The 63,719-nt window shown below is 38.4% G+C and overlaps 5 protein-coding genes and 1 pseudogene across 6 annotated transcripts; 2 read left to right on the top strand and 4 right to left on the bottom strand.

The window, feature by feature from the left end:
- LOC102189778 (olfactory receptor 5AL1-like) lies at nucleotides 4,655-5,596 on the top strand. Its single transcript, XM_013969925.2, has one exon. It carries the CDS (start codon nucleotides 4,655-4,657, stop codon nucleotides 5,594-5,596), a length of 942 nt encoding a protein of 313 aa, XP_013825379.2.
- Nucleotides 15,052-16,011, bottom strand: LOC102180784 (olfactory receptor 1038). The gene has a single exon (XM_005690253.2). It carries the CDS (start codon nucleotides 16,009-16,011, stop codon nucleotides 15,052-15,054), a length of 960 nt encoding a protein of 319 aa, XP_005690310.2.
- On the top strand, nucleotides 36,133-37,089 carry LOC102190056 (olfactory receptor 1038-like). The gene has a single exon (XM_005690273.2). The coding sequence runs from the start codon at nucleotides 36,133-36,135 to the stop codon at nucleotides 37,087-37,089; it is 957 nt and encodes a 318-aa protein (XP_005690330.2).
- LOC102190341 (olfactory receptor 5M9-like) lies at nucleotides 42,997-44,098 on the bottom strand. Its single transcript, XM_018058878.1, is given in 4 exon segments — nucleotides 42,997-43,210; nucleotides 43,378-43,437; nucleotides 43,439-43,923; nucleotides 43,925-44,098. Coding segments are annotated over 4 exon segments (933 nt in total).
- Nucleotides 44,278-47,858, bottom strand: LOC102190624 (annotated as a pseudogene).
- LOC102181061 (olfactory receptor 5M3) lies at nucleotides 54,527-62,979 on the bottom strand. 2 transcript variants are annotated; one of them, XM_018058946.1, is made up of 2 exons: nucleotides 62,967-62,979; nucleotides 54,527-55,464 (listed from the first exon to the last, which is right to left on the bottom strand). In XM_018058946.1, the coding sequence occupies exons 1-2, from the start codon at nucleotides 62,977-62,979 to the stop codon at nucleotides 54,527-54,529; spliced, it is 951 nt and encodes a 316-aa protein (XP_017914435.1). The 2 variants fall into 2 exon arrangements, with proteins under 2 accessions (XP_017914435.1, XP_005690311.2); XM_005690254.2 differs by lacking the exon at nucleotides 62,967-62,979 and having other exon boundaries at nucleotides 54,527-55,494.

Below are 63,719 nucleotides of genomic sequence, written 5' to 3'. Positions count from 1 at the left end.
ACTCACTGCTTTAATGTTCACTGACTTCTTATAAAATTAAAACTTTAATAAGGCTCATGTTCATGTATGAGTGCTAAGTCACTTCAATCGTGTCTGACTCTTTGTGACCCTGTGGACCGTAGTCCACCAGGCTCCTCTGTCCAAGGGATTTTCCAGGCAAGAATGCTGAAGTGGGTTACCATGTCCTCCTACAGGGTATCTTCCAGACCTAGGGTTTGAACTCCTGTTTTTTATGTATCTTGCGTTGGCAGGAGAGTTCTTTACCACTAGTGCCCCAGCAAACCCCAATAAAGCTCATACTAAAGTATAAAAAGTAAATAAAAACAGTTAAACATTTCTGAGTTGTTTTCCCACATGTTAAAATAATCTTTGCTAGTAATTATTAATGTTTTATTTTACTTAAATTTAGCAGAATGATCTGAAATTTCAAGTGATCAATCCCTGTCTGTTAAGCAAACTGAGTCCCAGAAGATTAGCCATAATGATTGTTTATGCTGTGAGACATCGTTACATTGTTTTGTTCAGAAATTGCTTAAAATTATGCAACACAGGGAACACATTCTGGAGGGACCAACAAATAATACAAAATATACTCACTACAGTTAAGTAATGTTAAATGTTGTTAACATTCACAGAGTTTGCCACAAGGTATATTGGATGTCTTTTTGGTTTCATTGTGGGTTGCTCAAAGGCAGCAGGCAGTGAGGAAAAATCAAGGTAACTGAAATAGTAGAAAAGGGTTTATGGTAACACAAAACTTGTATTTATTTGTTGCATTATTCTACTGGTATATTTGAAGTTTCTTTTTTTTTTTTTTTTTTTGGGGGGGGTGGGGGTTGAGAGGATCAGACCAAAATGGCTGATGCCTTCCTTTATTGTGCTGCAGTATATATAGGATAAAGTACGTGACTTCTGACATTCACAAGATTGTTCTTAATCTCCAAATACAATCACAACAGTACTTGCTCCTACAAGGTAAATAACTATCAGCTTTTTAAAAAAATGTGAAATTTAGATTATTTTACAAAGCAATTAATAGGTGAATAAATTGTTAAGACGTAACACTTGAGAAGTAATGAAACACTTCTAGGAAGAAGTGAAATTTCACCTGAGATCTGATGGATGCATAGAAAGATAAAGCCAACTAGACTGTAAAGACAGAAGGATTCTGCTTTAACTATGTACAAAATTCATGACCACATCTGAGAGACAGATAGTACACATGATGGCTAAAGCCTGGGAATTACATGAAAAATGTCACAAGAAGTGAGACTAGTCTGAAAAGAAGGGGTTGCTTATCAAAGGTTAAGTTAGCCAACCTTTTGGACTCTGTCCTATGTCAATAGGAAATAGTAAGCTATGATTTGCATGTTAGAAAGTACACCCTAGTTACAATGAACAGAGAAAGGATGGATAAGATAAATGTTTGGACAACAATATAGTAAGTTGTGATAGAGGCCTAAATTACAAGTAGACAGGTTTGAAAAAAAATACATTAGATAATTAGTATGTTCAATATCTAATTTTTATCAGTGGAGTTGAGAAAGATATATGAAGTATATTTTCTTGGCTTTGTGCCTGAATAACTGGCTGGAAGATGATACCACTTGCTGAGTTAGAAAATGCATGCTTCAAAGTATATGAAAAATATAGGATGGTTTTTGAATTGCTGAGTTCTTTTTTGAAAATGCTATATTTAGGTACTTTGGGAATACCTAAATGAAGTTGTCTGGGAATCTCTTGAATATATACCTAGAGATCAGAGGCAAAATCTGGCCTAGAAATTTAGACTTTTGTGACACAAAGGTGACAACCATCCTCAGAACATTTGATGAGGGCTTCACAAGAGTGTGCAAAAAATGACCCAGGATGGCTTAGGAATGAAATGTAAAGTAATGCTTTAATTAAAACATAAACACAGGGGATGGAGCCACCAAAAAGAGCAAAAGTGGACAGAAAGATGGGATTCTGATGACTTGCAAACCAAACCAAACCAAAACAATGGTTTTCATGAAAATCAGTGTGAATGATATCTGGGGCTACAGAGACAACAGGAAAGAAGTCTCCACTGCCTACGGGAAGAAAGAGATTGCTGGGGAACTTGGAATGAGTAATTGTATTACAATTATGGTGAGAGCAGTTTCAGAATACAAGTTGATATCTAAATGCTAAAGATGAAGCAAGTGACTTTCCAGGATGTTTAGTAATGAAAGAATGAAGCAGAGAGGGGTTGATGGATAGAGGGAAAGGAAAAGAAGTCACAGGTCATTAGTAACGATTTCAGCATGTATCTTGTTTCTAAACTGATGGGGAAGATCAAATAAATTAGTAGAGGATGAACATACGGGATGAACAAAGCAGCCTGAGAACCAAAATATAAGTTTATATACTAGAAAGAGAATTTGTATGTTGTGAATAGTCATTGCGGCAATTGATCACAGAGTCTAAGCTGTTTAGGGTGAGCTGTTTAAAGGAGGCGACAGTAGGTAAAGGATACTTAGGGTTAAAGTGATTGAGTGGATACATAAAACATTGCAGTGTCATAACTGATGTGAAAGGAAAATTCAGAAAGTTGTGGTCATAAGATAAGTTTTTTTTTTATTTTGGAAAGCTACTATTTTATCAATTGTCACATAAAACAAGCTTCAAAATGGAATCATGGGAGTAAGATGCTCAAGTGGGATAGCAGTGGGGTCCCTGATTCCAAGACCAAGGATCAAAGAAGCCAAGGTAGAAAATAAGTGGTGTTCACGATGCTGATGGCAAATTTGTGGAAGATAAACATGATGGCATCAATGCCAGAGCCTTCAAGAATGGATGCATATGTGATGGCAGCGAATATGGGGACAAGCCTCTAAGCATCAGGGAAGTGTACCTGAACGCAAGACATACCAAAAAACAGGAAAGAATGTTCCAACATGAACAATGCCTTATTTCACCTGCCAGATTTAACATATGTGCCTAGTTTCAAACGGAACAGGCTTTGGAAACCTGGAGGGAAATACGTTTTCAAGGATGATCCAAGTTTCAGTTTAAAGAAAGGAAACTAAAATGACTGAAGATATTGGTGAGTTTGGTAACGTCAGAGCAAGAGCTACACAGACTCCAATGCATCAGAGAAATATAAATACTAGAAAAATTAAGAGCCAGGAAAGGTAATGATCTGAGATCACAAGTCAATGAGGCAATGGAAAAAGACCTCAAAATATTGCAAAAAGAATAAGCTACAGTCATGGGTGTGATGGGATTGCACAGTCTTTTCTTTTGAGAATAAGCCTAAATCTGAATACTATTAATACTGATGGAGTGAAAAACCATGTGTGCGCCCTCAGTCATGTCTGACTCATGGACCGCAGCCAGCCAGGCTCCTTTGTCCATGGGATTCTCCAGGTAAGAATACTGGAGTGAGTTGCCATTTCCACATCGAGGGGACCTTCCAACACAGGGATCCAACCCTTGTCTCCCACATCTCCTGCATTAGCAGGAGGATTCTTTGCTACTGCACTGCCATGTGGGAAGCCCATTTTAAGAGCTCAAATTTACTCACTTAGCACCTACTGCATGAAAGGCACTATTTTAAGCACTTAAGGTGGACAGACTTAGAGATCCCTTTTCCAAAGTTTTCTGATTAATGGGGAAATTCTTGCCTCTATGAAAAGAGTTCATTTCTATAAACTATGAATTGAGGTCAGGGAGTCCAGAACTAGTTCATGAGCTATTTTGCTTCACTCCACACTAATCATGAAACAGCAAGAGGGTTCAAGCTCTCACTCTCAGCTTCCATATCTGAAAATGAAGATGATAGCTTATCACTAGTTGATAGTTGAAAGATAATCTGAGATGAAGTAGTAGAAAAATTTAAAAAAATCAAACATCTCTGCTCAAATGAAGATCATTAAAAGCTGTTTCTTTTAATAAACCAGAAGTTGGCTTTTAGTTCTACAAAATTATCTTGATTTTTTCTTCTCCTGTTTTGCATTTAGATGTTAGGAGCCACTTGATAAATATATTTTCTGAATTATTTAATGTATTTTTAATCATCCTATGCATATTTCAGAAAAAGAAAGACTATCTGTGTTTCTAAGGGCTTTTCTCCCTTTAATTCCCAAATATTACATAGTAATTAAAAGAAAACTAGGAGCCATAGTAAGAGAACAGAATAAAATAACATCCTGAAACAGTTGATTTAAAGATGGTCAGAATTTAAATTTACCTTTCATACTACTCCTTCTGAAATTATTTTTTAAATTTATTGTTTTCTGTTAATTAACAATTTTCAAAGAATTAGCATGTTTGTTTAAAGTATTTCAACAATTAAAAAATTATTTGTGTTCAAATAACTCTCTTATTTTCTTTTATTAAAAATAGATAAATTATTCAATTATGTTAGATTTTAAATAGAATGCCATCTTTCTATCTTTCCAAACCCCATAGAATTTCATACTTCGGAAATTCTGCAGAGAACAAATCACTTCATTCTGAAACCAGATTTGCATGGGGAGTCTCCTTTGAATGTGTTCAACATAAGATCAGGGTGGATCAGAATCAGTTCCCAACATCTGCTTGATTATCTCTAAGGGAGACAAGATACTCAGACTGTGTGCTCTAGGGGGTTTTATTGTTAAAAACAAAAATTTATTGTTAAATCTCTACTATGGCAAAAGGCAATTATTCTGCAGTGTCTGAGTTTATCCTCTTGGGACTCACAGATAATCCAGAACTTCAAGCCACTCTCTTTGGTGTATTCCTAGTAACCTATTCTGCTAGTGTCCTGGGTAATCTTGGTTTGATTGTGCTAATACAAGTCAGCCCGCAGCTTCACACACCCATGTATTTTTTTCTCAGCCACCTGGCTTTTATTGATTTTTCTTTTACTTCATCTGTCACCCCAAACACCTTGGTGAGTTTTCTGTGTGAAGTTAACAGAATAACATTTTATGCGTGTGCCATACAGCTGTGCTGCTTCATCACATTTGTGGTTTGTGAACAGTATTTGCTCTCAATCATGGCCTATGATAGGTATGTTGCTATTTGCAATCCTTTACTGTATGCCATCCTCATGCCTAAAAAACTCTGTATTCGGATCATTGCAAGCACATATATTTACGGATTCGCTGTGGGTCTTGCGCAGACAGTCGCAACATTCCTCTTGTCTTTCTGTAGCTCCAATAGGGTCAACCACTTCTACTGTGATGATGTTCCCTTGGTCGCGCTGGCTTGCTCTGACACTCACGTCAAAGACCTGATGCTGTTAATCATTGCTGGACTCAACACCCTTTGCTCTCTACTGATCGTGGTCATTTCTTATATCTTCATCCTCTTTGCCATTCTGAGGATCTGCTCTGCTGAAGGAAGGCAGAAAGCCTTTTCTACCTGTGTTTCCCATCTCACCTCCATCACCATATTTTATGCAACAATCATTTTTATGTACCTCCTGCCCAATTCAAGCCATTCTCTGAACACAGATAAATTTGCTTCGGTGTTCTATGTGGTAGTGATTCCCATGTTAAACCCATTGATCTACAGCTTGAGGAATCAGGAAGTAAAGAATGCACTGAAGAGAATTATAGAAAAGTTGCATTTGGCTATCAAATAACTGAAAAAATCAAGGACAGGGAGGAATGAACGGACTTGGAGTTGAGGCTTATCTAGAGTCAAAATGCTGATAAATGATAGGGTCAAATTCCTCACTTTCAGTGTTCATATTTACTCAATGTCTTACCCACTCTGTCATTCTTGGTGAGTTACACGTGAAAGGCATTTTGCAAATTTTAAGGTGTTAAATTGTAAAAGGAGAAAGAGACAGACAAACAAGGAAACACAGAGTGAAACAGAGATAGAAATATTTTAACCTATTTGAAAAGACATCTTTATAATTGAAGAAATGGAACATCGGGCATAGTGACTTTATCTGAATTCTGTGTCATATGGGTCATACTAAGATAGACCAACATTTGCTATCTTATATTTCAGATTGCTGCATAGATAATCTGGAAAATAAGGCAAAGATTAATAGCAAGATTTTTTTTTTTCCAACACGCTGAATAATGTTCCTACACTCCTCTTCTTGCATTCAGCTCAAAGAGTAGCACCAGCAGAGCCACCTTGACATTGAGCCCTTGGTGACACCGATCCTGACACTGTGTCAGTTTAGTTCACTAGAGCTCTTTCCTGCCATATAACTCCTTGCTTGTTCTGTACCAATTGTGATTAGGAACATGGACTCTTCCTTCACACAGTTTGGCCAACGATTTTAGTTTTCTAAGTAATAGCTGTTATCTTGGGTAAATTATTATATTTCACATCTCTTTTTCTTGGTTTCTTCATCTACAATAGTAATACTTTTCTTTTGTCCTGGACTGATTGTAAAGATTAAATAAGATTATGACTATAAAAGGCTTACATAGTTCATAGTACATGCCAAGCACTTCATGAGTGTTAGCTATTACACCTAATTAGTATCATTACTTTCAGCATTGTTATTGCATGCATAGCCTTTTTAGAAAGAGTTGGCAACGTGATATTCTTTATTTTAAAATCAACAAAATGAAAATATAAAAGCTAACAAGTTATTGTATTGTCATCATTAAAACAATTTCATTCCTTTTCATTTTAGTTTCAAATTGATATAAATGACTTTTTAAGCTGTACATAGTTAAAGTGCTCAATTTGATAAGTTTTGGAACATCACCACATGAAAATGCTGAACAAGTTCATCCCATCCCCCAGGGTTCCTCCTCCGCTGACCCTGGGCAGCCACCACCTGGTTCCTGCCATTACGATTGCTTTGCTATTCTTACACACATGCTGCATGCTAGCTTGCTTCAGTCATGTCTGACTGCTTATTTCCTACAGTTTGATATAAATGGAATCAGCAATATGAATCCTTTAAGATAGGAAAATTTTGTATTTCAGAAGTGAAACAGCTTCATGTTGAACATTTGGCATAATTATTCTCTGAAAGTGCATTGCCCACACCATTGAGATGCTGTGCAGCATCCACACCACTGAGCTATTCCAAGGCCATTCTACTTCCCACACATGTGCGCATGCTGTCCCTTCAGTCATGTCCTTGTGACGCCATGGACTGTAGCCCACCAGGCTCCTCTGCCCATGGGATTCTCCAGGCAAGAATACTGCAGTGGGGTGCCGTGCCCTCCTCCAGGGCATCTTCCCGATCCAGGGAAGGAAGAGGGGCCCTGGCTTCTGCATTGGCAGGCAGGTTGTTACCACCAGCACAAACTGGGAAGCCCGTCCTACCTCCCACTGCCCCTAAATTTCATCACAATTGCTTTTATTAATTTTGTTGGGGTGTAGTTGCTTTACAACATTGCATTAGTTTCCTGCTACACAGCGAAGTGAATTAGTTACACATATACACATATCCACTGGCTTTTAGATTCACTTCCCATTTAGGTCACCACAGAGCACTGAATAGAGATCCCTGTACTGTACAGTGGGTTCTCATCAGTTATCTGTTTCATACAGAGCAGTGTATATATGTCAATCCCAGTCTCCAAATTCACCCATCTGTCTTTCCTCCCTTAGCAATCATAAGTTTCCTTTCTATATGTGCAATTCTATTTCTGTTTTGCAAACAATTCATCTACCATTTTTGTAGATTCCACATATAAAGGATATTATATATTTGTCCTTTTCTGACTTACTTCACTCACTTTGACAGTCTCTAGGTCCATCCTTGTTCCTGTTATTAGTATTGTTTCATTCTTTTTTATGGTTGAGTAAGAGTCCATTCATCTGGTTCCATCACTTCATGGGAAATAGATGGCAAAACAGTGGAAACAGTGTCAGACTTTATTTTTTGGGGCTCCAAAATCACTGCAGATGGTGATTGCAGCTATGAAATTAAAAGACGCTTACTCCTTGGTAGAAAAGTTATGACTAACCTAGATAGCATATTCAAAAGCAGAGATATTGCTTTGCCAACAAAGGTCTGTCTAGTCAAAGCTATGTTTTTTCCAGTGGTCATGTATGGGTGTGAGAGTTGGACTGTGAAGAAAGCTGAGTGCTGAAGAATTGATGTTTTTGAACTGTGGTATTAGAGAAGACTCTTGAGAGTCCCTTGGACTGCAATGAGATCCAACCAGTCCATCCTAAAGAAGATCAGTCCTGGGTGTTCATTGGAAGGACTGATGCTGAAGCTGAAACTCCAATACTTTGGCCACCTCATGCGAAGAGTTGACTCATTGGAAAAGACCCAGATGCTGGGAGGGATTGGGGACAGGAGGAGAAGGGAACGACAGAGGATGAGATGACTGGATGGCATCAGTAACTCGATGGACATGGGTTTGGGTGAACTCCAGGAGTTGGTGATGGACAGGGAGGCCTGGTGTGCTGCGCTTCATGGGGTCACAAAGAGCCGGACACGACTGAGCGACTGAACTGAACTGAACTGGACTGGAGATTCCATTGTACCTATGTACCACATCTTTCTTATCCCTTCCTCTGTTGATGGACATTTGAGTTGCTTCCATGTCCAAGCTATTGCAAATTGTGCTGCAAAGCACACTGGGGTGCGTGCATTCTTGCAAATTATGGTTTTCTTCAGATATACGTCCAGGTGGGCTTCCCCAGTAACTCAGCTGGTAAAGTTGCCCAGGAGACCTTATTTCAAGCCCTGGATGGGGAAGATCATTCAAAGGAGGGCACGGCAACCCACTCCAGTATCCTTGCCTGAAGAATCCCCATGGACAGAGGAGCCTGGTGGGTGATAGTCCATAGGTTGCAAAGAATCGGGCATGAATGAGCAAGTAAGGACACAGACAGCAGCTGTAGTTTTATTTTAAGGAACTTCCATACTGTTCTCCGTAGTGGTTATACTGATTTACATCCCCACCAACAGTATAGGAGGGTTCTTTTTTCCCTATGCTCTCTCTAGCATGCATTGTCTGTAGATATTTTGAAGATGGATAGACATTTCTCCAAAGAAGACAGATAGATAGTAAAAGAATACATGAAAAGATGCTCGATATCACTAACTGTTATTGAAATGCAAATCAAAATTACAGTTGGGTAGCAATGACAACCCACTCAAATATGCTTACTTGGAGAATTCCATGGACAGAGGAGTCTGGCAGGTCTCAAAGAGTTGGACAGGACTGAGCAAATATCATTCACTCACTCACTCACTCACTTACCTAGTTGGCCATTTTAAGTTTATTTTTGAATGGCCATTTTAAATTTAGTTTTTCTTGTGTTTGTGAACATATTTGAAACTGAATTTTTTTGGTTCTTCCATTCCTGCTATTAAAATAAGCAGATATTTTCTTGAAACAAAATTTAAGTTATTTTTTACATTTAGCAAGGATTGCATTAATAAAATATTAATTTATTTAGTTCCACTCCTTTCAAAGTAAAAACAGAGATAAACTCAGTCGAATCTTCTTCTGCGTGTCTGGTGCTGGATGAAACTCTTTAAATGGATGGTATCAGCTAATTTTTATAACACTCTACTGAGATGACTATTTAAAAAATAAAAAAGTCCAAAACAGTTTTTGTAGTTCTTTAATAAGCATGTAGCTAATAACTAGAAAAAAAATTAGTTTAATTTTGGTAAAACAGATTTTTAGTGACTATTTTAAACATTTTTAACTATGGAGTCAGAGAAGACTCTCAAGAGTCCCTCAGACTACAGGGAAATCAAACCAGTCAATCCAAAAAGAAATATCAGTCCTGAATATTCATTGGAAGGACTGATGCTGAGGCTGAAGCTCCAATATTTTGTCCACCCAATGCAAAGAGATGACTCATTGGAAAAGACCCTAATGCCAGGAAAGTTTGAGGGCAGGAGGAGAAGCGGATGAGAGAGGATGAGATGGTTGGATGACACCACCGACATGAAGGCCATGAGTTTGAGTAAGCTCCAGGAGCTGGTGATGGACAGGGAAGCCTGGTGTGCTGCAGTCCATGGGGTCACAAAGAATTGGACAGGACTGAGCGGCTGAACTGAACTAGTTTTGAACATTGATCCAAATTCACTTACAAACTAAATTTAAATTATTTGTTTAATTAGAAAAATAATTTGAAAGATAGATGAGCCTGAATCTGGCACAATGAATAAATGTTTCATGAGGCTCACACTCTGGAAAAGAAAATGAAGAGAAAAGTCACCACACTTGGGGCAAAAGCTCTTCTCCTTTATCATTTCTTTGCCTTCCAGTGATGTTAACTTCAGAAATTTCTGAGAATATTGAATCATCTCTCAAAAGCTAGAGTCTTAATAGTTTCTAAAAGTGTATCCACATTTCACTTCCACACTTTGGCGTCACTTGGTCCCTTTGCTATTACATAACTGCTTTGGCTTAGAATATAAGGAAAGGGTTTTAACAGCTCGGAGGCACAAGTTTTTCATGTAAGTTGAGATATTCAGGAGAAATGAACTCTAATGGTCCTCAGCCTGGATTATTACTTATATAATAAAATATCAACATCCTATGCTTTAATTTAATTATCTAAAAAACAAATTAAGTGACAAGAAGAAGGTCTGAGGGAAAAAAAAAAAACAGTCTATAAATATATAATTACCAATGGTTTTTCTTCATAGATAACACTGTAATGTTACTATGAAACAGTCAAACTATATTAAAACATGGGCTTCTTTGGACTAATATGTAAATAAAAAATATAATTGAGGGAATATGAGGTACTTATACATAAGCAACAAAAAATTAAACTCATCAGAATATTTACATTCTAAACATATTCTTCATAATCTAGTAGTTTTACAACAATTTATTTTGTTAAGTTAATAAATCATACTTCAAGAAAATTTAACTTCATATGTTTTCTACTTATCATTTTCAAAAAGGTAAAATGGGTTAAAGCTCACTTTCTTTGTTTTGTAAATCCTGATTTTCACATTGCTAAACTTAAATGCATATTACTTATTTCTTAGCATTGGTAAGAGGATTAAATTAGTTGATAAAATTCAAAAGTAGGCTAAGCAATAGGAAACACTCAGTAAATATCAGGTATTTTTCTTCTTTTTCTTTGTTGCTAGTAAACAACTGCATAAGTGAGTGATGGTCTTTGTTTATGTATATCATGTAAAAATAAGTTGTAAAGAAAGTGTGTTGTCCTTTTTAAAATAATTCAATTGTCACTCAAGAAAGTGAAAAGTTGATGTATGACAAAACCAATACAATATTGTAAAGTAATTAGCCTCCAATTAAAATAAATAAATTATATTTTAAAAATTTTTAAAAAAAGAAACAAAAGAATTGAGAGGAGCTTGCTTTCTGTATGAAAGGGTCTGTTTTCTTCCTCAGGTTAGAGTAATTTTCTGCCTTTTTTAAAATTTATATACAACTGTATTATTTTTGAAATTATTCCCATTACAGGGCACTACAAGACATTGAGTACAGTCCCCTGTTACATTGTAAGCCTTTATTGCATGTCTATTTTTTAATTAGAAATTTAACATTCTATTCAGAGTAAGTCAAACAAGTAGAATCAAATGTCACAAATTTTTAGTTAGGCAAAAATTCATAATTTTTCTAAAATACATATATATATTATTTATATAAGTATATGCAAAATATTTTCTATTACTTTTGATAAAGGTTTAAGAAAGAATATCCAAAAAAAAAAAGATGGAGAAACTGGAAAACATAAACTAAATGAAATGGGAGCATTGATTACGAAATAGAAAAAGTGAAAGGTAAAAGTAAGAGATCACCATATAGTCCAGTTGTTTTTAAACATGATTGCTCCTTAGAAATGTATCTGGAGCTATGAAAAAAAAAAATACCTGTATACCATTATTTCTTCAAATATATTTTCTGCCCCTATCTCTCTCTCTTCTCTTTCAGGGATCCCTTTAGTGTGAATATTATTACACTTGATATTGACACAGAGGTCCCTTAAACTCTCCTCATTTTTATAAATTTTGTCTTCTTGTTGCTGTTCTTATTGGGTGATTTTCACTATTCTATCTTCCAAATCATTTTTCTCTAGCATTGATCTCCTCTCGTTTATGTATATATACATATATCTTTTAAAATTTCAGCTGTTGTATTCAGTTGTGTTGGTTCTTTCTTATATTTCCCGTCTCTGTTGCTGTTTCTCACTGAATCTCTCCATTCATTTTCTGAGTTTGGTGAACCTCTTTTGATCATTTCTTTGAACTCTTTATCAGATAAACACTTATCTAAAGACCATTTCATTAGGGTTTGTTCTGGGGTTTTATTTTGCTTTTTTGTTTGGAACTCACTCCTTTGTCTCCGCATTATGCTTGACTTTTGATTTCTGTTCCTATGAGTTAGGCAAAGCACCGACCTCTCCTTGTCTTGAAAGAGTATCTTTGTGTGGGTGCATCTCTTGTGTTCACTGCTTGCAACTGGTGACTTTGGCAGGTTGACTCCAGCTAGAGTGAGTGCAGCCTGGGATAGACCTGGGGAAGTGCTGCTCCTAAGACTGCCTAAGAATATGGATTTTGATATTTTAGCTGAGGGAATGATGTTTCACAGTACAGTTTTAAAGGCCGCACAGAATTGTATGTGTCTGTTTAGAAAGAAGCTGAATAACATAACTGTTGATTATAAGTGAATTTCTTTTTGAATTTCCCTGAGGAAAGTCAAGATTACTTTAAGAAATGACTGCTAAAAGTAAGGGATTAAAATTCTGTAGACATGAAAACTCCAATTAGTGTTTCAACATTGCTACTGTAAATAATCTTTGGAAGCAAAAAGGTAAAGTGAAACTCCAGAAGAGCAGAGTTCCTCAAGTGAGGCACTAAGATTCTTTAAGTTTGAATTTCTTTACCTGTGAAAGAGAAGCTTCCTATGCTGTTTCTCTGTATTTTGTATGGGATATGTGAGAATATGTGTGAATATCCATCATATAAATATGTACTCATGAGGCATAGTGCAGTGACTAGAAGTGCCATGTTCTCTGTCAAACCTGATTTAAAACTCTGAGGATTCATTCAACTTACAAGATTCTAAACACACTTCAAGGCAACATACATGGGTTTCTTACAAATTAAGTGCAGAAGAGGAAAGAAATAATTCCCTTGTACAATATATCTCAAAGCTTCCCTATTGGCTCAGGGGTGAAGAATTCAGCTGTCAATGCAGGAGACTCAGGTTTGATCTCTGATTGGGAAGATCCCTTGGAAAAGGAAAGGGCAACCCACTCCAGTACTCTAACCTGGAACGTGCTATGAACAGAGGAGCCTGGTGGGCTAGAATCTATAGGGTCACAAAAAAGTCAGATTTGACTTAGCAACTAAAAAGCAACATTACAGACTTCAAACTGTATTTTATATAATGACCGTAACCACCAAAATCACCTTCCAAAATGGTAAAACGATAATATTAAATCAGTAATTTAATCAATTTTTATGAACTGTCAAAATAATAAAAGAACTTAGAATCACTAATTTTTAAATTTCATGACGTGATCCTATAAGGGTGATTGAATAAATGACATTGTGGTCTAAGATTATTTCTATTTGAACATAAGAGAATTTATTTATTTTTAAAATATATTTTCTTATAAACCATGTTTTCCAATTATATTTAAAAACCTGATAATGACACCTCTAAGCATAGATAACCTATAACTAGGTTTCCCAGCTGGCTCAGTGAATCTGCCTGCCAATGCTGGGGACCTGAGTTCGATCCCTGGTTCAGGAAGAACCCTGGGAGAAAGGAGTGGTAACCCACTCCAGTATTCTTGCCTGGGAAATCCCATGGACAGAGGAAACTGGTAGGCTACAGTCCATGGGGACACAAAGAATCTAATGAAACTTAGCAAACTAAATAACAATAACAGGATGATCTATAACTAGAGCTTCCCAGATGATTCTAGTGGTAAAGATTCTGCCTGCAGTGCAGGAGACACAGGAGAGGCAAATTCAAGCCCTGAGTTGGAAAGATCCCCTGGAGTAGGAAGTGGCAGCCCACTCCAGAATTCTTCCCTGGAGAATCCAATGGACTGAGAAGCCTGGTAGCGTACAGTCCAAAGTGTTACAAAGAATTGGACACGACTGAGAGACTAAGAGTGCGATCTATAATACCCTTTACTCTTAACATCCAAAGTGTTAAGGAAACAAACTTCAAATAGACTTGAATTAGAACTTAGAATATTCCTATTATTAGTTATGTGACCTTAGACAATTTATAAATTATTGAGACCTAGATGTGAAACCTTATACTCCAGTAGATTTGATATATAGGATTAAATGGAACTAGGTGATTAAAATCCAGGAAGGTAGTAGAAATCTAACTAAGCTTTGTCTTTCTTATTTAAGACTGATAAACTTTTGAAAACTTAACTGATTAATTTTTAGTTACACTTGAAAGTATTGATATAACAACACATAGAAATTATGGGCTTCCCAGGTGGCGCTAATGGTAAAGAATCTGCCTCCAGGAGACATATGAGATGCAGACTTGATTTCTGGGTCAGGAAGATCCCCTGGAGGGCATGGCAATCCACTCCAGTATTCTTGCCCAATAAATCCCATGAACAGAGGAGCCTGACAGGCTGAAGTCCATGGAGTCACGAAGAGTTGAAAGTGACTTAGCAGGCATAGCACTTACTATAACAGGATACAGTTCTGAGCCTTTCATAAACATTAACCTGTTTAACCTTCAAAACCAATCAACCATTCGGTTCCCATTATTTTGTAAAGTTGGAAAGAGAGTCATGCAGAGTTCAGGTCAATTGTCCCAAATTTCACAGCTAACAAAAGAAGATAGAATTCAAACTGATGCAGTCTTGGTTCTAGAGTTCTGAGTTCCAAGAAAAAGATGCTGCTATCTTTGTTTGGGATACATGTATATGTGTTTGGGAGTGTATTTCTGTTTGCTTTTGAAGATGATTTCATGGTCTTTAAATGCTACTATGTCCTGAGCCAGACTCAGAATCAAACTGACTTTCCAGAATTGACCTGGGTCCTTGTAGTAATTACCAGGGTCTGTTGAATTAATAATCACATTTTCACTTTACTAGTAAAGAAATTATAAACAATGTCAAAAAGGCAAAGACTGACTTATTTTTCTTCTTGCATTTAATGCAATGTTTTTATTTTCTTAATTTTAATGTCTTTAAAATTTCACAACCTTTTCCCAAGACTTTCTTGGAGGCATCTTTCACCTCTTTATTTCTTAGACTATAGATGAGTGGGTTCAACATGGGGATCACCACAGTGTAAAACACAGATGCCATTTTGTCTGTGTCCAGGGAGTGGTTTGACTTGGGTTGCAGGTACATAAAGATCAGCGTGCCATAAAAAATAGTAACAGCCACCATGTGGGAGCCACAGGTAGAAATGGCCTTGAGTCGCCCCTGGGCAGAGCGGATCCTTAGGATGGCGGTGATGATGAAGAGGTAGGAGGTGAGGACAATGGAAGACGAACAGATCATATCAAAACCAGCGAAGGCAAAGATCAGAATTTCCTTCATGCGTGTGTCTGAGCATGACAGAGCCAAGAGAGGGAGGTCATCACAGTAGAAATGGTTAATAACATTGGGGCCACAGTAAGTTAGACGGAAGGTGATGATGGTATGGAACAGGGCGACCAGAAAGCTGTATATATATGGAACTGCCACTAGTTGAATGCAGACTCTCTTTGACATCAGTGTGGAATAATGCAGGGGACTACAGATGGCCACATAGCGATCATAGGCCATGGAAGCTAAGAGGAAACACTCTGTGATCATGAAGGTGAGAAAACAGCCCAGTTGTGTTGCACAAGCATAGAAAGCAATAGTGTTGTGCTCCACAACAAAGTTCACCATCATCTTTGGTGTGATAGCAGAGGAGTAGCAAAGATCAACAAAGGCCAAGTGACTGAGGAAATAGTACATAGGTGTGTGGAGTTGAGCATCACTTCTGATCAAGGTTATCAAGCCCAGGTTGCCCAGCACCGTGACCAGGTAAATGACCAACAACACCACGAAGCAGAGGACCTGAAGCTCTGGCTGGTCTGTAATTCCCTTGAGAATGAATTCAGTGACAAAAGTAAGATTCACTTTAGCCATTTAATCTGATGGATTTTGAAGAGTTTGTTGTGAGTTGAAGAATAAAAATGACACCTTCTACAGCCTTTGCCAGTGTTGGGGAAGGTGATCATTAGCATCTTCTATCCTTGAGTCACACCACCTTGTGGGCAAAAGGTAGCTGCCGCTCTCCAATGACATGCCATTCTTGCTCCAGGGAAAGGAATCTATTACTCTCAGAGTAGTCTTCTTAAGCCTTACTTTGCTTTACGAAGAAGTGGTGCTCTTTGCTTTATGATGTAGAGAGTATGGGAAGATGCTGATGAAAAATTAAATAGTATCTGAAAGAAAGCACTTGAGACAACTAATAGTAATATTCCAGTGTTTTTGGTGTCACCAAGGTTTTGGTGCCCATGTATATGTTACAGGGAATAACTTACTCCGTGTTGGATATATTTTGTTTCTTTAACCTTTGTTTCCTGTTGCACTTGTTCACTGAAAGAATACTGTTCATACATATTGGTCTACTTCGGAAAACCCTGCTCCTCTGCCTGAATGTTAAATCAAAGTGCATTTGTTCAGGACCCTGTCCACTTGTGGATGGCTATAGAAGGGAAGAAATGAACACATCCTCTCCCCAAGGCTTGCCATTCCAGGAGATATTTGCAAAGCTAATGGCCTTTTAAATTTACTTCTTCATCCTCCCATCATCTCTGTTCTATAAAAGAACCTGTCATCTGGACCCCGATTAGATGATTATTTTGAGACATCAGTCTGCTATCTTCTTTGTCTGCTGGCTTTCTGCATAAAGTCAATATTCCTTGCCTCAACACCTAAACTCACAATTAATTGGCTTGCCTTGCAGTAAGGAGCGGAGAAGGTGATGGCACCCCACTCCAGTGTTCTTGCCTGGAGAATCCCAGGGACGGGGGAGCCTGGTGGGCTGCCATCTATGGGGTCGCACAGAGTTGGACACGACTGAAGTGACTTAGCAGCAGCAGCAGCAGCAGCAGAGTGAGCTTGGATTAGGTAACACATGTGGCAGGTAAAAATACATAATAGACACATGAAACTACACTTTTATTTCCCTGCTTTTCAATTTTTGTAAGTCCCCAAAGCTTTAAAATATAAAAATGATCTAGCATGACTTACTTACTTACTTTTATAAAGTAAGTACTTGATGCTATGTAAGTTAAAAGGTAATTAATCAGATCTGTGGGAAAATGTCATTTTCATAGGAATTAAAGAGACTTAGCATTATTTTCCAATTCAAACATTCACTGCATTTTGTAGTTTGTTTCTGAGAGGTAACATTAAGTAGTCTGTTAGATAATTTATTCTATACTATATGTAGATAAACACCGTTTCCCATAAACATGTGTCAGCATATTTCAGGGGCTTAAAATATCCAAAGTACTTACCTTCAGTTGTAAACAAAGTTTTGTGGAAACATGTATAGGAGTTCTTGATGAATGCTTCAGAATAATTACCTGTATTTTTGACAGCTCTGGAAAAATAAGACTGCTGCTGCTGCTGCTGCTGCTGCTGCTGCTTCTAAGACGCATCAGTCGTGTCCGACTCTGTGCGACCCCATAGACGGAAGCCCACCAGGCTCCCCCATCCCTGGGATTCTCCAGGCAAGAACACTGGAGTGGGTTGCCATTTCCTTCTCCAATGCATGAAAGTGAAAAATGAAAGTGAAGTTGTTCAGTTGTGTCCGACTCTTAGCGACCCCATGGACTGTAGCCTACCAGGCTCCTCCGTCCATGGGATTTCCTAGGCAAGAGTACTGGAGTCGGGTGCCTTTGCCTTCTCTGGAAAAATAAGACTAGTTTCTCTAGATCCAGTGTTAGCCTATTTGAATTTTATTTTTGATCCTGTCTTTATTTCCCACATAGTGGAACCATGAAATATTAACAAAAATAGCAACCTCAAGACATTATTGTGTATAACTCCTTCATATTTCAAATTTTATTTATTAATACTACTATTATTTATCTGTTAAAGTTGAGGACTGTCCTTACAGATACTCTACACAGTGCAAAACATGAATTCACTTGTGGTATGGGCTTCCCGCACAGCTCAGTTGGTCTAGCTGCAATGCAGGAGAACCCAGTTCAATTCCTGGGTCTGGATAACCCACTAGAGAAGGGACAGGCTGCCCACTTCAGTATTCTTGGGCTTCTTTTGTGGCTCAGCTGGTAAAGAATCCGCCAGCTATGCGGGACACTTGGGTTCAATCCCTGGGTTGGAAAGATCCTTGAGAAGGGACAGGCTTGCCCACTCCAGTATTCTTGGGCTTCTTTTGTGGCTCAGCTGGTAAAGAATCTGCCAGCAATGCGGGAGACTTGAGTTCAATCCCTGGGTTGGAAAGATCCTTAAGAAGGGAAAGGCTACCCACTCTAGGATCTGGCCTGGAGAATTCCATGGACTGTGAAGTCCATGGGATCCCAAAGAGTTGGACACGACTGAGAGACTTTCACTTTTCCTAGTTTCTTGCTAACACATTCTGATGAAATTCCTATCATATCTGAGTAGCAATGGGAAAAGCCCAGGCTTAGAGCTATGGTCACAGAATAGGGACTTCCCTGGTGGCTCAGCAGCATAGAATATGCCTGCTAGTGCAGGAGATGCAGGTTCAGTTCCTATGTTGGGAAGATCCCCTAGAAAAGGAAATGGAAACCCACTCCTGTATTCTTGCCATGGACAGCGGAGCTTGGTGGGGTACAGTCCATGGGGTTGCAAAGGGTTGGAAATGACTTAGCAACTAAACAGCAACAGCAACGCAGAGAGTAGATGGTACAGTATGGGTGTAACTGGGTTTGTTTGGCTGCAGAGCCCATATTCCTAATCCATCAAGCCATGCTGCCCACTGGGTAACAATACTGGCAGACATGTCCACTTTGCTCCGGTATGAACCAAATATTTAGAGAACTCAAACATGAAAACTGTAGTTGAGCCAAATTTCAAGAGATCAAACTTTTAAAAAGTTTTCTAAAAGTATTTGAAGTACAAACACATATCGTAGAAGGACTGAAATGCAGAGTATGAGAGTAAGAAATGCAGTTAAGGTGTTAGAAGTATTATGATTCCATTTAATACAGCAGCTCATAAAGCAGAAAGGTTCCTAGTGGAAAGCTAAGTCCCAGGTGCACGGTCGACTGTTCACGCTGCAAACTTCGCACGACTCACCTGCCTAGCCGTGCTCTGGCTCCGAATGTACTCATACCAAAGTCGTTTGGGTGACTTAATAGTTCCTAGATCCCTCTGAGTCTAAAGTTGACCCTCTCGAGATATCTGAAAGATGTAATATCTCCTTCTCTGTTTCTCACAAAGTATAATGAGCTGAACAAATTATAGTGGCTATTTGAAAAAAATATATATAATTATCTGTATTCCTGAAGGAACTATACTTCAAGTATACCTATCAGACAATTTCCACAGAAGCAAAAGTAGGCTGTATTAGGGACAGCAATGTAAAAAGACCATACACTTTCATTCATTTAAAGAAGAACTCAAGTTTTGTGAAAGGTTAAGACCAGCATTTAAATTCTGAGTAAACTATGGGAATGTGGGTAATGTCTGTATTTTTGTTTTTTAGATCTCATCTTTCTCAATTCTAAAATCAGGTAAAACATATTTTGCCGGGGTCCAGCCCCAGTGGATCCAGGGTAATTCAAAGGAGAGATGGCATGGTGAGGAAAAACTTATTTATTTAATTAGAAATATAAAGAGAGATTAGGAAGAAATAGTATAGTAGGAAAATTTAGTGGAGAAAAGAGGCTGAATACCTTGGTTTATGGGGAAAGCCAATAAAACTTCAGGACAAGAAGTTTGCACCATCTACGTTAGGCCACCGGCACTCGTTTGAATAGTGGAGGGTGCCTCGCCTTGGGCTCCCTCTCTCACGGGACTTAAAAGCCGAGGCAAGTAAGTATACATGGTGAGCCTCCTCGCTCCAGATGGTAATTCAGCCTGAGAATAGAGTAAAGAGAAGACACGGGGGAAACCAGTCCAGCAACTGGCCTGTCCTCTATTGTCCAGAAAGGCCTTTTATACTTTTTTGTACATAGAGATCAATGGATAATTTAAAATTATGTAGTGTCAGCAGCCCTAACTCTTATTGAGACCAGGCTTTTTCTCTGCATACCTAGTTGTATACAGAAGTCTTAGGTGATTTACATCATCTTCTGGCCAGAAGGCTGATTAACATTTTACGGCCCTTTTCTGATAAGGGTTTGTCAACCAGAAGACTTATTTGTGTTGTTCTTCCCAAAGTCTGGTGCCACTCTCAGAAAGAACTAAATAAAGTTACATTCTTACATAGCAAGGACACAAGAGGAGTGCAGTGATATATAACAAAGAAAAGTAATTAACTCAAAAGTCTAGTGTTGCTAACATCAAAACTACTATATTCCTATTTCTATATCCCAGTTACATTGATTAATATCTTTCAGGTGCCTAAAAGATAAAGAATATGGAGGCCTGGCAGCAGTCATTGACTCAACAGTGAAACCTGTTACCAATATAATTTTTAGCTTTTTAGCAAAGGCTCTGTATCTTTAAGATGCTTTAAGCTTCGTGCCTCTCGTGGTTGGGGGCCGTAAACAATTCACAAGTTGTAAAAGTCCCCAACTGTTAGGCAAGTTAGAGAGCCATCAAAGGGGTTTGAGCTGAAACTTTCTTTTCATATGCAGGAGACTGTTAACTGAAGCCCTGAGTTAACTTTTTCCAGAGAAAAGTTGTTAATGTCAGAAGAGTATAGGATAGCAGAGAGTAAACAGACAGATTTTGGTTTCGGGGTAGATGCTCAGACAGAGGACCCCTTGAGACCTGACTCGCTTTGCCCATCAGGCCTCTCCGCATGACCTTGTCATGGGTGGGATCTCCCGTGCTGGCTCCCGGCAATATTTCATGTTTTAATGAATATTGAATGTATTAATGTATGTAAAGACTCAGTAAACTCTATGATAAATAGTGAATACTCAAAAGATATTTGCTTTAAAAAGGGAAGTAAATCAGAACATAAAAAATAAATAAATAAATAAACATACTTACTCCAAAAAACTACCTGAAAAATGGAAGCACGTCAACACAGTGTCAGACTCTATCTTGGTGAATCTGCACAGTAAAGGAAATGTTATCATTAATGATGAAATCCAGATTTTTTTTCACAAATTTCAGACTAGAAAATCAACTTTATATTTTTATTTTTTGTATTTACGGATATTAGATTTATTGTTTCTTTTTTAATTTTTACTTATTTTTTAAAATACAAATTTATTTATTTTAATTGGAGGCTAGTTACTTTACAATATTGTATTGGTTTTGCCATACATCAACATGAATCTGTCACAGGTATACACGTGTTCTCCATCCTGAACCCCCCTCCCTCCTCCCTCCCTGTACCATCCCTCAGGGTCATCTCAGTGAACCAGCCCCAAGCATCCTGTATCCTGCATTGAACTTGGACTGGCAATTCATTTCATATATGATATTACACATATTTCAATGCCATTCTCCCAAATCGTCCCACCCTCGCCCTCTCCCACAGAGTCCAAAAGACTGTTCTATACATCTGTGTCTCTTTTGCTGTCTCGCATACAGGGTTATCATTACCATCTTTCTAAATTCCATATATATGCATTAGTATACTGTATTGGTGTTTTTCTTTCTGCTTACTTCACTCTGTATAATCGGCTCCAGTTTCATCCACCTCATTAGAACTGATTCAAATGAATTCTTTGTAATGGCTGAGTAATACTCCATTGTGTATATGTACCACAGCTTTCTTATCCATTCATCTGCTGATGGACATCTAGGTTGTTTCCATGTCCTGGCTATTGTAAACAGTGCTGCGATGAACATTGGGGTACATGTGTCTCTTTCAATTCTGGTTTCCTCGGTGTGTATGCCCAGCAGTGGGATTGCTGGGTCATATGGCAGTTCTATTTCCAGTATTTTAAGGAATCTCCACACTGTTCTCCATAGTGGCTGTACTAGTTTGCATTCCCACCAACAGTGTAAGAGGGTTCCCTTTTCTCCATACCTTCTCCAGCATTTATTGCTTGTAGACTTTTGGATCGCAGCAATTCTGACTAGCATGAAATGGTACCTCATTGTGGTTTTGATTAGCATTTCTCTGGTGATGAGTGATGTTGAGCATCTTTTCATGTGTTTGTTAGCCATCTGTATGTCTTCTTTGGAGAAATGTCTATTTAGTTCTTTGGCCCATTTTTTGATTGGGTCGTTTTTTTTTTTTTTTTTTTGAGTTGAGCTGCAGAAGTTGCTTGTATATTTTTGACATTAGTTGTTTGTCAGTTGCTTCATTTACTATTATTTTCTCCCATTCTAAATGCTGTCTTTTCACCTTGCTTATAGTTTCCTTTGTTGTGCAGAAGCCTTTAAGTTTAATTAGGTCCCATTTTTTAATTTTTGCTTTGATTTCCAATATTCTGAGAGGTGGAAATCAACTTTAAACCAATCTCAAAATATGTTTGTGCATGAAAACGGTACTCACAGCAGTAGACTAACTTCCTGAAAAAATTATCCACTGCTTCCATTTTCTCCTAACCTTTGTCCTTTCCAACCAGTTTTTTTTCCCACGGCACTGACACCAGTCCTTTCTAGCTTGTGTGATTATTATGTGATCGATAAACACGGTAAACTTTTGTCAAGTCTTAGATTCCTCTGAAATCTGAAAATGTACATTATCTCACTCCTTGTCATTTATGACGCCATGATTTCCTTGGTTCATTTCTTTTTTATGTTACTTTTAATTTATTCATTTGGTCTTTGCAGTGTGTGGCTGTCTCATCCCAGTGGCTGTACCCATTATGGAGCAGGGGGTCTAGGACCACAGTCTGTGAGTTTGTGGTGCACGGGCTCAGTTTCCCCACATGTGGGATCTTTCCAGACCAGGGATAGAGCCTGTGCCCCCTGCACTGACAGGCAGATACTTAACCATTGGACCACCAAGGAAGTTCCTGCTTCTTTTTCTATTTTTTTTTAACCTGTAGTAAGTACACTTAACATAAGATCTACCCACTTTAGTTTTTAAGTACACAATAAGATATTGTTAACTATAGACAAAGTGTTGTGCAGGACATCTCTAGAGCTATTCATCTTGTGTAACTGACACTTTTCTTTCCTAAACAACTCTTATTGACCCCTTCTCCCAGATCCTGGCAACCACCATTCTACCATTTCTTTGAAGGACTATTTTAGATACATTATATAAGTGGAATAATGAGTAATTTATCCTATTCTAACTGGCTTATTTTACTTATAATATCCTCCAGGCTCATTTATGTTGTCACATATGGCAGAATTTCTTTTTAAGGCTGACATTCCTATGTATGTATATGGCACATTTTATTTTTAAATTTTTTTTTATTAAAGGAGAGTTGATATTAATTTCTTCTGCAGAGCAAAGTGATTCATATCTCTGTGTATACATATATGTATATATTCTGCCTGGAAGGCTACAGTTCATGGGGTCACAACGAGGTGGACATGACTGAGTGACTGAGCATGCATCATATATATATATACACATATATATTCTTCATGTTCATTTCTATTATGGTTTATCACAGAATATTGAATATAGTTCCCTGAGTTGGACATGACTGAGCGACTTCACTTTCACTTTTCACTTTCATGTGTTGGAGAAGGAAAGGGCAACCCACTCCACTGACTTGCCTGGAGAATCCCAGGGATCGGGGAGCCTGGTGGGCTGCTGTCTCTGGGGTCGCACAGAGTCAGACACGACTGAAGTGACTTAGCAGCAGCAGCAGCAGCAGTGCTATACAGTGAGACCTTATTGTTTATCCATCTATATGTCTTTACAATTAAAATATATGCAATAAAATACTACTACTGAGCCATAAAGAAAAAGTAAAATAATGCCATCTGCAGCAACATGAAGGGACCCACAGATGAACCGAGCCGCTGAACAAGAGGTATGGATGGAACATATCTGACAATGAACAGACATGTTAAAGCTGGCAATTTTTATAGAGGAAATTATTGTATCAAATCTTGTAATTTTGTATAGGCTTGAAAATTTCCATAGCAGAAAAACTGATTATATGATAATTAGTTTTCTTAATAAAAAGATAAAAATCCTCGAAAGTCTGTAAGTAGCTGCTTCAGCTTGTGGTTTGAAATACTAATACATCTTTTCTAAAACTAATATCATACAGGTCAGCAAATCTTCACGCAAGAAAAAAATATATATATACCTTCAAACTGTCCTTTATAATTGTTACCTCTGAATGTGATAGAAAAAATGGAATTCAAAGTGAAAAAAATACATATTATAGATGATGTGTGTGTACTTCACAAACAAGAGAATTAGGGATGCAATTTTATAGTTTATTGTTCTCTGGTTTATGTTGGTGTGATAAGGGGTTACATACTGGGATTCTTATTTGAGGAAAGAAAATTTCTTTGGTTGAGATATTTAAAACAATTTAATGATATACATATGTATATATGCATGTATGTATTTGTCTATCATCTATCTATTATACTACTACAAAAATGATGCAAGTATCCAAGAATTTTGTTAGATATTCTGAAAGGGACACAATAATAGTACATTCTTTAGAATATTAGATTGCATTAATTTTGAAATATATAGCCATTTGACAGTTAGTCTTTGATTCTTGATACTAGCTAATGATTTAATCAGTTGTGACTTGAGACAAATTACTTAAATTATCTGAATTTCTCTTATCTAAAATATGGGAGTATTTTTTCTGCATCATTGTGTTTTGTAAGGAATAACAATATACAGTATGTAGATCTTTTTAATACCTTGCTTGGCACATAATTAGGACCCAATAAATCTTAGTCACAGTTATAATCCTTACTATCATTTTACTTGCAATGACTACAGCAGCATTAACTTGCAGTTTGCAAATTCATTTACTGTCCATTAAAGGTTTATTCATCAAAAGTGTCTGGTGTTATAAGCAGTATTTTTCTTTCTTAATTGGGACTCAGAGTTTATGACTTTCCCAAGTGTGTGTGGGGAGGTAATTGATGAGCCTGAGTCAAACCTACATCCTGCTCCAAAACCTCTAATCTTCCCACTGCAGTCTGCTGTTTGATCTCCCAAAGGAAGATGCTTCAAGGCTGAGGACAGAGTCATCCCTGAGGAGTCAGGTGATTTCTTCAACTCACTCAAACTCCGCCCCATATTCATTAATCCTGAGTTGAAACTTTGTTTGTTGAAATTGGTTTCTGTTAATACATCCTCCTCCAAAAAGCTGAGAAGTTATTTTAATAAGTCTCCTTGGAACTGATTAAAATGTAAATCTACCTTTAGCAATTACAGTAGGAGATTCTGTTTGCAGGGAAGAGTTTCATAATAAGACCCAGAGAGAGTTTCATCATTGGCACTTAAACACACTCTAACTTCAGTTTCTCTTTACTTAATGATTAGGAATTATTCAATCAAAATAGACAACCAAAGAATGGTAGCTACAAAAATATATATATTTTTCTTAGTTTTCCCAGATATTCTGAATTTTTGCAACCTGACTAGAAATGGAAATATTAACCTAATTTATTTCATATTATATATTATGGGCAAGCTACAGACACTTGGGAACTTGTAAGTGTTGTGGAGAGATACTTCATATTCACTAACACCTAATAATTTGGTAATAGAATCACTGATTAATTTTTTTTCAAATTCGATGCTGCTACTATTTTTTTTTCATAATTCAGATTTTTAACGTATAAGGGAAGGTCCTGCTAGAATGCATTAAAGGATACCAATGGGTTTAATACTTCTCTGAATTAAAAAATAAAATCCTAAACAGTCAGCTAGGTAAAAGCTAACTCAGATGGGAGATAGGATTGAAATAGCAAATGTAAAATATATATACAACCAATGAAGGATGCCGTATACCATATCCGCATAGTTTGGATTAGGTGATAGTGTGTGAGCTGCAATAATTAGACAAAGTTTTGGTTTCTTCACCACTCTAGAATAGAAATTATGAACCAAAATATGATGAAAATGCTCATATTTATGGTTGGATCATTTTCTAGAAATTAGACAGGGCACAAAAGCCTCATCATGATGAAAACAAAATAATGAAGGCATTAGATTAAGTCCAGTCAGCGCCAGGGCTGAGTGTCCAGCTGTGTCCACCTCTTTGTTACTGCATGAATTGTAACCTGCCAAGCTCCCCTGTCCAAGGACTTTTCCAAGCAAGAATACTGGAGTAGGTTACCACTTCCTAATCCAGGGAATCTTTCCAGCTCAGGGATTGAACTTTCATCTGTTGCATCTCCTGCACTGGCAGGCAGACTCTTTATCATTATCTGGAAGCCCTCAAATCAACTTACTCTGTGAAAACAAATACAAAACTTGCTTCAAGGAATAAGTCACGTTTTCAGCTTAAAAGTATCAGAGAAATAATTGTATATGTGTGTGTGTTTAATACCAGGGTTTCCTAAACGGCAAGCATATTTTTTACCATCTGAGCTACCAGGGAAGCCCAAATAAAAGCTGAAAAAATACAAATTAAGGTATATGTAGAGAATTATTCATGAATAGCCATATCCTCCTTTGTAGTTAAATAAAAAAGATTGAAACTAGGTATATTAAAAATTAAGTACCAAAAACTGGGTAAAGAAAATAAGAAGCCTTATGTAACTTGATTTAGGAATTAAAAAACAACAAGAACAAAAAAGAAAACATAACTAAATGGAGTCATTTTTTAGCCACTTTATCTGTAGTTCCTGACACAACTGGGGACTTAATAACTTATTGTTAAGCAATAAATGAATTCTCAAAAAGTCTTGGCAGTTTGACTTGGAACAATAGCAATCTCATTATTTTCAAAGGATGTTTCCTCTTTCATGTTTATTTATTTAATTATTCAGTACAGATCAGTTGCTCAGTCGTGCCTGACTCTTTGTGACTCCATGAATCGCAGCACACCAGGCCTCCCTGTCCATCACCAAATCCCAGAGTTCACTCAAACTCATGCCCATAGAGTCGGTGATGCCATCTCATCCTCTGTCGTCCCCTTCTCCTCCTGCCCCCAATCCCTCCTGCCCCCAATCCCTCCCAACATCAGTCTTTTCCAATGAGTCAACTCTTCGCATGAGGTGGCCAAAGTACTGGATTTCAGCTTTAGCATCATTTCTTCCAAAGAACACCCAGTGCTGATCTCCTTTAGAATGGACTGGTTGGATTTCCTTGCAGTCCAAGGGACTCTCAGGAGTCTTCTCCAACACCACAGTTCAAAAGCATCAATTCTTCAGCACTCAGCTTTCTTCACAGTCTAACTCTCACGTCCATACGTGACCACTGGAAAAACCATGGCCTTGACTAGACGGACCTTCATTGGCAAAGTAATGTCTCTGCTTTTAAATATGCTATCTAGGTTGATCATAACTTTTCTTCCAAGGAGTAAGCATCTTTTAAATTTCATGGCTGCAGTCACCATCTGCAGTGATTTGGGAGCCCCAAAAAATAAAGTCTGACACTGTTCCCACTGTTTCCCAATCTATTTCCCATGAAGTGTTGGGACCAGATGCCAAGATCTTCGTTTTCTGACTGTTGAGCTTTAAGCTAACTTTTTCACTCTCCTCTTTCACTTTCATCCAGAGGCTTTTTAGTTCCTCTTCACTTTCTGCCATAAGGGTGGTGTCATCTGCATATCTGAAGTTACTGATATTTCTCCCAGCAATCTTGATTCCACCTTGTGCTTCTTCCAGCCCAGCTTTTCTCATGATGTACTCTGCATATAAGTTAAATAATGATTAACATAAAATTTACTAAAGATTTAATGCTTCCCTGGGGGATCAGTGATAAAGAATCTGCCTTCCAATGAAGGAAACACGAGTTCAGTCCCCTGGTCAGGAAGACCTTCTGCAGAAGGAAATGGCAACCCACTCCATTTTCTTATCTGGAAAATGCCATGAACTCAGGAGCCTAGTGGGTTACAGTCCTTGGGGCTGCAGAAGAGTTGGAAATGACACAGCAACTAAACAACAACAATGATTTAATGGGCATAAAAGAGAAAGTATCATCTTTAAAGAATGAGCTTGGCAAGTGAAAACTATATATATATAATTATTAATGTTAGTGCAGAAAAAATGTAAACTCTTACAACTCTGTTGAAAATCTTTATTGAGTCTCCAGTTTGTGTCAACAAATACATATAAAGAGACGGATAAGGGACAAAAACTTCTTCCCACATGATAGATAACAGAGGAGACAAAGAAACAAGCCAACTAAAAATTTGGTATAATGATAAATGATATTGGGGAAAAAAATTAAGTTAGGGAAAACAAGTAATGTACTAGCAATTAATGCTGATGTGCATTTATGATAGCACGTATATGATTCTAGATCTTCTACACAATTTACATCCTTCATATTTGCATAGTTTACACACACATTTAAACCTCAAAGCCACACCAGAAGCAGTTACTATGTCCATTTTTGTTTCAAAGATCTTGAAAACAAAACACAGGGTGTCATATGAATAAGTATTGTCACAGCACATCTCAGCAAAGCCAGAATTTGGTCCTAGATAATCTAACTCTAGTGTTCTCACATTTCACACTGTGAAAGTGTCCAGGGGCTGAAAGATTGAGATGTCAAAGAAAGGTATTCTAGGCAGAGGGAGCAAATGCAATCATGGGGTCTCCCAGGTGGCTCCAGTGGTAAAGAACAAGTTTGCCAGTGCAGGAGATATGAGAGACATGGGTTTGATACCTGGGCTGGGGATATCCCCCTGAGGGAGGGCATGACAACCCACTCCACTATTCTTGCCTGGATTATTCAATGGACAGAGGAGCCTAGAACACACACATGCAAGCTGGCATGCCCTGAAATATTTATATATGGATAGAAAGAAGGGAATGGTGGGAGGGGGAAGAAGTAAGATAAATGTAGTCAGAATGCCATAAACAGCCTAATCATTCCCAGTTCTGTGGACCCCTGTAAAATTTTTGAAGTGATGTTGATTAACCTAGAGCCTGTTTTACAGAATGAAATAAGTCAGAAAAAGGAAAATAAATATCATATATTAATGCATGTATATGGGATCTAGAAGAATGGTGCTGATGAACCTACCTGCAGGGCAGGAATAGAGACACAGACACAGAGAGGGGGCTTGTGGACAAGGGAGAAGGAGCTGTCAGTCAGCCGCTAAGCATGCCCATGGGCTGCAGCGCGCCAGGCTTCCTTTCTTTCCCGTCTCTTGGAGCTTGCTCAAGCGCATGCCCATCGAGTCAGTGATGCCACCCAACCATCTCATCCTCTGTCACCCCTTTCTCTTCCAGCCCTCAATCTTCCCCAGCATTGGGGTCTTTTCCAGTGAGTCAGTACTTCGTACCAGAGGGCCAAATCATTGGAACTTTTTCATTAGTTCTTCCAATGAATACTCAGTGTTGATTTCCTTTAGGATTGACTGGCTTGATGTCCTTGCAGTCCAGGGGACTCTCAAGAGTCTTCTGCAGCTCCACAATTTGAAGGCATCAGTTCTTTAGTGGTCAGCCTTCTTTATGGTTCAACTGTCACATCCTTACGTGACTACTGAGAAAATCATAGCTTTGATTATATGGACCTTTGTTAGCAGAGTAATGTCTCTGCTTTTTAAGAAGTTGTCTATATTTATTATCTTTTCTTCCAAGGAGCAAACATCTTTTAATTTTGTGGCTACAGTCACAGTCTGCAGAAATTTTGGAGCCCAAGAAAATAAAATCTAGCACTGTTTCCACTTTTTCCCCATCTATTTGCCATGAAGTAATGGGATTGGATGCCATGACCTTAGTTTTTTGATTATTGAGTATTAAGCCAGCTTTGTCACTCTCCTCATTTACCTTCATCAGAAGACTGTTTAGTTTCGCTTTGCTTTCTGCCATCAGAATGGTGTCATCTGCATATCTGAGACAGTGGGGCAAATTGAGAGTGGAGCATTGACATGCATACACCACCATCTGTATAATAGATGGCTAGTGGGAAATTACTGTCGAGGACAGGGAGCTCATTTGGTGCTCCGTGATGACCTAAAGGGATGGGATACAGGGGGGAACTGGGAGGGAAACTCAAGAGAAGGAGATATATGTCTTTTTAAAGCTTATTCACACTATTGTACAGCAGAAATCGACACAACATTGTAAAGCAATTATCTTCCAATTCAAAATAAATTTGGAAAAAACATAAAAAAGAATCTGATTTCTATACTGGGTGAAATGGGCACCTATTGGAGGATTCTGTGCCAGGGAATGAGATAACCTAATTTACTCTTTAAATAAATTACTCTGCTTTATGATCGACTAAGGAGAGAAAGGATGGACACAGGGAACCTAGCTGAAAGTATGATGGATAAAAACATGGAGTAGCATTTTAGCTGGTAAAATAAGTTGGATGCCAGATGAATTGGAAGGTAACACCACTCTGAATTTCTCCAAATCAAGAGTGACTCAAGGTATTTGCCTGGAGCAACCATAGGATTCAGAGGAGTTTGAGAGGAACAGCCTTGAGAAAGGAAAGGGAATGGTATTAGAAACTCAGTTTTGGACACTAAATCTAAGATGCTTAGTGCACCACCAAGTAAAGACATCAATCTGATGTTGAATATGAGAGTTTAGAATTCAGAATGTACTCAGGTGAAGAGTTACAATTTGCATATGGACACTGTTAAAAGGAATAAGACTGAATGAAATTAACAAGTAAAGGAAAATGTGTAGATATAAACAGATGAAATTGACAAGGACTTGAACTTATGTCTATCCAACATTTAGAGGTCAAGGCAATGAAGAAAAACGAGCAATGAAACTGGAGATGAACATTCAGGAAGAAATTCAGGGGGGCATGAAAATCGAATGTGAGAAAATTCATCAAGGAAGGAAAAACTATGGCAAATATGGCTGATCGATTAAATAGCATGATCTTCTTAAGTGGACTTTATATTGAATAATGGGAATAAAAGGATGAGTATAATGATTTCATGAGGAGTGGGAGGATACACACTGGGGGCAGCATACAAACACAAACAACTTTGCAAAGAACAGTGCTGCAAAAAAGATAATTTTGCAGTAAAGTAAGGACAAGACTATGTTTGTTTGCCTTTTTCCAGTAGTCATGTATGGATGAGGCGGTTGGACTGTAAAGAAGACTGAGAGTCAAAGAATTCATTCTTTCAAATTGTAATGCTGGAGAAGATTCTTGAGAGTCAAACCAATTAATCCTAAAGGAAATTAAACCTGAATATTCACTGGAAGGACTGATGCTGAATCTGAAGCTCCAATACTTTGACAATCTGATGTGAGAGCCAACTCATTGGAAAAGACCGTGATGCTGAGAAAGTTTTAGGGCAGGAAGAGAAGAAGGTGACAGAGGATGAGATGCTTGGATGGCATCACTGACTAAATGTACATGAGTTTGAGCAAACTCTCAAGATAGTGAAGGACAGGGAAGACAGGGATGCTGCTGTCCATGGGCTTGGAGAGTGGTCATGCCATCATGATTATCTGAGGCATGAAGAGCTTTTTTGTATAGCGCTTCTGTGGATTCTTGGCACCTCTTCTTAATACCTTCTGCTTCCCTTAGGTTCATACCATTTCTGCCTTTTATTGAGCCTATCTTTGCATATCTAATGCAAAATCAAAGCAAATTCTACAACTAGTGGGGTTTATGTCTCTAATCCTGCCCCACTGGTTGTATCATTTGCTTTAATTTTGCATGAGATATGCCGTTCTTCATCTGAAGAGTCAACCAACTTTGAATAGAGTAGGACTGTAGTAGTATTTATTAAAAAGAAGATGGCATATGAGTGGATCCATGCAGTTCAAACCCGTGTTGTTCAGGTGTCAATCATATTTTATTTATGTTCTTAAAAAAGATTTTCTTTTCATAAAATTAAGCATATATTAAAATGCCCTTAAAGTTTTCTAAAACTCTAAACTCATGGATTTTATTGAGATATTTTAGTAAATGAGTTGATACTTTTAAAGTCTTGTTAATTATAAATTAATCAGAAGAAGATGGATTACTTAAGTAATAATATTAGGGAAGTTAGTTTGCTGTGTGGAAAAACAAGAGCTTAGATTCTTGCCACAGGTCACAAACAAATTAATGCTATGTGATTTTAAAAGTTGAATTTTAATGATGTATGATGTAGACAGAGGGCACTTATTGCTCTTAGGTCTACACGTAGCAAAGAATAAAGAAAACAACTTATGATTTATATCATGGCATCTGGTCCAATCACTTCATGCAAATAGATGGGGAAACAATGGATACAGTGAGAGACTTTATTTTGGGGGATCCAAAATCAGTGCAGATGGTGACTGCAGCCATGAAATTAAAAGACCCTTGCTCCTTAGAAGAAAGCTATTATCAACCTAAACACCCTGTTAAAAAGCAGAGACATTACTTTGCCAACAAAGGTCCTTCTAGTCAAAGCTATGGTTTTTCCAGTAGTCATGTATGGATGTGAGAATTGGAGTATAAAGAAAGCTGAGTGCAGAAGAATTGATGCTTTTGAACTTGGACAGCAAGGAGATCCAACCAGTATATCCTAAAGTAAATCAGTCCTGAATATTCGTTGGAAGGACCGATGGTGAAGCTGAAACTTCAATACTTTGGCCGCTTGATGCTAAGACCTGACTCACTAGAAGAGACCCTCATGCTGGGAAAGATTGAAGGTGAGAGGGGAAGGGACCAACAGAGTATCAGATGGTTGGATGGCATTACCGACTTGATAGACATGAGTTTGAGTAAGCTTCAGGAGTTGGTGATGGATAGGGAAGCCTGGCATCCTGCAGTCCATGGGGCTGCAAAGACTTGGACATGACTGAGTGACTGAACTGAACTGATTCAAGGATTAGTGATTTCATGATTACATCATTATAGCCTATTTTTTATGTTTTTAAATTAATTAATTAATTTTAATTGAAGGCTAATTACTTCACAACATTCTAGTTTAAAATAAGACATATTGTTACCTTTGTCTTTATAGGCTATTTTTTTAATTTAAATTTATTTATTTAAATTGGAGGCTAGTTACTTTACAATATTTTATTGGTTTTGCCATACATCAACATGAAGCTTTTTAATCACAGTTGCACCCTGGAGGGTCAGTGAACCTGGTGCAGTCACGTCTGGGGAATATTAGGAATTAACTCCCCAAGAAATAGAAACTGCACTTTATAGAGACCTACTTCACACATTCAGGTACCCTGGGTATTTCAACTTTTCAGGGGAAGATTTCTTCTACAACCAAGTAGGTTAAGAGGTACTGTCAGTCATTTCCATAACCCTCCTTTTCCAAGCCTCTATACTTTTCACAATTTAAAGGAAAGTAGATGGCCCTGTCTAACTACTCCAACTGGATGAAACTGCCATGTATACACAGTAATGAAATACCTTTCTTAGTCCACCCCAAATAAGATATCCTCTTTGACTTCTGCCCAAGACTTGGGTTTCCTTTAAAAGAAAACACTTCATTGATGAAACTGTGGAAGCCAATTGTATGTGTGTGTTGTCTTTCTCTCAGGGGAAACTTTTAATGGTTTAAAAAAAACATAAAAAAGAGACATTTGTGGCTGAAAGTGATTCACAAAATAGGGAAGTTTTTTTTTTTTTTTAAATTGATGAGGCTGTGTGAGTTTGGCATCTTTTTCCTTTTATTACAAAGAAAAAATATAAGAAAATAAGTCTGATTTCAATGTATGCTCAAAGAAAAGTAACTCAGTATCAAAATATCTGTTAATTACATCTAAAATGTCCAAATTGATATTTATCATGGAAGACCAAAGTGAGACTAGAGATATTATATTACCATAATGGAAATGGGCAAATGATGTTCAGATCAATCTTTTATCATTTTTTTCCATTCTTTGCCAGAATGGTAAGCTGTAGCGCCAGTAGCTCTGTTAAGATGTCTGTTCAGGAAGATAACTTAGTTAAAACAATGCCTTTCACAAGCTAGGTTTTGTCTCCAGCAAGAGGAAAATAAATGGATGGGGGAAAACAGTTTTCTTGTGACATTTTATGTATGTACTTATGTGTAAGTAAGTGTGTGTTTGTATATATGCATATGAATGAATGAATGAATGAAGGAGCTCAGTCGTGTCCAGCTCTGCGACCCCACAGACTGTAGCCTACCAGGTTCCTCTGTCCATGGGATTTTCCAGGCAATAGTACTGGAGTGGATTGCCATTATGTATATACTCATGTGATGGTTGTTTAGTTGCTAAGTCGTGTCTGACTCTTGCAATCTCATGGACTGTAGCCCACCAGGCTCCTCTGTCCATTGGATTCTCCAGGCAAGAATACTGGAGTGGGTTGACATTTCCTTCTCCAGGGGATCTTCCCAACACAGGAATCGAACCTGGGTCTCTTGCATTGCAGGCAGATGATTTACCATATATGTATGTATGTGTATATATATATGCTTCTCCAGTGGCTCAGCAGTAAAGAGTCTGCCTGCAGTTCAGGAGCCAAAGGAGATGCAGGTTCGATTCCTGGGTTGGGAAGATTCCCTGGAGGAAGGTACAGCAGCCCACCAAAGTATTCTTGCCTGGAGAATCCTGTGGACAGAGGACCTTTGCAGGTTACAATTCATAGTGTCACAAAGAGTCAGACACAACTGGAGGGACTTAACACACACGAGTATATACACATAGGTGCATGTGCATTTTTTTTTTCTGGAAAACACATTAGGTACAAGTCATTGCATTAAGCTGAGTCAATAGAAAGAGGAGGAAAATCTAAAAGGACACATTTTCTGACTACTCACAGTAACTTGTTAAAAAACAGCAACATTACTATATATAAAATAGATAATTCATAAGAACCTACTGCATAGCACAGGGAACTCTTCTCAATATTCTGTAATGACCTATATAGGAGAAGAATCTAAAAAAGAGTGGATATATGAATATGTATGTGTATAACTGATTCACTTGCTGTACAGCAGAAACTAACATAACATCTCAAATCACTTATACTCCAATAAGTTTTAAAAGAACAACAACAACAACAACAACCACAAAACCAGCAACAAGAAAAAAAGCTTCCCTTTGGGTAAAATGTTTAGGGGGAAATTATGGGGTTATTCTTTCTATTTTGCACACTTCATTTTAATTTGCTACGGTGAATTTTTTTCTTTTTAACTTTACTCCTGAAATTAAAATTAGCTAGTTATCTTCTTTAGTGTCAGAAGTGAAAAGAGGCATAGAACTCTCAAAAACCGCATCATGCAAGTTGAACATTTTGATAGGAATACCATTTCCATATAATTGCTATTTCTCTTGTCAAAGAGATGGCTACCTTTCAAAAGCAGGAGTGCATGCTATTGTCACACTAAAAATTTACCAGATAATTTAGAAAACATTCCTGATTATAAGTGCTGAAAATAATTAATGTAAAACTATTTGTTATTGTTCACTCACTCAGTCATGTCTGGCTCTTCGTGACGCCATGGGCTGCAGCATGCCAGCCTTCCCTGTCCTTCACTATCCCCTGGAGATTGCTCAAACTCATGTCCATTGACTAAATGATTATCAAGAACTCTACTTTTTAACATATGTGTATTCTGACCCTAACTGCAAGTGTACATTATCACTTTTAGAAAGTAGCATTTGAAAAAGAATCAAAATTTGCCTAATTCACAAATAGGAATATTTAATTGCCTCCATTTTTCTATCCATTGACTATCCTGTTTAGCTTTGTATTATTATATTTAGCATAATGTACATTTTTAAAATAAAATATATGTCTATTAAAACTGATAAAATATTACATATTAAAATTTTACTCCACTGAGAAGTAAATATTGGGAGCAGAATATTTAACAATATCTTTATTCTCTCTACTATTGAATATAACTAAAATAATCTAAAAATAAAATATTCCATATTTTATAAACATATTAACATATAAAAATATTCCATATTTTTATTAAACCTCAATTTTTGGCTTCCGAAAATTATAAATAGTCAAACAGGAGAGTTTGAGAAGGGATATATTTTTTTGTTCTGATCTTCTGCTTCAGTGAGCAATAATTTCTCAAGTTAAAACACACACATTTGGCATCTGATGACTATTCCTTACTCCTGATAACTTATGTGTCTTTAACTTGTCTCTTTTCCGCAGTTCAGAAACTAGAACACATGATTGAAGAGAATATTACCAGGGTGATGGAATTCATTCTTTTGGGTTTTTCAGTCCAGAGAGAGATTGAAATCCTTCTCTTTCTCCTCATTTTAGTGGTATATTCTCTAACTCTGGTGGGAAACGTTGGCCTGATTTCATTAATCCAGTTGGATCCTCACCTTCACACACCCATGTACTTTTTTCTCAGTAATCTGGCCTTTGTAGACTTCTGTTACTCCTCCTCAATAGCCCCAAAGTTCCTGGAGACCCTCCTGACCCAGCACAGGTCCATATCTTTCTATGCATGTGCGACACAGCTGGGCTTTTTCCTGAACTTCTTGGTTTTGGAGATGTTCCTTCTTGCAGTAATGGCTTATGACCGCTATGTGGCCATCTGCAATCCTCTTCTCTACACGGTGATCATGTCCCGAAAGGTGTGCATGCAACTGGTAGCAGGCCCTTACTTATACAGCTTTTCTGTTGCTTTCCTCCACACAGTTGTTACTTTTCAATTGATCTTCTGTGGCCCCAATGCTATTAATCACTTCTATTGTGATGATGTCCCTTTGATGGCCCTTGCATGCTCAGACACCAGCCTCAAAGAGATCTTGATTTTTATCTTTGCTGGATTCAACATGATCAGCTCTTTGACCATGGTCCTTGTTTCTTACCTATATATTGTGGCTGCCATCCTGAGAATCCAGTCTGCAGAAGGGAGGCGCAAAGCATTCTCAACCTGTGGTTCTCATCTGACCGCTGTCACTATATTCTACGGGACTCTGATCTTCATGTATCTGCAGCCCAAATCAAACCATTCCCTTGACACAGACAAAATGGCCTCTGTCTTCTACACAATAGTCATTCCTATGTTGAATCCCATGATCTACAGCCTGAGGAACCAAGAGGTGAAAAATGCCTTGAGGAAAGCCTTTGAAAAATGTTATTTCCTGTCTCTAATAAACATTAGAATGTAACTTGTGACACTGACTGTCCTGGAACTATGCCTCATGCCGCTATGTTGTTTTTATTATCTTTGATAGGTTAATTTTATTTTTACCGTTTTTATATGAGCAAAATGACTTTGCACATGTGTTCTATTTTACATATAATTTATAAGTAAGATGAAAGGTTTAAAAGATTACAATGCACATTTTTAACATATTGCTGCTCTTTGCATATGCGACACTTGATAGTTTTGACCTGGATAGTTTCTATTTAACTGATAATAAGATTTAGCCATTGCTTTCAAAAATGTTTCTATTTTATACATTGTGGAGACAGAAAAAGGGAGGTGGTAAAGTAAGTTTCTTGTCCATCCCCACGTCACTCCATGCAGTAGCTGTTCCTCAACTGTATCCTGTCTGCTAAACATCATTCCTCTCTGCGTCTGACCCCCACTAGATTTACTGTCGGTCACTCTATATAATTTCATGGTTCTCATGTTCTAAAAGATGTCATTATTTGCCATGCAGATCTGGGAATCAGGGTCAGCTTTTGGAAAGTCATCCTCTCTTTTTCTGTATCAAAACAAAAATGAAGACATAACTCTATATTCCCTCAGCAAGGCTCAAGATCCTTTCATATTTTAGGGATTTGAAGAAATTACAATGGGTTGAGGGGACAGGAAGTGGTAGTTTAAAACCAAGTTATAAATGTGGTTGCTCTCAGATGTCAAGAATATCGTTTTATGTTGGGGTGGTTGTAAAATGATGCAATCTAAGACCCACTTAAACCATCAACTGGAATGTATTTTTTTTTTTAATTCAGATTCAAATGTTTGGTGTCTACCATGTGGGTGATATTGTGAGCTATTCTTGTAGGGCAAAATCAAAAACATTACTGAATACGCTGAACAGTCTGCTATTTTGGGAAATACTGGCAAAAAAAAATGATTGTATAAGTTATTCAGAAACATTTCAGCTTATTTTATCCAAGTTATCTTAGTACACACTTCATTGTTAAATTAGATTTCAGATTTATGTGAAGACATCAATATTGCCATGTTAAATTATTTATATTAAACTCTATTTTAATTTATGCCTTTAATATATTCCTTTAATATATGCCATTATTAAAGCAGCAACACAGTGTTCTAAGTGGAGGTAAACTGTACAAATTCTGAAGAGAAGCAATGAATTACTATCCTGATTTTCAAGTTCTTAAAACAACTTCTTTTGGAGTCAGGGAGCATAGCTGCAGAGAAATCAGTCTTGGAAATCATGACTGTCAATTGCCAAAGATAAAACTCAAGAAAAGAGAACATCTTTGTTGTTGCTATTTTTTTAATAATTCCGGAAGTATAATTTAAATAGTTAGAAGCACAGTAGCAAGCTTATATAGTAAACTGCAGAATAAGGGCTGAACCTGAGATTGGCAATGTGAGAAGGGTTTAAAGGTTAGTGAATCTTTCAAAAGGAATCTGGTGCCCCTTCTGGGGAGCACACTGGATTCAGGGGAGGTTTCTGCAAAACCACATGTTTACCAAATAAAGCTCAGATACAGTTGAAGAGCTCCCAGAGCAGAAAGGATGATAGCCTGGGAGACTAAACAAGACTAAAGTAAAACCAAAGTTCTAACATTGAAACAATATTGTAAAGAAATATATTGTATGTCAATTACACTTTTAATTATAAACAGATAAATAAAATAGGTTTTATTATAAAAAAAGAAATATATTAGTTTCATCAGTCTGCATTAACAAACTACCACACACTCATTGATTTAGAACAACAAAAATTTATTTTCTCACATTTCTGTAGCCTACAAGTCTGAAGTCAAGGTATTGCCAGAACCATGCTCTCTATGAAGCTCTAAGGGAGGTTCCTTCCTTGTTTTTTCCAGCTGCTCATGGTCCCAGGCATTCCTTGGCTTATAAGCACCCTTCCAGTCTCTTCTATCTTCTCATGATCATCTTCCCTCTACATCTGTGTCCAGATTCTTCACTCCTGTAAGGACATCACTCACACTGGACTAATCGTCCACCTTACTCCAGTATGACTTCATATTAACAATCGCATCTTCAGCTACCCTATATCCAAATCATGGCCCTATAACCGAACTCTGAGGTTCTTCAGGTTAGGAACTGAACACATCTTTGGGGGGAACAATTTCACTCGTAATAAGTGCGTGTAAGTGCGTGCATGCTTGGTTGTGTTTGACTCTGCGTGACCCTATGGACTGTAACCCGCCAGGCTCCTCTGTCCATGGGATTTTCCAGGCAAGAATACTGGAGCATTTCCTTCTCCAGGGGATGTTCTCCCAGGGATTGAAACCATGTCTCTTGCTTTGCAGATGATTTTTTACTGCGGAGCCACTGGGGAAGCCCCACTAATAAGTAAGGACGTCAAAGACGTGCTGGCTCAAGTGTCTGGTAAAAACACACTTGATTTGCACCTGCAAGCGCAGTGCAGAAAAAGCATAGCTGAGATCTCCTAAGCTTAAGAAAGAGACTTGTAAGTACCTTAAAAAGCTAGCAAAATGACCTAGATGACAGGTCAAAAGGGATCCAAAACCATTTAATGTGAAAACTGGAGGTCTTAAAGGTCATAATAAGCTCAAGGATTCACCAAGTAGTTAGGACAAAGGGATCAGTTCAGTTCAGTTCAGTTCAGTCGCTCAGTCATGTCCGGACAAAGGGATATATAACCTAATATCTGAGACAGATCAGAAGTTTCAGTTTTTCTCCTTCTGGTTAAGACAGAAGACAAGATGCCCTTCTCTCAATACCAGAATAGTTTCTGAACAGACTTCATCATTCTCAGGTAAAAATCGTCCTAGTGAGCGGTAAGAAGCAGAGGTGAAGTGCCAAGGATGTTTATGGAAAGCATTATAAGAGCAAATATAGCACTAGAGCCAAGTGAACTCCCAAGATGCAGTGACTTAATAAAGGAATTCATTCCTCTCTCAGGCAGCAGTCTGAGTTACAGGGTTTGGGAAGGGCAATTAGACCCTCAATATGTGTTTTCCATCTTTGTCTAAAGAGTGATCATTTCAGTGGCAACATTTTCAAGTGGGAAGGAAGAGAAAAAAAGTCCGTATCTAATGGCTTTAACATACAGAAGGTGATCTTTAGGTTTCAGGCATCACTTTCTACTGATGGCTCATTGCCGAGACTTGACAACATTTTGTATCACACTGACAAGGGGCAATGGGAATGGTGGTGAACAGCTAGATGACAAATGTTTTACTTATAAAATAAAACATGAAATAGTGGACACTGAGGAATATGTCTGCCATAAGGGTCACAGAAAATGTGCTCTTAAAGGGTCAAGTTATAATGATCTCTGTCAGTACGATTGTTTCTTGGGCAGCTTGTCGTTTCATACTTGACACCAACTTGTTAGAAGCAAACTTGGGTGATTTGAAAACATTAAAAAATAAAAACTTTTGTTAATGTACTTTCCAATACTAATCAAATGGTACTGTTTCTTCCTGCTCAGAACCTAAAGTTATGAAAAGGAACTCTCCTTTCACCATTTGCCTTTTCTCAGAGACAATCTGAGGGAATGCGGTTTGTGGGCAGTTAGTAAATTAACCTGAGTAACAATACTTTCTGTGCTTAAATGAAAACATCTTTCCAGTGATATTACCACAAGTAAATGTTACTTCTCAGAGTCTTTCTACACATGTTCAATTGTGCACCTCTTTTAATTGGATTAGCCCTTAAACAAGAATAAACTCATTCATGAGAAATTACTTCTGCTTCTGATTTGCTTTTATGCTGGTACTATTAGCAAGAGTCAACAAGGACAAAAAATGGATTCCACTTATATTAAGAATGAAGGTAGATTAAATGGACACCAATCAACATAAATTGAATACTAAACTTGTAATCAGATACCAATGGATACCAGTTTGAGCTGTGCTGATCATATTTTAATACACGTCTAGTGCAATGTGGATCACAATAAACTGGAAAATTCTGAAAGAGATGAGAATACCAGACCACCTAACCTGCCTCTTGAGAAACCTATATTCAGGTCAGGAAGCAACAGTTAGAACTGGACATGGAACAACAGACTGGTTCCAAATAGGAAAAGCAGTACGTCAAGGCTGTATATCGTCACCCTGCTTCTTTAACTTATATGCAGAGTACATCATGAGAAATGCTGGGCTGGAAGAAGCACAAGCTGGAATCAAGATTGCCGGGAGAATTATCAATAACCTCAGATATGCGGATGGCACCACTCTTATGGCAGAAAGTGAAGAAGAACTAAAAAGCCTCTGGATGAAAGTGAAAGAGGAAAGTGAAAAAGTTGGCTTAAAGCTCAACATTCAGAAAACGAAGATCGTGGCATCTGGTCCCATCACTTCATGGCAAATAGATGGGCAAACAGTGGAAACAGTGTCAGACTTTATTTTTGGGGGCTCCAAAATCACTGCAGATGGTGACTGCAGCCATGAAATTAAAAGACGCTTACTCCTTGGAAGAAAAGTTATGACCATCCTAGATAGCATATTTAAAAGCAGAGACATTACTTTGCCAACAAAGGTCCATCTAGTCAAGGCTATGGTTTTTCCAGGGTCATGTATGGATGTGAGAGTTGGACTGTGAAGAAGGCTGAGCGCTGAAGAATTGATGCTTTTGAACTGTGATGTTGGAGAAGACTCTTGAAAGTCCCTTGGACTGCAAGGAGATCCAACTAGTCCATTCTGAAGGCGATCAACCCTGGGATTTCTTTGGAAGGAATGATGTTAAAGCTGAAACTCCAGTACTTTGGCCACCTCATGTGAAAAGCTGACTCATTGGAAAAGACTCTGATGCTGGGAGGGATTAGGGGGAGGAGGAGAAGCGGACGACAGAGGATGAGATGGCTGGATGGCATCACTGACTCAAAGGACGTGAGTCTGATTGAACTCCAGCAGTTGGTGATGGATAGGGAGGCCTGGCGTGCTGCAATACGTGGGGTCGCAAAGAGTCGGACACGACTGAACTGTACTGAACTGAGTGCAACGGCATTTCGTTTTACAGAGAATCTTATCTGGTTGATCCACTCTAGTTATTAAAAGCTTGACTTAAGCAGCTAAACACAGACCTAAGAATGTAATGTTAGTGACAAGAATTTGGAATCAAACAATAGCTTCATCATGGCAATCAAATGTTTAACAGGACATTCTTCTGGTCAAAAGTTAGATTTTAAATGATAAAAATCCATATTGCTTCATCTTTTTAAACTATGAGAAGGACATGATAGGCTTTAGTCATAAATATTTCACTATTTAAATTAATGAAGAGAAAAACAACTAGCCAAAATCCAAATCAAAGATTAGAATTACGGTGAGTCAACAGATTGTTTGAAACACAAATAGTGTTAATTATATAGCAATACATACTGAGAATTAACCTTCTGAATTTATGACACTAGTTGAAGATTCTGAATACATTTTTGTTTTCAAAAGTCCATGCATGCACGTATGTTATTGAAAGCTTTCTTGGTAAATGAGGATTCACCAACTTTTATACTCATGGAAAAGAGATGAAGTCTTAACTTTTTCTCATGAACTTATATATTACCTATAAAACAAGTGAAGAGCAATTATATATAGAAAATATCCTAAGAAATCATAAACTCTTACAAAGATATCTCCAAATTAACATGTGCTTATCCAAATGTATTTATCAGTTATCCAGTGACTACACTCAGCACAATTTTACATACACTGTGACTAACAGTAATAGGTCAGGGTTAGGATGTTTGCATATGTAGATAAAGGAGGCTTAGTCCTGAGAGTCCGTTCATGGGGTAAACCATCGCTCTGTTAGACTGGACCTCTTAGTATATTTAAGTGTTGCCTGTATACAGTCTACTGTATACAGGGTTATTTATGTGCCTGGACATTTATAACAGGAAGCGGCATACACGGAATTATGTAGTTCAGGTTCACGGCCGCAAGTTTGCCTTGACGATTGCTTTGTTGACCGCCTTTTTCGCGTCTTTGTCCCTCAAACTGTAGATCATGGGATTCAGCATGGGAATCACTGTGGTGTAAAACACAGCCGCCATCTTCCCCTGCTCCACAGACTCTTCAGTGGACCTCCTGAGATACATGAAGATGACCTGAGGTGAGGTGAAATCGCTCAGTCGTGTCCAACTCCTTCCAACCCCGTAGATTGTAGCCTACTGGGCTTCTCCGTCCATCGGATTCTCCAGGCAAGAGTACGGGAGTGGGTTACTATTTCCTTCTCCAGAGGATCTTCCTGACCTAGGGCTCGAACCCGGGTCTCCCGCATTGGAGGCAGATGCTTGAGAGTCCCAAAACACACGTTAACCGTGGAGAATGCCTTCCTCCTGCCATCGGCAGAGAGCATGTGCAGCACGGCCTATGATGAGGGTGTAGCAAATGAGAACCACAGAGTGGGAATATGTGAAATTAATGCCAGCAATAACAATCATGGTGTATTCTCTAATGTGGACCCCTCCACAGGCAATCTTGAGAAGAGGAGGGTCAGCACAATAGATGTGGTTGACTTCACAGTTTCCACAGAAGCACAGGCCATATGTCCACAGTGTGCAGATTAGGCTAACAGAGAATCCATGGATGTATGGCACAGAGATGAGAGGAGCACACACAGTCCTGGAGATTTTACGGCCATAAAGCAGAGGGTTGCAGGTGGCCATGTAGGGATCAAAGGCCATCACAGCCAAGATATATACTTCCATGAGGACAAGAGCTCTGAAGAAGTAACACTGCACCAAACATGCCACATAGGAAATCAGTTTTGTCTCTGATAGTAAGTTTTTCAGCATCTTCGGAGTGACATTGCAAGAGAACCACACATCCACAAAAGACAAATGACTCAAGAAAAAAGTACATGGGGCTCTGAAGCTGGGGGCTGATGCTGATCAAAATAATCGTACCAATGTTCCCTATCAGAGTGATCATGTAAACTACTAGAAACACCACAAAAAAGAGAACTTGAAGCTCCTGATGATTGGTCAGCCCCAGAAGAATAAATCCTGTCACATCTGTGAAATTTGGCATTGCCTTCACTTAGATCCAGTTTGCATTGCCTATGGACAAATTAAAAGAAACAAATGGCTTTATTTTATTCTTGAAATTTTTGAGTCATGTTTATCAGTATTCTAGTTCAAATGATATAAAAATCAATATACACTTTGCACAAAGTCTAATGGAAGGCTATATAATCACATTTATTTCCTTTAATAGGCCTTATAGGTAATTATTGCAATATTTATTAGTTTCTTAACTCTAAAACAGACAATTACATTCATATACTATTAGTACTAGACACTTATTTTTGCTAAATGATTACAACAATGTTAACCTCATAGAGTTCTAGTAAAAGTAAAGCTAGACTGAGAATCATCAGAGCATGACTGAATCCATTTCAACGTATTGTCTTATAGAAAAAGACTGGAGACTCATAAGTGCAAATATTCAACCAAGGTCAGACAACCATTTTGTGCTGAACGGGGAAGTAAAAAGGGTGAATTACTGCAATTCCACTGAATACTAACTTTGGGTATGATCGTTGCCTCTCATTGTCAATATTAATACAAATACACATGCAATATTAACTTACACGTTTTCCTATGACTTGGAAGATACCCATTTTTTTAAAAAAAAGTGTTTGTTTATTTTTGGCTGTGCCTGGGCTCCTCTTGGTTGGGTGTGTGGTCTTCTTACTGCAGTGGCTTCTTTTGTTGTGGAGCACGGACTCCAGGTGACCGGGCTGAAGAGGTTGTGGCTCACAGGTTCTAGGACGCAGGCTCAGTAGTTGTGGCACTCGGGCTTAGTTGCTCCATGGCGTGTGGAATCTTCCTCCAAGCAGGGATTGAACTTGTGTCCCTTATACTGGTAGTCAGATTCTTACCCACTGTGCCACCAGGGAAGTCCAGAAGATATCTTCTTATCTACACAGTTTTACGGGATGATTGTCTTAAACCTTGGTCTTACAATCTAGTCATTGACATACTTTTCTACACTATGCCAGCATATGATATCAAAAGGTTTCAACTTATGAAAATCCTAGTCATGTGTTATTTTACTTAGCTATATATTTCACTTGCTTGATTACTGCTGCTTGCAGGATGAGGTAAGAGGTATTTAACAACATGGACTGTATCAGTTTAACAGTTAGAAAAGTCAACTGCAAGTGGTTCAATCACCATATCAAAATTATGTCAATAGACAAATTCTATATACATATAAAATAAAATTCAGGTGCCATGTTTTAAAATTACTGTCTTATTTCAGATTCTATTGCTTTTCAGCAACAATCCATTATATGTCTAATTATTTATTTTCAAATTTAATGTCATTACAAGGAAAATGTCCTCAAGGAATGGTTTCTCCATTTAATACATTTCCCCAGATAAGTCTTCTGAGAAGTAAACTGCTCTGAGTACTTAGGGATGCATCTGTAGGAGTAACATCATCTTGGGAATTTAAAATCCCCATAATAATATTGCTTTAAGAGAATATTATGACATAAATGGGCTGTAGTTATAATTGTTTATAATAATTAATTTACAAACATCAAAACCAATTTTATGTCAAATATATTTGCTATATTATATTTATTATTTATTACTTTATATCTAGAAGTAGTCTAAATTTTGTATTATGAAATTGAACAAGCTACACAAGATTCTGGTTTCTATCATAATTGTTCAGTTCACTAAGTTGTATTCAGCTATTTGAGACCCCATGGACTGCAGCACGCAAGGTTCCTCTGTCCGTCACTATCTCCCAGGGTTTGCTCAGACTCATGTCCGTTGAGTTGGTGATGCTATTTAACCATCTCATCTTCTTATAATTAGTTGTACCAATAATCCAAGTCAAACTCTGTTAATTAGGTAATTATGGATTCACCAAGCAGAGTCGAGAGTTTTTATACATGAAAATTCTTGTTTTTAGCTCTATCTCCCGGTGAAAATCAGCAACTCTCATCTAGCTTAGGATATTCACCCTTAGCAGCCATAAGATCTACGATTGTGAAAATATAGGGTACAGGTGAACCCGGACCAGAACTGAAATATCAGAGCCTATGTTATGTGCCCAAATCGTTTTCTCTATGATGTATTTAATTCCCATGTGAATAATTTCAGGGGTAGGAAAATAGTTCACAGTGATTAATCAACTTCCAAATTGTGAGTTGCTACTAGTTGGAGGGAGCCATGATACAATCACAAAGTTTATACAGTTTTTGAAATGTTTCCTCTTCTAATTTTTCATATTTTCATTCTCTTTTTCCTCAGTATTTTACATGGCTGGCTGCTGCTGCTGCTAAGTCGCTTCAGTCATGTCTGCCTCTGTGCGACCCCATAGATGGCAGCCCACCAGGCTCTGCCGTCCCTGGGATTCTCCAGGCAAGAACACTGGAGTGGGTTGCCATTTCCTTCTCCAACATAGCTGGCTACTTGCCCGTAACTAAAAAGTCACCTCCTTAAAATAAATCTTTGACAATTCTGAGTGCATCCTGCCTCTTCTAATTTCTGTGTTTATCAGCATGCTCTGTTTTTGTCTCACTCCATTCCCTAAATTGTCTCATTTGTATATTTTTCATTCAGTCCTTTTCAGTCAGTTCAGTTCAGTCGCTCAGTCATATCCGACTCTTTGCAACCCCATGAACCACAGCACGCCAGGCCTCTCTGTCCATCACCAACTCCCGGAGTCCACCCAAACCCATGTCCATTGAGTCGGTGATGCCATGCAACCAACTCATCCTCTGTCCTCTCCTTCTCCTCATGCCCTCAATCTTGTCCAGCATCAGGGTCTTTTCCAATGAGTCAGCTCTTCGCATCAGGTGGCTGGAGTATTGGAGTTTCAGCTTCAACATCAGTCCTTCCAATTAACACCCAGGATTAATCTCATTTAGGATGGACTGGTTGGATCTTCTTGCAGTCCAAGGGATTCTCAAGAGTCTTCTCCAACACCACAGTTCAAAAGCATCAATTCTTCAGTATTCAGCTTTCTTTATAGTCCAACTCTCACATCCATACATGACCACTGGAAAAACCATAGCCCTGGCTAGATGGACCTTGTGCCTCCCTTCTGGTAAATGTATCTGTAGAATGGCAATGAGTATGAATGTATAAGATATGATTACTATAACCAGAGAATGGGTGAGATTAATGTTGGCACGGATAGTCATTTTATATTCAAACTATTTTATATAACAAAGGTTATATATATTAAAATATATATATATATATATATATATATATAACAAAGGTTCCAGCACAGGCCAATTCGATGAGAAGTGGTTGATGTCAATCTTCCCACAGAAGTACAATGTTGTTGTACAATAATGTTGATGCCAGACTAATCAGAAAACCATACACATAAGGGAAAGAAATCAGTCGGATACAGTCCTTGACATTTTGCTGCCATAGAGCAAAGGGTTCCCAATGGCCATGTGTCTGTCAAAGGCCATCACAGCAAGAATAAAAACTTCTACGTGGACAAGAGCAATAAAAAAGAAACACTGTACCAAACAATCAGCATAAGAAATCATTTTTGTCTCTGATAACAGGTTTTCCAACATCTTAGGGGTGATGTTGGAAGAAAACCACATATCAACAGAAAACAAATGACTCAGAAAAAAGTACATGGGGCTACTGAGTTGGGGACCAACCTTAATTAACAGGATCATGCTGATATTACTCACCACAGTGATCATGTAGACCAGCAGGAAAATGATGTAGAGAACTTGCCATTCCTAACGACTGCTTAGTCCCAAAAGAATAAACTCTGCCACATTGATGAAATTGAGCATTTTCTCTGTTCTTGGTCAATATTAGATAGAAACTTTTGGGATAATAAAAAGGAAACAAATTTTAACTACAAGTATTGATTATTAATTAATTTATATTTTTATTTATGGACCCATTATGTTAATTATTAATAATTATCTACAAGTATTCCTTGGAAGAAAAGCTATGACCAAACTAGACAGCATATTAAAAAGCAGATATTAGTTTGCCAACAAAGGTCTGTCTTGTCAAAGCTATGGTTTTTCCTGTAGTCACATATGGATGTGAGAGTTGGACCATGAAGAAAGCTGAGTGCAGAAGAAATGATGCTCATGAACTGCAGTGTTGGAGAAGATTCTTGAGAGTCTCTTTGAATGCAAGGAGGTCCAACCAGCCCATCCTAAAGGAAATCAGTCCTGAATATCCATTGCAAAGACTGATGCTGAAGCTGAAACTCCAATAATTTGGCCACCTGATGTGAAGAAATGACTCATTGGAAAAGACCCTGATGCTGGGAAAGATTGAAGGCAGGAGGAGAAGGGGATGACAGAGGATGAGATGGATGGATGCCATCACTGACTTGATGGACTTGAGTTTGAGCAACCTCCAGGAACTGTTGATGGACCAGGAAGCCTGGCATGCTGTAGTCCATGGTGTCGAGAGTCGGACATGACTGAGGCTCTGAACTGAACTGATCTATGGCTGTTCTTTGACACTCCTTTCAGCAAATCATTTGTGAGCATTTGCTATTTAACAAACTCTCTGAAGGTTACCTAAATGGAAAAATATACAGACTCAGTTGCCATTGTCAGTTTTTATAAAATGTGATTGAACAAAGCTTGTAATAAAAATCATTTAAATTTTAAATGAATAAATGGGATAAATGGCTATTTATCCAAGACTGAAAGAGAAAATAGTGAAAAGGTTAGTCTCTCAGTTTTATGCCACTCTTTGTGACCCCATGGACTGTAGCCCACAGGCTCCTCTGTCCATGGGATTCTCCGGGCAAGAATACTGGAGTGGGTAGAGGTTCCCTTCTCCCAAGGATCTTCCCAACCAAGATTCAAACCTGGGTCTTCTGCATTTCAGGCAAATTCTTTACCATCTGAGCCACCAGGGAAGTCCAAAAATACTTCTTAAATATCCCTTTTTTCCAAAACTGGTATATTTTGTAGTCACCTATTTTTAAGATATTTATGGGCACTTAATATTCTCTTTAATATAACTCAAAATATCATATTATCTCTTTTTATTATAATCATATTCTCCATGGTTAGAGATGTAAACCATTTAATCAAATAATCTATCATCCCTAAATGTTAGATCAAAAATTATTTTTAATCTTATCTCATACTCATTTAAAGAGGGACAACCTGATCACAGTAGACTTCAAAATGAAGTGGCAAACCACCTAAACACATTCATATATTATATATATTTCCTGGATAAAGACTCTTTTCCATACCTAACAAGCAATTTAAATCTAATATGTATCTTCCATTGTTACATTGTGCAGAGTAAACAAGATGAGTAATGTAAATACAGAGATTAATGTCACTATTTAGAATGGTAATGATGTATCTAAATATTATAAGTGTACATGTAATCTAGAGATGACAAAATATATATTGGGATGTGCATTGATTATAATAATGGGCTTCCCTGGTGCCTCATACAGTGAAGAATCTACCTGCAATGTAGGAGACCAGGGTTCCATCCCTGGGTTGGGAAGATCCCCTAGAGAAGGGAATGGCTACCCATTACAATATTCTTGCCTGAAGAATTCTGTAGACAGAGGAGCCTAGCAGGCTGCAGTCCATGGGGTCTGTATAATAATACATTACACCATTTTGTAAGAGAGACTTGAGCATGTGGATTTTAGTGTCCTGGGGAGTGGTGGGAAGGGCCGTCCTGGAACCAATTTCCCTTGAGTTACTTAAGGATGGTTATATTTGTCCCAAATGCATTGCAGGATCATTTTGAACTGCTTATGAATATCCTCAGTCCATGGGAACAGCATCAAGAAAAGTTGCTTACAGATCTAACTGTAAATTGCCCAAACAATGCTATTTTATTTAAAAAAAAAAAAAAGTATGTTGCAGAGTCCAAACTTGCCCTACTCATCACCTGCCTATGCACTAAGTCACTTCAGTAGTGTCCAAATCTTTGTGAACCTAGGGACAGTTGCCATGCTAGTGGTAAAAACAAAACAAAACAAACAAACAAAAAAAAAACCCTGCCTGCCAATGCAGGACACTTAAGGGATGCTAGGTAGTTAGATCATTGGGTCAGGAAGACTCCCCAGAGGAGGAGGGAATCGCTACCCAGTCCAGTATTCTTGCCTAGAGAATCCCATGGACAGAGAAGTCAGGCAGGCTGCAGTCCAGGTCCATAGGCTCTCAAATATTCAGACACAACTGAAGTGACTTAGCATGCATGCGTATGGTTTTCTGTACTTGGGAAACAAAAATACATCCTTTGTGGGAATTCCCTGGTGATCCAATGGTTAAGACTAGGTGCTTTCACTGTTGTGGGCCCAGGTTCCTGGGTGGAGAAGTAAAATCATATAAGCTTGGCAGCATGCTCCCATACACAGAAAAAAATGTCCTTTGCACAACCACAAAATCGTTAATAATATTAGTGGTATATACATTCGATCATTTTAACTCATCAGCCTGGCAATTTATGCCCATCATTAAACTCCTTTCCTTTCCTCCCCAGATCAGTATACTCACACTGCTTCCCCTTCCGTTCTTATAACAAGAGCCTAATTCTGCTTATGAAGAATTATGAAGGAAATTGCTGATTTTCTTCCAAAGCTATTCTTGTTTTTCTGTTGCAATAAACCTTTTATTAGAGAGCCTTGGACGTGACCCTGCCCCAAGACCCATGACACATGGGGCACATGGTAGAAGTGCAAGAAATATTCATTCAGCAAAGAAAATGATTATCAGATTTTTCCATAGGTGACTGACACAGGGATGAGAGGCATGTATCTAACTAACACTTAGGTACATCTCAGCTTAAGGCTGAGAAGCCCTAGTGTTATAATTAAGCCATACTTTGGTGATTGGTATAAACATATTTGGTGTGTATAAGCTAGTGCTCTGAGTGGATCTTGAGAGAAAAACTTCTAACTTGAGAAAATCCATGTGCTTCCCAGGAATAGGAATCTACTTCTCATAGAAGTCTTGGATCTAATATCTTTCAGAGAAACCTACCTCTGATCCAGGATACTTTTCAACTGCCAATTAATTTTATCACCTTAATGTTTTTCTAAGTTTAATTTTTAAGGCCATCCTCTACGGAGAAGGCAAGGCATGTGATGCTCTTGGGTTTTATGGTACAAATATGGTTCTCAACATAAGTAGCTAGGAGGATCACTCATTTATCACAGAGAAATCTAGGCAGGACAACTCACTTAGCAAGAGACTGAGTTTCATGATTCTATTCTTCAGGCCCCAAAGATGTAGATAAAGCAGAATCTACTTCTGTAATTCATTAAAAAATGACCATCTCTTTCACCAGCATTTCCTTGGGGCTACCTATGTAAAACTTATAACTTCCTTACCTGCATTTCCACGCTGAAAGTGAAAGTGTTAGTTACACAGTAATGTCCAACTCTTTGCGACCTCGTTGACTGTAACCCACCAGGCTCCTCAGTTCAGTTCAGTCGCTCAGTCGTGTCCGACTCCTGCAGGAGACACGAGAGACAAGTGTTCAATCCCTGCTTCAGGAAGATCCCCTGGAGAAGGAAATAGCAAACCCACTCCAGTAATTTTGTCCGGGAAATTCCATGGACAGAGGAGCCTGGTGGGTTACAGTCCATGGGATTGCAAAGAGCTGGACATGACTGAGCACACACATGCACACACACACACACACTTCACACCTATTGGAACCCATAGAGACACACTGAAAACAGACACACCAAATCCATCCCTCCCTCTCCTTACCTGGTTTCCCTCATGGCTCAGCTGGCAAAGAATCCGCCTGCAATGTGGGAGACCTGGGTTCAATCCTCAGGTTGGGAAGGTCCCCTGCAGAAGGGAAAGGCTACCCATACCAGCATTCTGGCTTGGAGTATTCCATGGACTGTATAGTCCATGAGTCGCAGTCAGACACGACTGAATTTCACTCTCACTTTCACTTTCTCCCAGAAACTTTGGAGCTTTTTCAACCTAAGAATATTTGAAATAAATTCTTGGCTTAGTATTTTTAAGACAAAATAGCTAACAGAGTTTCATGAACCCATGAGAGCTGAGTTCATGATAACAATTTCAGTGCCCAAGTATGCAGGATTCCTCAATTTCTTCTCACTAACTATGGAGAAAATGCATCTGGTAAACTCACTTGCAGTAGGTCATTACAATGTAATCTGCACTCCCTCAAGGAAACGTAGATTTCAGAAGAAGAAACTGTGGCATTTGTGTGTGTGTGTTAGTGAGGGAGAGATCAAGAAAGAGGAAGGGTGACTAAGAAAGATAAGTACACTTTATGCTGAAGATGCTTGACTATAATGATGTCAGTAAACATAGAAGCAAATGTAATAGTAGCATTCAGTTTTAAAAACCGTTTTACAAAACTATTCCAGATGAAAACTATCCTTAATTTAAAAGCTTTAAAATTACATTTTAAAATTTGTTAGTAATCATCAACTAATTTGGAACGCCAAGAGTTTTCCAATGAATGGTGAACAGTCTTACAGACAAAAGGAATTACTTTTAGCTTACCCAAATAGTAACATTAAGTAAGAGCTTAAATTCTTTAGGGAGGTTAAGTTTTGCATTATAGACACAATGATATTATTATAATTTAATAAAAATCCCCAATTTGTTTACATGCAAATAGCTTTGAAATGTTGCCCATGATGTATGGGTGAATGAATGGAAATGAGTTTACATGTGCTTCTGCTTTCCCCTGAGGAAAATAAAAACTCACTTTGGACAAAGAGGACTTCCCTGGTGGCTCATTGTAAAGAATCCACCTGCCAGTGCAGGAAACACGGGTTGATCCCAGATCCAGGAAGATCCCACCCTCCATGGAGCTGCTGCTGCTGCCGCTAAGTCGCTTCAGTCGTGTCCGACTCTGTGCAACCCCATAGACGGCAGCCCAGCAGGCTCCCCCATCCCTGGGATTCTCCAGGCAAGCAGTTTAGCCCAAATGCTACAATTATTGAGCCTGTGCTCCATAGCCTGGGAGCCACAACTCTTGAGCCCCTGTGCCCAAACCACTGAAGTCCACATGCCCTCGACCCTGCGCTGGGCGACAGGAGGAGCTGCTGCGAGGCAAAGCCCGTGGATGGCAACTAGAGATCCCCCCACTGGCCACAGCTAGAGAAAAGCCCTCACAGAAATGAAGACCCAGCACATCCAACAATAAACATATAAATATAATAATTTTAAAAAAACACTGGACAAAGGTAAATGTTTGTTCTCCTATGCATCATTCTTATTTTATATCTACATCTCTGTGGATAAATTATGCATTTTGTGATGATTTAAATGCATGATTTTAATGTGTGAGTGACATTTCACTGGCTGTATGTTTCATCAAGATATCACGATATTTATTTGTTTACTTATATCAGAAGACAGAGAAACATTATGGATGTCCAAGTTGTAAACTTGTTGCCTCATCACTGTATTAGATGAAACGAGCTACAAGAGAGAAGCCAAACTATGTTTACACTATTAAGTCAGGATGTGTCATTGTTAACAAAAAAGAGACCACCCAAATATTCCTTCTTTCAAGTAAAAAGAAATTAATATTTGATATCATACTTCAGTCAAAAAAGTGCAAAATAATCCACGTGAATATTGATTTAATTTGTGAGGGGAAATCTGTAGCTTTGTACGTGCAAAATGACACATTCACTAATTCTACCTGCTTCTCAGTTAGAATGATGGCATTTTGGCCGGGGTACAGGACATGTGCACAGTCTGGCCCCACAGCAGCTATGAGAATCAGCGAAAGAGAGACACTTGTGCTGTTGTGTCTCTTAAATACAAAAATATTGGAGAAGGATTACGTATCATGGTATTTCTATTTTCAAAACAAAGGTCTCCGAACAGATCCACCTTTCTTGGAAAAGGCATTAAATATCAGGCTTAAGTTTTTCAACTACTCAGTGATGTTATTATAATTTGAACAAAATTCCCAATTTGTTTATGTGTGAAGAGCTTTGAAATGTTGCCCATAATGCACGTGTGAGTTAGCAGAAATGAATTCACATGTGCTTCTCCTTTCCCCTCAGGAAAATAAAAACCCTTAGCAAGACCACCATCTTTATGCGCTTACATGAGAGAACTGAATTAAATATGTTGTTATTTCTTCTACCTCAGATTGTAGTCTAATAGATAGATAAATATATCCTAAATTCATCACAACATTTTTGAATAAGAAAAACAATATTTATTCTAACAAAGGATATAAACAATGTCAATATATATACCTGTGAACTCGGGCTGAAATAATCTTCTCTATTAATTTATTACTTTTAGCTAAGCTTGACTACTTGTATCAGTGAGAGAAAATTCACTTTTTCCCTCTGAATTTTAATTTTTTCTTGTTTTTTTTTTGTAAAGGGTAAAGTCCTCACGTTTTGTGAATTCTCTAAAGCTGTGTACTAAGCAGTAATCTTTTGACAAATGAATATTGATGAAACACAGGGAACAGAAGTATCCCAACTTTACTTTGTTAAAATTGTCCTGCCGATCACTTTGCTCATGGCCTCTTTCACATCCTTGTTCCTCAGACTGTAGATCATGGGGTTCAGCAGGGGGATCACCGTGGTGTAAAACACGGCCGCCATCTTCCCCCGCTCCACAGACTCCTCCGTGGGACATCTGAGATCCATGAAGATAAGGGTTCCGTAGAATATGACGACCGCTGTCACATGGGACCCGCAGGTGGAAAAGGCCTTGCGCCTGCCTTCCGCCGAGTTCATCCGCAGAATGGCAATGAGGATGAACAGGTAAGATAAGACAACTACGGTCAGAGAATATGTGAAATTAATGCCAGCAAGGGTGATCATGGTATATTCTTTTACAAAGGTTCCAGCACAGGCCATTTTGATGAGAGGTGGGTCCGCACAGTAGAAGTGGTTGATCTCAATCTTCCCACAGAAGTACAAGCCATAGGTCCATAATGTTGCTGCCAGACTAATCAGAAAACCATACACATAAGGGAAAGAAATCAGTCGGATACAGACAGTCCTTGACATTTTGCTGCCATAGAGCAAAGGGTTCCCAGTGGCCGTGTGTCTGTCAAAGGCCGTCACAGCAAGAATAAAAACTTCTACGTGGACAAGAGCAATAAAAAAGAAACACTGTACCAAACAGCCAGCATAAGAAATCCTTTTTGTCTCTGATAACAGGTTTTCCAGCATTTTAGGAGTGACATTGGAAGAAAACCACACATCAACAAATGACAAATGACTCAAAAAAAAGTACATGGGGCTGCTGAGTTGGGGACTGACCTTAATTAACAGGATCATGCCGATATTACCCACCACTGTGACCATGTAGACCAGCAGGAAAATGACAAAGAAGAGAACTTGCCATTCCCGACGACTGGTTAGTCCCAAAAGAATAAACTCTCTCACATCCGTGAAGTTGAGCATTTTCTCTGTTCTTGATCAATATTATTTACAAGCCTCTGTGATAATTAAAATGAAACAAATTCAAAATCAAATATTTATTACTAATTTATATTTTTATGTCCCCTTTCAATTTTTACTGTATTATCTATGAATGTTATTCCATTCTTTTCAACAAATCATGTCTGAACACTTGCTATGTAAGAGTCTCTCTCATAATTATGAATACTAGGTGGATAAATACACAGCTCTAATTACATAACAGTTGTACAAAATGTGATTGAACCAGGCTAGTACTAAAATTTGTAACTGGCCAATTGTCCATTAACTACTTTCTAAATATCCCTTGTTTCTAATGCTGGCATATTTGGTAGTCACACATTTTTAAAATATATATGGGGAGTTAGTTTCTCCTTTTAACACGTCACAAATACTACTTTATGTCCTCCTAATTGTAACCATATTATCCTAGATTATAAATGGAAGCTACTGAATCAGATATATTATCAGCCCTTAGTTCAGTCACTCAGTTGTGTCCGACTATTTGTGACCCCATGGACTGCTGCACGCCAGGCTTCCCTGTCTATCACTAACTCCTGGAGCTTGCTCAAACTCAGTTATCAGCCTTTGTTACCAGATAAAAAGTTATCCTTAATCTAAGCCTGCTAGTTGTGCTCATTTAAAGAGAGAACCTGGTCACAATAGTCATCAAAATAAAGAGGAAACCTCACATTCAAGCATTATGCATATTCCCTAGCTAAGGACTCTTTCATATCTAGCATGCAATTATAATCAACTAGATATCCTCCACTGTTATGTGCTGCAGATTAAGAAATAAGTAAAACAAAGAGATGAATGCTAATCTTTAGAGTGGTATTAATGTAACAAATACTATAATATCATACCTGTTCTAGAGATGATGAATTATACAGGAGGACATGCATAGGTTATGTGCACACACTAGGCCATTTTGTAGGAGGGACTTGAATCTCTACAGAATTTGGTGTCTTAGGGAGAGAAGCAAACACTGTTGGCTACTGAAGGAGGATTGTATTTGTCTCAAATGTGTTCAAGGAAGCTTGTGTTCATTTAGAGCTTCCTGTGAACTTATTTGCCCAACAGGAACAGGAAGCAGAAAATCAGATTACAGATTTACCTGTAAACTTACCAAATAATGCTAGTTTATTACAGATCAATGGATAAGGAAGCTCTGGTACATATACACAATGGAGTATTATGCAGCCACTAAAAATAATACATTTGAATAAGTTCTAATGAGGTGGATGAAACTGGAGCCTATTATACAGAGTGAAGTAAGCCAGAAAGAAAAACACCAATACAGTATATTAACGCAGTATATATATGGAATTTAGAAAGATGGTAATGATAACCCTATATGCCAGACAGCAAAAGAGACACAGATGTATAGAACAGTCTTTTGGACTCTGTGGGAGAGGGAGAGGGTGGGATGATTTGGGAGAATGATATTGAAACATGTATAATATCATATATGAAACAAATCACCAGTCCAGGTTCGATGCAGGATACAGGATGCTTGGGGCTGGTGCACTGAGACGACCCAGAGGGCTGGTACAGGGAGCGAGGAGGGAGGGGGGTTCAGGATGGAGAACACATGTATACCTGTGGCAGATTCATGTTGGTGTATGGCAAAACCAATACAATATTGTAAAGTAATTAACCTCCAATTAAAATAAATAAATCTATATTTAAAAAATTTAAGATAATCTATTATTTTTGGAAAACAATTGAATGCCCTGAACAAGAACACTGGATATTTAGTGGTTGGCAACTTCATATTCAAAAATAAATTGGTGAAATAAGCTGTAGAAACCATCATAAATAGTAGAGGAAACACAAAGGTCAAGGAGAGGTTTCATCCCTGGAAAGGACTGCAAACGCATCAGCAGGGCATGCTGGTATTAAATCAGCAGAATGTGCTGTGGCTGCGAGTGGCGTTCACCCTCATGTGCAAATCACTGTGCACTGTTCGAGATCTTTGTTCCCTGAGCAGGGTTGTAACCCGTGTCCCTTGAATTGGGAGTGTGGTGTGTTATCCACAAGACTGCTAGAGATGTCCCCACACTAACACATTTCTAAAGAATAAGCAATAGAGAACAGTTTGTTTGGCAAGTCAGATCTAATTGGGTGGTATCAAGGATGATCTAGGAAAAAAAAAATGATGTAAAAAGGACATCAAACCATTCCATCCTAAAGGAAATTCGTCTTGAATATTCATTGGATGGACTGATGCTCAAGCTGAAGCTCCATTACTTTGGACACTTAATGCAAAGAGCCGATTCATTGGAAAAGATCCTGATGCTGGGAAAGATTGAGCAGAGGAGGAGAAGGGGACAACAGAGGATGAGAAGGTTAGATAACATCAGTGACTCAATGGATGTGAATTTGACCCAACTCTCCAGGAGATAGTGGAGGATAGAGGCGCCTGGCATGCTACAGCCCATGGGGTCACAAAGAATTGGACACAACTTAGCAACAGGAAAAACAAACAGCAACTTGAAAAGGTAGTGGTGTTCAGTTCAGTTCAGTCACTCAGTCGTGTCCGACTCTTTGCGACCCCATGAATCACAGCACGCGAGGCCTCCCTGTCCATCACCAACTCCTGGAGTTCACCCAGACTCGCATCCTTTGAGTCAGTGATGCCATCCAGCCATCTCATCCTCTATCGTTCCCTTCTCCTCCTGCCCCCAGTCCCTCCCAGCATCAGAGTCTTTTCTAATGAGTCAACTCTTCGCATGAGTTGGCCAAAGTACTGGAGTTTCAGCTTGAGCATCATTCCTTCCAAAGAACACCCAGGGCTGATCTCCTTCAAAATGGACTGGTTGGATCTCCTTGCAGTCCAAGGGACTCTCAAGAGTCTTCTCCAACACCACAGTTCAAAAGCATCAATTCTTTGGCACTAGGCTTTCTTCACAGTCCAACTCTCACGTTCATATATGACTACTGGAAGAACCATAGCCTTGATTAGACGGACCTTTGTTGGCAAAGTAATGTCTCTGCTTTTGAATATGCTATCTAGGTTGGTCATAACTTTTCTTCCAAGGAGTAAGCATCTGTTAATTTCATTGCTGCAATCACCATCTGCAGTGATTTTGGAGCCCCCCAAAGTAAAGTCTGACACTGTTTCCACTGCTTCCCCATCTATTTCCCATGAAGTGATGGGACCAGATGCCATGATCTTCTCTTTCTGGATGTTGAGCTTTAAGTCAACTTTTTCACTCTCCTCTTTCACTTTCATCAAGAGGCTTTTTAGTTCCTCTTCACTTTCTGCCATAAGGGTGGTGTCATCTGCATATCTGAGGTGATTGATATTTCTCCTGGCAATCTTGATTCTAGCTTTGCTTCTTCCAGCCCAGCGTTTCTCATAATGCACCCTGCATATAAGTTAAATAAGCAGGGTGACAACATACAGCCTGACGTACTCCTTTTCCTATCTGAAGCCAGTCTCTTGTTCCATGTCCAGTTCTAACTGTTGTTTCCTGACCTGCATATAGATTTTTCAAGAGGCAAATCAGGTGGTCTGGTACTCCCATCTCTTTCAGAATTTTCCACAGTTTACTGTGATCCACACAGTCAAAGCTCTTGGCATCGTCAATAAAGCAGAAATATATGTTTTTCTGGAACTCTCTTGGTTTTTCATGATCCAGCAGATGTTGGCAATATTAGAAGGGAAATGAAAACTAGGGAAATAAAAATAATGGAGGGCCATGTCAAAAATAGGCCTCCATTATTTTTTATTTCCCAATTTTTCATTTCCCTTCTAATTGTGCTCTCTCACTTTTTTCTTTATCCACTTTCTCCTTCTCTTTCTCTTCCCTGGTCTTTTTGTTTGAAAAAATGCTTTATGTGCATAGCCATCATTGTATATCACAGTCAGGTTTATTTATCTTTATATCTAATTATGTAAACAGGTGAGAAAGAGTTTAGAAAGAGAAAAGAGTATGGTATCAAAGAACAATATTTTCCCAAATGACCTTATTCTTTTTGGATAACTTTTACATAATCAATTCCTTACTGGAGAATACAAAATAATTAAGTTGGGCAAGTTTTATGCTTTCCAACTTTTTCAGATTCAATAGAATAAGAACTTTCCAGGTGAATAGCTGGAATTTTCCTTCACTTTGTTCAAAAAATATATTTTTGAACAGTTCTGACAGTTGGCCAGCTTTTAAATTCTCCAGCCGTTAGCATCCCATTAGAATATTTTATAGAGAATTTCCCACTGCTTGGAATTGGCAGTGAGGAAGATTCTCTCTTCCTGGTCTCAGTTTTGGTTACACTGTGGAACCTGAGGGCCAAGATTCTTGGCTCAAAGAGGAATATGCAGAAATGAAATGCTGGCCCGGGGATATCTTACATGAGTCAGTTAGTGACTTAAGGTGGTCACTTGAATGCAAACTAGTTTTGCATTAAATTGATTGCAGTGTGGCTTTAAGGCTAGACTGAACCTACAAAGGAAGACTGACTCTATGAATTCTGAGCTGACCTGTTTTCAGACTCCTTGGGTTTCTTCTTTATGCCTGGTATTCTAGCTACACATTGATCTGCAAGGCCATGTGTTTCCAAAACAGTTTATTTTTTGCTTAAGAAAGCTAGAGTTGACTTCTGTTTTGGCAAGAAATAAAGAAAAAAACATACTAGCAGTGACAATACTAGTTTTTGCTTTTCTCTGTAGACGTCATCTATATTTACTAAAAGTCTGCACTTTTCCGGTCACTGGCATTTCCCTTTTTCCATCTAGTTAGTTATAAATCATAAGTCTAATGTTGGTACCATACATGATTGAACAAATAAGTAGGCTTTTGATGGTTATAAATACACGTAGAATAAAGAAATCTACCTACCAATGGGGGAAGAGCTGTCTTCAGAAAGAATATCAATGGCTCTTCTGAGGAATGATGAAGACCTAATTTATATCATTTGTAGGTTGATACCATTTTCCTAAGAGACTGCACAAACAAGTGAGGGTGAAATAATTACTTTTTAAGATAATTATTCTTCAATACATGAGTTCTCTGGAGAAATAACAACTGGGTACAAGGCAGATTTCCCATGGGACCCAACCTTCAGTCTCAATATTTTTCTTCTTGCATTGGGAAGTCCACACCATAGTATTGATGTCTGCCATGGATGTGCATACTACATTATATTTGTCATAATATTAGCTTAATGCAATTTCTTCCACCCCATTATCATAACTTTGTGTCACAATGTGCTACTACTTTACTTAGTGTTATGGATTGAATTGTGTTCCTTTATAATCCATATATCAACATCTCTACTGTCAGTACTTCAGAATATGTCTGAATTTGGAGATAGCATCTTGAAAGAGGAAATTAAAGTGCCATGAGTTCATATGAGTGGGTCCCAACTCAAGATGACTGCTGTCTTTCTTATTTTTTTTTTAAGAGTTTAGTACATAGAAACTCACGAAGGATAGAGCACCTACAGACACAGGGAAATGACAGGAATCTGCAAACCAGACAGAGGCTTCAGAATGAAACCAACCCTACTGACACTTTGATCTTGAATTTATAGCCTCCAAACTAGGAGAAAATCCATCTCGCTGGTTTAAGCCTCCCAGTGTGTGGTACTTCGTTATGGCAGCCCTAGTAAATTGATAAGCTCTGTGTTTTACAAACAGAATGCTTTGATACTGGAATGAAGCTTTTCTTCTTTGCAGACTAGTGTCATTTTTTATATATGTTTAATCTTTATAGTGAAGTTTAATACACACATGCAAAATATACACAGCACAAACACGTACAGCCTAATGAACTGTTAACACAGTAAGCAAACTTATAAGACCTGTTTCAAAAGCAAGGAGAAGATTAACACTACTTCAGACCACATCTCACCTCCTTTCTCAGTTACTGTCCCTCAAGTTAGCTGCATCTTCACTTTTGATGGGCTTCCCCGGTCGCTCAGATGGTGAAGAATCTGCCTGCTGTGTGGCAGACCTGGATTCAATCCCTGGGTCAGGAAGATCCCCTGGAGAAGGAACTGACAACCCACTCCAGCATTCTTGCCTGCAGAATCCCATGGACAGAGAAGCCTGGCGGACCATGGGGTGGCAAAGAGTTGGACACGACTGAGCAACTACATGATGTGATGATGATGTGATCATTTGTATCACTGTAGATCCCTTGTGTTGGTTTCTGAATTTTACATAACTGAAATCAAACAGAATATATTCTTCCATGTAAGGTCTTTTAGTGAACTTTAGATGTCTGGTCATTGTGTGGATTATTGTCTTAGTTTGCTTGGACTGTTATAGTAAAAATACTGTAAACAATAGCTTTTTTTTTTTCTGAGAGGTTAGTGGAACTCAGCTTTTGTTCAGTGATTTGGAAGACAAGGGCAATTCATGAAAATGCATATTAGGATCTTAACAAGAGGGAACCGGTCAACACAACACTAAATCTGTAAATAAATGGGGAGCCAAAGTGACAGCAAAGATAAAGAGAGGATAAATAACCTATTGGGCGTCCCTGGCGACTCAGCAGTAAAAATTCTACCTGCGATGCAGGAGCTGAAGGATACTCAGGTTTGACCACTGGGTTGGGAAGATACCATAGAGGAAGTCATGGTAGCCACTTCAGTATTCTTGCCTGGAGAATTCAAGGATAGACGACCCTGGCTGGCTATAGTCTATAGGGTGGCAAAGAGTTGGACACAATTGAAGAGACTTAGCACATGTGCAAATTACCAATTCATATATTGCAAAGTGTATCCCCAGATGAAAGGAAGAACTACACATCTTAGTGAGGAATAAAAGTAGTCTGGGAAGGGGACTATCATTTGCCAGATTAACAATGGTGGCCACTCCTGTAGTCACTCTCTACCTTGGCTAAAAGAATTCATTGTTCTTCACAGAATTCTTATCTCAGAAATGTAACAAATAATGGCAGTCTTACACTCTTCTTGTCACTACTCAGGTTTAAAGGATTTAAGGTTCCTATCTGTAACAAATTTCAGTTCAGTTCAGTTCAGTCGCTCAGTCATGTCTGACTCTTTGCAACACCATGGACTGCAGCATACCAGGCCTCCCTGTCCATCACCAACTCCCGGAGTCCATACAAACTCATGTTCATTGAGTTGGTGAGGCCACCCAACCATCTCATCCTCTGTCATCCCCTTCTCCTCCTGCCCTCAATCTTTCCCAGTATCAGGGTCTTTTCAAATGAGTCAGCTCTTCACATCAGGTGGCCAATGTATTGGATTTTCAGCTTCAACATCAATCCTTCCAATGAGCACCCAGGACTGACCTCCTTTAGGATGGACTGGTTGGATCTCCTTGCAGTCCAGGGGACTCTCAAGAGTCTTCTCCAACACCAGAGTTCAAAAGCCTCAAATCTTTGATGCTCAGCTTTCTTTATAGTCCAACTTTCACATCTATACATGACTATTGGAAAAACCATAGCCTTGACTAGATGGACCTTTGTTGGCAAAGTATGTCTCTGCTTTTTAATGCGCTGTCTAGGTTGGTTGCTGGGAGCCAGCATGAGGAACTCCGCCCATGGCAAAGGTCATGAGGAAGGAGGCTTCGGAATACGCAAAGGTGGGATCGAGCCTCAGGAAATCCCCTGTTCTCGAGCATCTACCCCCAAAACCAGAGTCTGCCTATTTTACTGTTTTACACTCTCACCTACACCTCTGACTTTATGGGGGGCTCTCCCCCATCACCTCTCTCAGAGAAGGAGTTAACCTACAGCTCCAGTTATGAAAATTCCTGGGCATGACAAGGGTGTCTCAGGTGAAACCTCTCTGCTGGCAGACTAGCTTGTGTGACAGGATTATCCACACTCTTGCTACTAAGTACATAATTGTTTACAATCTCTCAACCATAAACAGCACAGACAGTTTGGAGTATTTTGAAAATCTTAGTTTGCATTGGGTTTTTCTAAAGATAAAAATCATGTTGGTGAAGGGTTTTTCATTTATTGGGCCAATGTTTGCTGCTAAATCCCCTGCCCTTATACATGTTAATGAATATATAACTAGCATATAGGAGAAATAAGTATTAACCTTTAAAATTAATCATGTTAACCTTAGGCTAAGTAAATTCTTTTCTTAATTGTAACCCACTACACCCTCACCCTATAGGAATGCAACTTTATCTGGTACTCTGGAGGGTGGTGCCTGGTTTAAGAAAAATCACCCCTGGAAAATTAGTTTTTTGGTTGACTGACTGTTATCAGAAAGAAAGGATCATAATGTCAGCAGGCCTCATGGCCAGAAGATG

The sequence above is a fragment of the Capra hircus genome, chromosome 15 (genome assembly GCF_001704415.2).
Source record: "Capra hircus breed San Clemente chromosome 15, ASM170441v1, whole genome shotgun sequence".
NCBI classification, from domain to species: Eukaryota; Metazoa; Chordata; class Mammalia; order Artiodactyla; family Bovidae; genus Capra; species Capra hircus.
This window is presented reverse-complemented; position numbering and strand designations above follow the sequence as displayed.

What these genes read in the sequence shown, in the direction of transcription:
- LOC102189778 (XM_013969925.2), top strand. Translation starts at nt 4,655, where the DNA reads ATGGCAAAAGGCAATTATTCTGCAGTGTCTGAGTTTATCCTCTTGGGA.
- LOC102180784 (XM_005690253.2), bottom strand. Translation starts at nt 16,011, where the DNA reads ATGGCTAAAGTGAATCTTACTTTTGTCACTGAATTCATTCTCAAGGGA.
- LOC102190056 (XM_005690273.2), top strand. Translation starts at nt 36,133, where the DNA reads ATGATTGAAGAGAATATTACCAGGGTGATGGAATTCATTCTTTTGGGT.